The sequence below is a fragment of the Ambystoma mexicanum genome, chromosome 1q (genome assembly GCF_040938575.1).
Source record: "Ambystoma mexicanum isolate Mex_15411 chromosome 1q, UKY_AmexF1_1, whole genome shotgun sequence".
Classification (NCBI taxonomy): Eukaryota; Metazoa; Chordata; class Amphibia; order Caudata; family Ambystomatidae; genus Ambystoma; species Ambystoma mexicanum.
The window spans coordinates 525,610,709-525,682,797 of NC_090922.1; positions in this window are offsets into that span (position 1 = coordinate 525,610,709).

The window sequence follows — 72,089 nt, forward strand, 5'->3', positions numbered from 1 at the left end:
TTTGTCTTACAGTGGCATGGAATGTTTTACTGGTGTTAAGGGCAAAGCCACTATGATGATTGTTCTTACATGTGAGGGGTACATTTTTGAAGACAACAAGGACATGTTTTCTTACTGTAGAATGGAATTTTGTACTGTTGTTAAAGTTGAAAGCAAGAATGATGAGTGTTCTCACATATAGGCTGAGGGCATTTGTGCAGCTAGCAAGGACATGTTTTAATATTGTGGCCTGGCATTTTCTAGTGGCATTAAGGGCAAAGCCATCACAGTGAATGTTCTTACTAGGGAGTAGGGGTAGATTTGTGCAGCCACCAAGGACATGGTTTCTTACTGTGGCAAGGTATGTTAGTGGCATTAAGGGAAAAACCAACAGGTCTTTGTTCTAACATGGGGATTATGTCATGTATTGGTGAAGCCAGCATGAACCTACACTTGGAATACTGGCATAAAGTAGGCAAAGGAATCATGCAAATGTATTGGAAACTGCTTGTGTGTACTGTTGGTGATTTCCAGTCTAGTGGATTTATTAATATCTTACCTCCAAAATGGATTGCGAACTGTGTTGGCTTTTACCCAATTAAACAAGAGTGTAGGAGCCTCTCTACTGAGAACGAATATGGGTAAAATGCCCGGTTCTATAGACTATCTTCCAATCAGGAGGGTCTACAGCCACGTTGTAGCTCACTGCACCCTTCACAGAGAAGATATATCCATGTGCGTAGCAGTCTGGTCCCACCCTTGCTCACTGTGCCTTACAGAGGCTCAGCTTCACCTCGCCGAGGAGGCCCAACAAGGTTGCTGGCGGTACTCTTGTTCAGAGGAGAATTTCTAGCATTTCGGTGCTGGACTGCTCCTGTGGGTGAGCCTAGACTGATATGCAAATGGATATTTCTCCTCTATGTAGGGTGCAGTGAGCTAAAACATGGATGTACACCCTCCTGAGTGGAAGAGATTCCATAGAACAGGGTATGTGACCCATGTTTGTTCTCAGTAGACAGGCTCCCGCACCCCTCCCTGCCTTTTACCCAATGTTTCTCAGAAAATGTGATGTAAAATGCACCATTTTAAACCATTATTTAAAACATTTCCTTGAGGGAGAATACCCCAAACTATCCATGGTGGGTTCATGCTCTCTCACTATCCTCGGTCTCTTCCACATATTCATGGGGAATGTTTATGCCCTGGAAATGTTCATGCCCCTCCAATTAAAAAAGAAATCACCAGCCTCAATGAACAAGACCAGGAGGGCATTTGGATGGTGAAGCAGAGGGGTGGAGCAGATGACAAAGGAAGCGATGGAGGTCCAAGGAGCCATAGCTTATTGAGAGCTATAACTCAGTCCCTGACACAAGTAAGAGGAAAAAGAGGAAGCACAGCAGCGCAGCATAACCCCTGCTGGATACTAAAGCCCAGATGCTGCTAAGTTCACAATAGGGCTCTTCACTTATTTGTGAAAAATATAAGTTTTAAAGAAAATACACATACTTATATGCCAATCAAGCGCACATGTTGGTGTGCAGTAAAGGATGAAAAAGTGATACTGTGTGAACGATAATGAACAATTTTTATTCAGTGGGAGTTACACAAGAAAATAAACAACGCAATTGCACATTATTTTAAATCAAATTGAATTGTTTAGGGACCCGAACCACCAAGAAGAAAAGAGAGGGGATTACATGCATGCATCAACATTCATATCACTTACATAGAAAAAACAGTAAGCAAATTGTAGGGAATTTAGTAGTTTAAAAAAAATATAAAACATATTTACATTAGGATTTGAAGTAATAAGAACAATAAGAATTCATGTGAAACTTTGGGGAATTAAACCGCCAGATGATGTCATTAGAAACAATGTCAAAAATTAATTTTGAGAAATGTGAAGAATGTCTGACATGGCATGTTTCCACCACTAGGTGCGCTTAATTGCTTCTGGCACATGATCCTTTTCTTGGACAACATTTATGTCTGGTCGGCGGATATGTATGTTGACTGTTGATAGGGAGGACTGTGCTGAGAGAGACAACTGTGTGGATAGATTTTGGAGGAAATGTAATGTTATTTTGAGAAAGACAAACAAAGAACTGCATTCAATGTGTTTTGTGGGATGGTCTGTTTTCTCAATACTGTTTACGTGCATACGGTTATTACAACGTGAGCTTTGAGGGCCCTGTTTAGCTTTTTAAAAGCTAATGTTCATGTTTGGGGAAGGTGGGTTACCGAAACAAGGTACTCATTTTTAATAAGGTGGGTGACAAATGCAAACATTTTATTTTAATAAATTGTAAAAAATGTGCCGTTTTAAAAATAAGACTAATATATTCACCTGGTTAATGTTTTAGTAAAGCAGCCGAAATAAGCAAAGTTTCGACTTTATGCTTACTGCACAAAACCCAGAGGGGGTAATTCAAAGAATTCAGTGCAGAAATAGCGCACGCGGCTGGCGCAGAGAGGGAGCGCCAGCCGCGTGCGCCAAAACCCATTTACACGCACAGCGTATTCATGGATACTTACATCCATAACCAGCCGGCGCTGAGTGGTGCAGCGACCCTGCAGCAGCGCCAGTTACGCCCCCAACCCCGCCACACGCACTCCTCGGAATACACGTACCCCGCTCGCACCAGAGAAATCACTTGGAAAACTCCCTGTGCACCTCTCGGTATACACGTACCCCGCTTGCGCCAGTGAAATCACGTGAAAACTCCCCGCGCACCCCTCGGAATACGCGTAACCCGTTCGCACCAGCGAAATCGCATGGAAAACTCCCCGCGCACCCCTCGGTATATGCGTACCCCGGTCACGGCAGAGCAATCGCGTGGAAATCTTCCAGCGCACCCCTTGGTATATGTGTACCCTGCTCGCACCAGCAAAATCGCATGGGAAACTCCCCGCGCACCCCTAGGAAAACGCGTACCCCGCTCGTGCCAACAAAATCGCGTGGAAAAAGACCCCATGTGGTGTGGGCTGTCTGCGTGGCATGGACTGGGGTGATGGGCTACCTGCGGGGCATGCCCAGCGGTTATGGGCTGCCTGCGGGGCATGCCCAGGGGTGATGGGCTGCCTGTGGAGCATGGTCTGGGGTGATGGCCTGGCTGCGGAGCATGCCCAGAGCTGATGGGCTGCCTGTGGGGCATGGTCTGGAGTGATGGGCTGCCTGCTGGGCATGCCCAGGGGTGATGGGCTGCCTGCGGGGGGGTAGTCTGTGGTGATGGCCTGCCTGAGGGGCATGAGGAGGGTGGATGGGCTGCCTGTGGGGCATGCCCAGGGGTGATGGGCTGCCTACGGGGCATGGTCTGGGGTGATGGCCTGGCTGTGGGGCATGCCCAGGGGTGATGGGCTGCCTGTGGGGCATGGTCTGTGGTGATGGGCTGCCTGTGGGGCATGGGGAGAGTGGATGGGCTGCTTGCGTGTATTCTGGGAGTGCGCGGGGAGTTTTACACGCTATTGGCCTTGTATTCTGGGGGTGCGCAGGGAGTTTTACACGCGAGTGGCCTGGTGCGAGTGGGATACGCTTATTCTGGGGGTGCGCGCAAATAACGTGCATTGTCCGGACGAGAACCCTGCACGTCATCCCGAATACCACGTTGGCGCAACGCCATCCCAACTAGGACAGGCTCAATACGGTCACAGATTGCAATGTCCACAGGGTGAGGAAGGCCAGTTGTTGTATGCGCATCCCCTCCCTGAAAATGGGTCTGGACGGAGGCATCCCTGCTAGTGCCGGATGATGTGGTCACAGGTTCGGGGACAGGATTACACACAGGCACCTCCGCGGTGGCCTGTTCTGCCTCCTGTCCCTGCCCCTGGAATGCACCGTTAGCACGAGTGGAATCCCCCCTAGGCTCGTGCGTGGGCTTTCCACGGCCTCCTCCTCAACCAAACCCCCCATCAACCTGGATGACTCTGTGCCATCTTCCTCCATAGGCCCTTGGGGGGGGCTCAGCTGCCCCTACTGCTGCCGAGGAGTCCACCTCCAAATGCCGCCTCTTGGACCTTCCCTCAGCAGCTGCGGCCATGGACGCGGCACCAGACTCCTCACTCCCGGAAGAGATGACTAGCTGGGAGGGGAGCTGAGCCTTGCGTCTCCGGCTGGCAGTGGGATCTCTGTCGCTGTGCTCCACAGCACCGTGTCCGCCCTCTTCTTCAGTCGACACTGCAGACAGGAAGAGAGAGAACACAGGCATCAGGGCACTGTACAATGGTCTGATACACACATGACAGTTGCAAATGAGTGGCAGTGTCAAACTTCACAGATGGCATCACACTCCTCAACACACATATCATTAGAACCCACACACATGCACAAATTAACAGGAATGGTGCAGCAGGCAGCAGCATCCATACACACACAACAGCATTAACATCCGAAGGTTGGCCTGACGTCACAAGCAACATGGGGAGTGCCAAACACATGCACACACTCCACCAGACAGATATGCATCTGTACATCTCCACCACCTGTCACAGTGCAATAATCGTCAAGTATGTCACATCTGCCATTCGGGTTCCTACATGTCTGTGTGACATGGATCGATGGCGTATCACTTTCGCACAAATATCAAACACACACACGCACGCACATGTACAACGTGCACGTACATGAAGGTGGAACCAGCATCCATGTGTCACACCCCAACCATGGCATAGTACATACACAGAAATGCTAACATGTGCACGTCTCCACATGCAGTTGTGCATCATGCATTGGAACACATACACTTTTGATGTGCATCACACATGACTAGACTCACATGCAACAGGGTCATGTACCTGCACATACACATCCATACATGGGCCTTTCACGACATATGTCCAAGCTGCACACTCCTGGCACACCTTAACATGCACTGCATCCAATCAGTATGCATGGACAATTACCGCTCGTCTCTGGACGGGTCTGCCTCTCGAGGACCTGGAGGTGAAGCGCTGGGTGTATGCGTTCCAGGACCCTCATCTGGTCATTGGTAAGGCAGACCCGGCACCCCACTGCATCCGCTGCTTCCAAGAGGCACCGGGCTTTCCTGAGGGTCCTGGACCGAAAGTCCTCCCAGCGCTTAAGAAAGTGTGGTAGGTCGCGGGTTGCCACCCCCTCTGCCTTGATGGCAATCAGGATGTCCATCCAGATCCTTCTCCGTCCATCCTTGTCGGCGCGTGTTCTTCCAAAGAGGGCATCATAATGCACTAGGACTTACTCCACCAGGATGCCAACCTCTCCAGCTGTGAAGCTGGCATCCCTCTGCCTCTCTGGCTGGGGGTTGCCAGTGGTCTCAGATGTTGTTTCCCCCGACATGGGAACCCCCGAGGCAGGTGTGGGAGGGCAACTGGGTCCTGTTGCTGGGCTGTGGAGCGATGGAACTGCAGTCGGGAGTCTTCTGTTCCAGCAGGGGTTGTCACAGCAACTGGTCCCCTGCAGATGGATGATGTGCAGGCACCAAATAGCAGGGCACATGGCCAGCAGGCAGGCAGGCAGCAGCAGATGGCTCATGGGAGTTGGCTCGGGGTTCTGGGGGGCAGGAAAATGGCCTTCTGGGCAGGAGCATGGTCTTACGTGTGTTGTCGCGTGGGCAGCTTGATACAGAGTGATTTGGCACGTGAAAAAACAGCACGTCAGCATCTACTTCCAGGAAAGGCCCTTAGTGCGTAAGCGCGTAAGTGAGGTGACACGCGCTGGCGTTTCCCTCGGCACAGGTGCATAGAGAATACGCATGTGCAAAAACAGCATGACGGCATGTAAATGTAATTCGAGGAAAGGCCTAAGCGCATAAGTGACGTGACGCGCGCAGGCATTTCCCTCGGCACAGGTTAAAGGTGAGCAGGGCCAGCAGTTTGCTGTATGTGTTTTTCATGGAGACCAACGTGTGTGTTGCTACTTCTTGTTGTTTCAAGCGCCATCATTACTTCACAGCAGATCAAGGACATATCTCTTCTTTTGGCGGGGTATTGGCTACTCGTGTTTTTCATTACCACACTAGTCAGACGGTGAGTTGTGCACGCTACATTTCCCACTGCGGGTCGCCCTGTGTATTGCTTACCCCTTTTTGAGGTCATAGAAGCCTGCATGCCCCACGCGTACGTGTTTTCCATGTTCATAGGTGCTGCAGCGTACTGCGGGAGATTAATTCCACGCACGTGGGCTACCGGGGGTTGTGTACACGGTTTTATTGCAGTTTTGGGGTGCCTCAGTGTTGTGTGACCTGTCACTTACTCACCGGGGTCACAGACAGCCTTGCAGGCACATAGGGGTGCTGTTTACATCTAGTACCCCACCCCCTTCACCCCAATTGCCCAGGACAGTTGTCGTGTACACCTCCCATTGGCACTACTACATCTGTGCCATGGTTGGAGGGCCACAAAAGGTGAGGGGTGCCTCAGCTGGGCGTCCTCCATGTGGTGGGCGCGGTCAGGGTCATGGCCAGGGTGATCAGGGAGTAGGGGGACTCCAGGGTGTCCAAGGTGGCTGCAGAGGGGGAAGAGGCAGGGGTGCACCACTTCAGAAGGATGTTCTGCCACGTGTTGGTGCAGTCATGCCACCACCCCCTGTGATTCCAGGAGATGCAGCTCTTGAATCTGATACTGGCGCCCATGTGACCCGGCAGTCAGTTTCATCGACTGCCATAGGCCCAAAGGTAGTTGTAGCTGCAGGTGCAGCTTTGGCCATCACCACCCAGGCTCAGGGTCGACCAGCGCATGCTGCATTGGCACCTGAAGAGTCCCAGGATGATTTTCAGGTGGTCAAGAGGCACGTGGTAAGTGCACGCAGGGCTGCTCTGACCGAGGCACATGTCCCTGGGGCAGTGTTGTCATCTGCTGCCCCGAGCAGCTGGGTGTTGGCAACTGCATGGTCAGATGCAGCCGACACAAACCCGGCTGTGTGTCTGCCAGCCAGGACAGTCTCGGTCAATGACTTTGGCACAGCAGCTGTTGCTGCAATGGGTCCAGTCAAGAGCACCTAGCAGCCACTGACACAATTCAGGGCTTCCGTCCTAGTTCCACCTGCCACTCCCTTGGTTCAATCCACCAGCACCATTGCCCCTACTGATCAGGGTGGCATTTGCCAGTCAGGGTCCTGATCACTGCCCAAGAGGAGGAAGGTTGCTCCTGCACAAGAGGCTGGGACCCCAGACACGGCACCGGCCTCCGGCACATCGAGGAAGAAGCCTTTCTGCAAGCAGGAACTGGTCTTCCTTGTGGGCTACGTGTCGGGACACAAACGTGAGATGCTAGTGGTCCCAAATTGTTACACTACGACTGCCCAGCTTATGGACCACTGGAAGCATGTTGCGGAGAGTGTCAGTGCATTCGGACATGAGGTGCGCACAGTTCATGAGTGCAAAAAGCGTTGGGATGACCTCCGACGCTGTGCTAAGCTAAAGCGTGCCTCCAATTATGCCATGTCTCGGGTGACTAGCAGTGGGCCACCACCTGAGGATGAAGAACTCACTCCGCACAAGTTGATCGCTGCGGAGTTCATCCCGGCAGAATTGGTCGAAGGAGTGGGAGAGATGCTGGATTTTGATGCCCCATCCAGTGAGTGTTGTTGCGTGTTTGTCCATCCTATGTGTGGTTTGCTTGTGTGATGTGTTGTGCTTGACTGCCACTACATTCTATGAGTACATTGTTCTCATGTGCAAGTCATGCAATGCTTCACTGATGCGTGCCTGCTGTGCGGCATGCTGGACATGTAGAGGAGATGGGGACTGTCCTCATCACCACACTTGCACCCTATTCACATTCTAGTCACCCGGCTGCCCCTCTGGTACATGTTCCAGCTCACTGGCCCTTCTGCATGTAGCCTGGGGTGTCTTTCCACTCAGCACTCGGACTATGTCATTGCATGACTGACGTGCATGTGTGTTCTGCCAGCATGCAGGTACTCCACGTAGGCATGCTCCCCGCCCCTTCACCCCCCTGCGGTCCAATTTCACCATGGCACTGGTGGGTAACATGTTGGACTACTGCAATGGCCTGTTCAATGTTCCTGTGTACATGCACATTTCCCCAGCCAACCTGCCAGGCACATACTGTGGGGTACATCCTTTGTCCTTGATGCAGGGTGTCTTACTCGGATTGTGCAGATGGCAGATGCTCATTCCTGCTCCATGTGCATTCCATGCATGCCCCTATGTGTCCTTGGCAGGATGATCATAGTAGTACGTGTCCATGATGGCATACATTTAATGGCTTTTGATCATCCATTCCATGCCCACTCTGGCTCAGTCCTGCATCACGCTCATGTTTAGGGTGTCATGGGCTATGTGGGGCACAGGCCTCCCCTGGTATCAGGCCTCCTAACTCTGTTCTACTGGTGTAGTGACTTCTGCACAAATGGGTGTACTGCAGAGGGTTCACTGTCCCAATCTCATCTGTTGTGGTGTCAGTTGACTCAGATGATGCAATTGATGCTACTCAACAATGTCTGCCAATACACAGTTTTCTGGTCAACCTTTCACTTCCAAGCTATGCCTTCCTGCATATCTGCATTTTCACTAAGGGGTGTGGGGGGGGGTTGCCTGCAGCCATGCACCCCATTGCATGCACATAGCACGTGATGCCTGACCTTGCCCTTACACTGCCTTCATGTTTATTGATTGACATCATAATGTACTTGTTGATGTAGATAGTCGGTAACGAACACATGTTCTGCATTGCACCAACCCACTTCTGAGCCATGTTACACCGTTCTACATGCCTAGTCACTGCTGCAATGTCAAAGTGACCTGGCATGTATGGTCAGATTGTCATCCCTTCACTGCCATGAAAGGCACGGGCATAGGTGCATCCTGTGACACATGTACTCAGTATTGGAACACCCTAGCGGGTGTTTAGCAAAGTTGAATGGTCAATCTGCGGCCTATACTACCTGGTATAGGCCACAGATTGACTATAGCCTGCCAATCGCGTTGTAATGACTGTGGAGCTGCCTGCATATGTGTATGTATTCACTTTCACATACATCTAAGCAAGCAGCGTTGTAGCTGCTTGCTTTACTGTATAGGATGATGTTCATTATCACCATACGGTTGTATATGGACACAAGTGTTTTTCAACACTTTCACATGTACATATGCAAGCAGCTTCAACGTTGCGTAGTGCAACATTGCGGCTACTCACTTATGTGTGTGTGATAGTGTTCATTTACACGTGTCCTCTGCTGCTTTTTTTGTTGAATTACTAATATGTAGTTGATTAACGTTAATGCTGTTGAGATTTCAGCATTGCGCCCGTTATGTTCAACTGGCACAATCCTGAAGGTGAACTGTTGTGCAGTAGGTGTACGCCCAGGCCCACTAAGCTATTCTGGTGGGGCCTGGCCATGATGATTTGACACACTAAATAATGGTTTAGGGCACAATCAATGCACAATATGCTCAATCAGGCCCTGAGGGGTATTCTAGAGGCTTCGTGGCCGGCAGCTCGGACCATAACGGGCGTTATGGTCCCTCCTGCCTGGTTGCAGACCCTCGCTTTGCTCGGGACATTCACTATGTCTACATGGCCCATGACGCCGGTTACGGGCCGAGCTGCAGATGGATGTAGCTATATTGGTGATGATGATTTAGTGATGCATGTGTACATGCATATTACTTGTGTCAGGGTGTGTTTGGATTCACTTGCAGCTGTGGCCATTTGGCAGTTCAGACATACTTATGGTGTGTGCCATCCCTTTGTTGCCATCTGTCATCATTTCTGCCTGTGACATGTGCCTGACAGAGGTGGTGTGTGATGGAGGTGATTTACTACATTCAGTACATGTGTAGGTTTTGTTGTTTACACACATCCATTTCTGCTTTTGGGATATGTTTGCATATCAATGCCACAGGATGCATGCATGAATTTAATTTGTGTGTGACATGTCTGCTTCATGTGTTGGCTGTCGATGTGATGTCTATGTGTGTATGTGTTATGTGCTTCTGACATGTGTACTCATGTTTGTTGTTTCCACTTTACAGATGATGACACAATGGAGCCAGAGGATGGTGATGTCATTCCTGACACGGGGTTGCTATTACATCAGCAACCCAGCACAAGTGGGGGTTGTGGGGTGATAGGCGACGAGAACGCACTTGTGCTCCAGACCATCGTTTCCAGGGCTGGCAATCAGTCTAGCTCGGATTATCACTCTGACAACGATATTGAGTTGGATGCGCGTCATGTCCATTCGTCGACGGTGAGTGATTCTGATGTGGACGATCTTCTGTCCGCGACACGTGCACTGAGGGGCCAGATGGTGCTGGGACCTCCGCCTGTGGTGGATCAGGATGCACAGTCACACTCCACACCAGTTGCTGATGTGCCTGGGGCATCACGTCAACGGAGAGATGTAGTCCTGCAGCCGCGGGCACTGCCAATCCACCAAGGACCATGGGTCCTTGGGCTCTGTGGGGGTCGAGTCCAGCAATGCGATGGCCGTGCACCACCGGGGTATACTGAGTGGGAGCAATCCATGTATGCCAATTCAGAACAACAGGGGGCAGCTATTGATAAGATTGCTCAGAGCATGGAACGTGTGGCCCAATCTCTGCTCCTCCCTGCTAGGCAGGTGGATCTCCTGCAGCGGTCAGCACAGACCACGGCCCGCTCACTCAGGCTGGGCATGGTGGCCTCCGACAGGGCACGCCGGGCTGAAATGGTGTCTCTGCGTCAAGCACTTGCTGCTCACCCAGAGGCACACAAGAAGGCCCTGAGGGTTGACCATCAATCCCTCAGATCTACTCTGGGTGTGCTCAACATGTCCCAGAGGAAGCGGTCAGAGGAGAGGTTGGAGCGGCTTGAGAATACCATCTTGGTTGAGCTACGTGCATGCCGGGAGGTGCTCCAGATGTCATGCGAGGCCATGCAGGCAGAAGTCTGTGTTACACGTGCTACTTTGCAAGAGGAAGCACGCTTATCACGTGAGGTGCTACATGCTGACCTACGTGTCATCGCCGCACAGGACCAGGCTTGCCAGTCCCGCAGACTTTCAGCCGTCGAGGGGCAAGCTGTGCATAGGCGTGGTCAGGGTACTGTGCCACGTCCATCCAGAGGGTGATCAGGATGAGGACTTATCTCCCACACAGGTCGGGCCGTGCAGGCGTTGAGCCCATGGAGGTTTTTTTTTTAATCTCAACATCATCGCATGCGGGTGTTGAGGAGCACCCTTTACCTCCCCCCTCGTGGCTGCCCCCCCAGGGTCTTATGTGGCCATTTTTTATTTTATTAGTTTAATTAGTTGAATTAGTTTTAAATTGTTTGTCTCTTGTGCATTCATGTGACGGTGTGGTGGTTTTTGTGGCTTTTGAAAGAATCCACTGTCTGTTCCAGCAGGGACCATTCAAGCTTGTCTCGTGTATGTGTTTGTGGCTTGGGGTCCTGACACATATGCCACTCCTGCTTCCCCTTTCCATGGGCTTGCAAGGATGGTTCGGTGTGACAACAATTTACACAAGGGCATTGGACGTTCGTCATATCTGTGGCCTGTCTGCTGCTGTACTACTTGTGTTTACACCCCTGTTGGAGATAATGGATGTTTTCTCCACGGCATGTCTGCAATCAATTTTGGTGAGTACATTTTTGAACAGTCCATTTATTGATGTTTATTGTGATGTATTTTAATTTCTTGCCTGTATACGTGCTTCATGCACTTCATGCTGTAGACGGTAGCCTGCACCCTTTAGCTGTGAAAGTCAAACTGATGGTGGGAGGGGGCTGGGTGGTGACAATGTCAAGTTGTTATATGTTGAGTTCAGCCCATGGGGATTGTGGCAAAGGGGGGTGCATTAGGTATGTGACCCAAGAGGCACAACTCACGGTCCAGTCCTCACCTGAGATGTCTGCATATACTACTTCTCCACTCCGTTCCATTTGGACGGCACCTTGGATCTGTCTTCCCTCTTGGACTTTGCTGCTGCCTGACGGTGCAGTTTTCCTACTAGACTACAGCTCTTTTACTTTTTTTCACACTCTAGTGCCTTTAGCCTCTGTTTTTCTTCCTGCTACTGTCCTTCTTGCAGATCTGTCTGCCCGTCTCTCGGGCAGTTATTTCCACATACTCTTACACTGCCTCGGTACACTTCTGTTCCACAGCATCTCTCTGTCGCTCCTCCTGTCTTTCATCTATTTTATCCATGCCTTTATGGTGACTTTTGGCTTTTACCAATGCTATTCAACTGTTGTAGCTCTTTACTTGCTGTCAGCTGTTTCTGACTATCTCCCATTCACTGTGCCTTTCCAGACTTGTGCTGTCTCTGCCTTTCTTCGTTCACGCTATCAAGGATTGATTGTGATTCAGCTCAACCATCCATTTGTGCCAGCCTCCTTGGTTATTGTCTACTCAAGTTTCAGCTCTACCTGTCAGGGTACAGACCCTGGGGTTGTGTGGGAGGTGGTCAGATGTGGGTCTCAGACATGGCCCAGTAACAAGCAGCATGAAGAAACACACACAGAAAAGATTCCAGCCTTATTAAAGGCTTTTATGCCCTTACTGCAGGAAAAGGAGCCTCCAGACTACCTTTCCCAGCAGACACCAGGCCAAGAACTACTAAACTCTGCCCACGTTGAAGTTGCGCCTTGCCACAAGCGGTTAGCAGCACATCCAAGGCCCATACTATCATGTGTGATTCTTAACACATGGTCTTCCGTTTACCGCGGAGCCACGTGCGGCTACCTTACTGCATGAACAGTGTATAAACCATCACGGGGGCAAGCAGAACAATATGAACGAAGCAGCAGACAAGAGTGCTTGTTTGGGGAGGAGTCACTGAGTTCGAGGCATGAATGGTGTTATGTTTGTGTGAGGCAACACCCACGGAATAGTAACGCATGCTCTCTTTGCAGCATTAAACTGCTCCTGTTACCGGACCTGACAGTGCGCAGGCAGGAGGCCAGCACTCACCCCAGAGATAAGTCTCTCTTTGGCTCGCCTTTGAGCCAGTTTGTACATTGTGCATGAGGAACAAGGTTTATCTAATTTAGTATGTGTAATTGTCAATTGTTGTATTTTGGATTGTCCCTACTTTCCCTTGCCCATACACCCCCCCTCTCATGACCATCTTTCCGATTATCCTAAATACCGATACCTATCCAACCAACGAATCCCTAACCCTCTTTCCCCGCCGGGATCTCGGAGGCCTGTGTGAGTTTTACCTTGCAGGCGCCCAGACCGTGGAGGGGGTGGTTGGTTCATGCCACTCCTGCGCCTGGAGACCGGAACTGCGACACTACCCATCAGTTGTGGCAGCCTCATTGATTATTGTGTACTCAAATTGCTACCCATCTTGTTGAACCATTGGTCTACTGTGCTACCTTGGTAGTTATTCTATCATTCTGCTTGGACATGTGCTTGGCCATATTCTGCGACTTCAAGTCATCTACTCGAGACTCATCTTGGATTTTTTGGTGCCTAGAGGCTTTTGCCCTGGTTTGGGGGTTTGTCTCCCTGTGATTTGGTATTTTTATGAGTCAAGGTGGCCTTTGAGGGGGCTGGACCCTATTTACACAAACGGAAAAACAAGGAAACCAAGGGGAAGGATCCTGAAGCCAGGTAGACTAGAAGGGAGAAGCCGACGGACCCCAGATACGGTTCTTCTGAAGGTAATGGTGATGAGTAAATGAGGGAGGGCCTTTTGTTGTCGGACAGTACGCTTCGGCTACAGTGATTGGGCACTCTCGGACATTGTGGGGTACTATGTACATGATGGCTGGTCATGTGTTTGGTTTACTTTACAGGTGTCAGGGGATTGTTGTGGTTTGACATACTGGGGTGTCCACATGGGCAATGTTCACATGTGATGTGTACAGGACACTGAAAGTCACTTCATTTCACATGCATGTATTGAGTGCATGTCCCTAGTGACACACACACTTACACAATGCTCTGCCACACATACAACCACCCTTCCATGCCCACACGTGCACACAGATTGCCTTCTCTGGCATGCTGTGTCCATGCAGCACATGTTCACTTACCATTTGGGGATCATGTACATGCATCACTGGGTTATTTTTGTTGCTTGTCCTTTTTGTATAATGCTCAAGGTGTATCCCCAACATAATGTCTGCTCACTGTGCTCTGTGCTGAGCGGTGTGTAGTAGGAGACACACAAAGCACGCAGGCTTGGGATTAGCGTAATTGGATTGGCCAATGTGCATGCCAACAGGCATTCTGTCTTTTTTTGATGGTACCGCTGGTGGCATGCATTTGTGTATGACTTTGTTTGTGTGGGAGGTTGTTGGTCAGTCATTTCATCTGATTCCATGTCAGGTGTGATTGTGTCAGGCCTCTTTCCATTTATCATGTGTCACTTCGTATCTAATTTCTCATGTGTTGTGCTTTTGGTTTGCTCTTTTGCTGTTGCATTCCATGTCATGGTGTTGCCGACAAGGGTGATGTGGGTTGGGAGGGTTTGGGTGACATACCAGAGATTTTCATGCCCTGTTTTGCAGGGGGATGGTGTGATATGCACCTTGCATGTGTTCCTTTTGGTCACAAGATTGGTTATGTTTAAGTAGCTAGGGATGCACACAATGTAGCACTTCTGTGGCAACATTCTCATGGTGGTAAGGTTGTGACAGTTGACTGTCTCTTTGTCATCATTGATTGGCACCTGGTATATGCCAGGCCTTTGTGCACTCCGCAGTGGTGGGAGTTTAGGTGTAAAATGTGGCCACAAGCTGGGTCCGGGCTGCCTTGCGACGTGCCCTTTCCCCTCCATGAGCAGTGCCTGTGACTTTGGTTGGGGATGTGGGGGCACCAGCATGTCCACCGGTACGCACCACCGTGTTTAAACATTGTACAGGTCACATGCTGCCACAATGATCCGGCACACTACTGGGGGGTGCATAAAGTAGCTGCCCGCCAGAGTGGTCAAGGGAGCGTAAGCGTGACTTGAGCACTCCGAATGTGCGCTCCACTATGCCCCTGGTTGCAATATGGGCAGCGTTGTATCTTACCTGGGATGGTGTGGTGGGGTTCCGTATTGGCGTCATCATGTGGTTGCTTAGAGGGTAGGCACTGTCCCCTGGGGAGGTGAGGATGGTTGTCATTAATTGGGTTTGTGTATTTGTCTGTGTGTGACATGCATGCATGTGCACAGACATTTGTTCTCACCAATGAGTCAAGTGTCACCATGCTTCCCAGCCTCCAGATCCCCGCTCAGGGCGGACATTCTGTATATGAAACTGTCATGGGTAGACCCAAGATAAGTTTGCATAGAGGTGATGATTCCATGGGCATCGCATGCAACCTGTACGTTGATGGAATGCCAGTGCTTGCGATTGAGGTAGATGTTCTCAGTGGCCCTAGGTGGACGTAGGGCCAAATGGGTGCAATCTATGGCACCAAGCACTTTGGGGAAGTGTGCCACCCTGTAAAAGTCCTGGACCATGGCCTGCCTTTCTGCGGGTGTTCTGGGCATGTACATGTGCCTGCGGACTGAGGGGCGTGCAGTCATGATTGCCAACACCTGGTGTAGGCAGCGTGACTGCGTGGGCTGTGAGACACCCCCCAACTATGGCAGTTGTCCGCTGAAATGACCCAGTGGGCAAAAAATGCAGGACATTGAGCACCTTTTCCAAGGGGCTCAATGCTTGGGAGCACAAGGTGGGTGATGTGAGCTCATACTCCCACTCAGTGACCAGCTCTAGGAGGATACCAGGTGGAAACCTATACCTGCCATAGATCTGGTCATCAGACATCCCAAAAAGGCTGGTCCTGGGAAAAATAAATGCGGGGCCTGGCTATTCTCCTCCTCCGGCGGTGTCCCACGATCAGTGCTGCGAGAAATGGGACATTCATCATAGCTGTATATATGTGTTTGTTGTTTGTGGAAACTTTTATACTGCGTGGGTACGCTTCCGCCTGCCTTCGTGTGGCGGATGTGTTTACGCCTGTGCGTGTCTTTTTGCGTGCACGGTTTTACCCTATTTGATTCCATGACTACGTGTTGTTCGCATTTGGGCGTTCCGTGTATTTCTCAGCAGTTCCTCCCCAGTTATGCCCTCATTTTCACGCGTTGTTCCCCATTCTGCATGTTCTGCCCCCTTTTTGGTTTGTGCGCTACACGTTGTGCGCTTTCGCTGTGCGCATCGCGCACTGCATTCGGGATGTCGCAGTGACGTGTGTGCCCGTGTGCGCCACGTGCGGATTTGGCGGACATCCTGGGAAAAACACGCACAGGGCCTTCCATGAAACGCACGCGTGCGCTAGCTTTTTTGCGCTTGCGCCAGCATGCGCCACAAATTTCGGCGCACATTTATTCCATGAATTGGCTTTTAGACTCACTTATAGTGGGAAAGGTCACTTTAATGAGACAGGCCAAAGCTTAGAAATAAACGCTAACCTGGCCCCTGACCTTACAGACTGACAATTCTGTTTTTAACAACTTGCCAAATTAATTAATAATTAAACACTTTAAATTCCCCAAAATTAAATAATTGAATCGTTTCACTTCCTCCCTACCTATCCCTTGGTCCCTACGGTCTCCTTACCATTTTCTCAAGGCTTCCCGCTTTCTCCCCCGGGGCAATGCCCCTCCATCTTCAATACCTGTTCCCCCGGGGTCGCCCATTTGTGCAAATAGCACCACCCCCATCATTTCCCGCACAATTCCCCCATTGTGCCTCACTCCCCCCTCATCCAAAAAGGCCATATCCCCGGCCTCCAACACTTCATACCCACTCCACTCCCCTCTACACCAAACTTCTCCTTCCTATGACCTGGTGCCAGGCTGACCTGTCACATCAGCAACAAAACCTTACAACATAACTTCCCCAACTAATGCCCCAGCCTGTTACACGAAAGCTACCAGCCCCCAGGCCCTTATAACCTCCGGCCAAAAAACCTAGAAACCCCTCTGCGGGGTAAATCGAACAACCCCAAAAGAGTAACCCTCCTCTCCCAGCAATTCACACCCTACAAGGCCCTAATAAAGGGGTGGGATGGTGGGAACAAACCCTCGTCCTAACGTCCACCTGCTCTCAAACCTTCCCTGCCCCCCTTTTAATACCTCGACGGCGCTCTATGCGCAGGTGTGCAGCGCCCAAAACAATCCCGGGGGGAAACGCTTTGCGTTCCCCCCGGGTTACCCTTTTGGGCTTACTGCACAAAACACCCAGACTCGATTGTAGTGGAAAAGGTTGCTTTAATATGACAGGCAAATAAACGCTCACCATGCCCCCGGGAAACAGAAAACCCTCCACTGAGGTGTTCTTTCTTCCCCACCCCTCCTAACTTACCTCTCCTTCAAATTTGTATTATGTCCTGGACCGCCCACTTTGCCCCCTAATTCACTAACTATTCCCATAAACCGATAGATGCCCTCCCTCCTCTTAAAAAGCAATCCTCACACAGATGTGTCCCTCAGCATCAGCACTCGTGCCCCCCACTGCCACAACCACTACCCGTAAAAACTTCCTCCTAGACCTACCCGCTGCCCCTTCAAATACCATTCCACTGCAACCCTGCTCGGTGACAACTTTGAACAACCACCTTACCTTGAGCTCCACTCCAGAAAACCAGCTAGGTCCTCTGTTATTTCTATAGAAAAGCTACTCCTCATTAGTTTTCTAAGCTATAGCTCCTGCATGCACTATAAATTCCCCCGAAACCCCATGACACTCCCTTCCCGCCACCAACATGGGCAGCAAATATAGACCCCCCTAAACACCTTAACTCCCTAAAACACGGTTATGACTGCGTCTTCAGTTGCGTCCAAACAATCCAAACTCTCTCCCCACATACCCTGCCCCAATAACCCTTCGCTGGCCGCAATTCCACATCCATGGCAACTCACCGCTCCTTCAAGCCCCCATCTGCAAAAGAAAATAGATATGAGTCTCTCTTCTCCATTGCCAAACCACCCACTTGTTCCTGCCCTTGTTCCCAATCTGCCCCCAGTTCCCGGAAATCTCCACTTATATCCCCTGAACTTCCCTTATCCCCATGCCCCCCGTGCCCCCTTTCCTCTGCTAGTCCCCCTACAACTGCCTTCCTATGCCTTGGGCCACCCTCCTTCAGGCAACAATCCCCACCTCTGCTCACTGTCCATATTCCTCAAAACCCTCCTCATGACCCCCTAATACCTTTGCTGCCAGCGCTGCAGACCCAAACTTAACTCCAAAAAAAACACCCTTCATTTACCCCCTTCTGTCTCCCCCAAGACAACCCATCCTCACCTGACCACTGCCTTACTCCCACTATGGAAACACCCCCCGGTCCTTTCCTACCTGCCCACCTATATTTCGCACCCTTTAGACTCCCCTTCTAAACACTGCACCTACCCCCACTTAGACCTCTTTTCTCCTCTATCCTATTACCCTCCTGTTCACACTTTCCCCCCACCCTCCATCTCTTTACTACTATTGAACCGTGTTGTCCCCCCCACAACGGGGGCCCACATGCACCCCATCCATGCAGGCCCTTCTCCTCATTACTCCTCTCCGCCACTGTACCAGGGGCCAAATCTGCGCCCCCGTCCATGCAGTCCAATCCATATAAATTACTCTTCCATCACACCATGTTTCCCACTTGCACCAGGGGCCCTCATGCACCCCCACCCATGCAGTCACATCTCATCACTTCCCCCGCCTGCACCAGGGGCACTCCCGCACCCCCGTCCATGCAGTCACCTCTCCTCATTGCCCCCACTGTTCCAAGGGCCAAACGAGCCAAGTTCCTCTCGTGCTGTGCATACTCAATTCCTGTGCTAGCATGTGCCCTGTCTCCTGCTACTCACGCAAACCGGGGCTGCTACCGTACGCTCGAAGTTGCGATATCCTCTTAAACTCTGTGAGTCTCTCCGTTTTGACTCTGTGCCGCTGTAACCCTCTCACCTCTCCCAAAGCTTGCTCACCGTGTTGTACGGCAAGCGTGAGGGCTTCGCCGCTGTCTTCCACACCCTCCAATGGCGGCCACCACCCCTATCAGTTTTCCAGTGACACCTCCCCGCGACCCTCCCCCATCCCATCTAAACACCTTCCTCCTCACCCACCTCCTACTCCCTTGGGATCACCCCCAAAACCTTTCCCCAACCTTCGCGCCCCGCCACCCTTTCTGAGAAACTGCAGCCCCACCTACAGAAACGCCCACTTTAACGGGCATACGGTCCTTCCCCCCTACCTCCTTGCCCCGCTCCTCGCCATTTCCCCCTGTCCCCTTCCTGAAAACAATGTGTAATTGGGTGCCGACCCACGCATCTGCTGCACTCGTGTTTAAATTTGCACATCATCCTCGTGCAACCTTCTTTATTGAAAGCCAAACATGCTGCTGAGGGCTGACCTCTGCCTCCTCCCCACAACCCTTACTGGGCAGGTTGACCAAGAAAGGGCCGGTAAGGCACAGGTAAGCCACTTGCAGTGTGTACTGTTGGAGCAGGCCTCGTCGACATCATCCATTGCAACCATAGATCCATGTCTATCTCCCCACAGACCGCCTGACTGTACTCCGCAAACCTTGCTCTAAACTCCTCGTCATAACGCACCCACGCAAAATCTCCTTCCTTACTGGGCTCCTGCTGCGGGACAAAACATGTCAGCAGTCTCACCCAGCCAGTTATCCCCACAACCTCTTACCCCGCAGTCCGCTTGCTCCTGTCTTTCCTCTCCCCCTGTTAGGTTCCTTCTCGCCCCCTCCCTCCTCCTTACAGCACTGTACCCTTCACCCTTCCACTGCCCCACGTATTCTTCCACCCCTTCATCATCACCCATGTGATACCATTTCTGATGCAAGCACATACTCGGGCCAGGCAGAACCTCCTCTTGTGAGCCCGGAGCATCCACCCACCACCCCATCAGCATCTTTTGGCAGGGCCACATAAACCCCTTCCTGGTCCTCTTCTCTCTGGCGAGCGGTTCTCTCCTTCAACCTGTGGTCCTCCTCGCTAGGGGCCGTGCTGTGCCCTCTAGACTGTCTTGTGAATTTTGTGGAGGGGCCATTCTTAAACCCTCTCCATATTCCACCCCTGAAATAGCAGGGGTCGCTCTGTGCTCTCCTCCCGAAATCCTCCTAGCCGGGGCGTTCAGCGCCCCTCCCTTACCTCACTAATCGAAGGGGACTGCTCTCTCCTCCTCCCACCTGCACTGTTCTGCAGGTATTTTTCTCCCTTGCCTTGCCCCTCTGCCCTGTCGCTCCTCTCTGCACCCGGTCACTCCCACCCTCACCCCACACCCTCCCTGCAGCTTTTTGCAAACTCCTACCTTCCTCTTCATCCACCTAATCATTTTCCCCCAATCCCCTCTTGACCCCTCTCCTAACTGCACTCCCCACTGGATGCTCTCCTGTCAATCTCCCTCCTCATCTTCCTACCCCTTAACTCCCTGACCTCTCCTCTACCTGCCGTGGGGCTACTAGCCACTACTGCGGCGAGAGCCCCATTTGCTGCTGCTCTCCTCTGCGGCCTTCCGCCACCATCCTCCCCTCCGCCTGTAACCTCCTCTTCAGCCCCCTCAAGCTGGGCTTTGGATGCCCTGCTAATGATCTCTAAGGCTTCCCTCAGGGTCTTGGCATCCACCAGTTCCTTCTTTTTTGTACCCTGACCCACCATGGCGCCCAGCAATACTCTAACTGGGTGCAAATATATATAATCTTGCAGTTCCTGCCTCACAGAACAAACCGCAAAGCTGCTCACCTATGCTCCACCCTGCCTTTCACAAAAGGAATCCCCGCCAACAAACCGGCCGAAAAACCCAGTGAAACTCAGCTCCCGAGCCGCTCACTCCCTTTGCTCGCTCCCGGCAAGGGGAAAAGGAAACCCTCTTTTCAGAAACCCCTGAAATTCCCTGTGCCAAACTACACCCACTAAACCTACAAAAATACAGAGTCCCCAACACCTACAAAGAAAGGATTTAAAATCAGCCTTTTTCCCTGTGCGCAAATTGCCAGCAATTGGCTGCCCCCTAACTTACTGGACCTAATTGTCTCAATGTGCTTTATTATATATTTCTTTATATTTTTTAATTTATTTTTTAATTCATTGCCCCCCCCCCAGTCAACCAACTGACCTACAACAATACCCACTGCCCCTAGGTCCTGAATTGGTCCAAAACATACCCTCCCCATACATCAAGGCTGCCACTGCTCACAAGAGCCTAGAAGCAGCAGTTCACACCACCACCTGTAGGCGTGCGGGCGGTACCGCACCTATATCCCCAGAGGAAAAGCTGCCGCACCTCTCCCCACTCAATACACCAATAACAGTGCTGTCCCCTTTAAGGGATCAGCACTGCCACCTCTGGCCGCAACCTGCTACCGCGTAGAATGCTCTGCAGCTCCCTAACACGGGGCGATGAAAGCACCCACAACTCCCATCCCAACCCCCCCAACTGACCCGGGAACACCAGAGCAGGGGACAAATTTGCCCCGGAGCAGCTTGCCGTCCGCCCAGCAGCAGCTCCCCTCCAAACGGAGCCCCGGGGACCGGCAGCTACCACACTGCCCAACAAAATTCCAGCAACGTGCAGGACCGGATTAACCTAAACCCTGCCCCCCCACCTCTTAAGGATACCAACGAGGAAACCACACAACAAATGCAGTAAGAGAAGGTACCTTATCTACAGTTTCCCTGGCTATTTTATAATTCGTTTTTTTTAACGCACAAAAATATATCTTTAGTGCTTAGCCTAACCTCCCCCACTACCTAACAAAAACCCTACCTGACTTCCACTAACCGACAAAAACCTAGGCCCCGACACAGGGAAGGCTCGGAAGCAGGCGACCTGGACAAACGCTTGTCCTAACCGCCACCTGCTCTCGAACCTTCCCTGCCCCCCTTTAATACTCCGACGGAGCTCTATGCAAAAGGCCAGCTCACTGGCCTGTTCAGTGCCCAAAACAACCCCGGGGGAAACGCTTCGCATTCGCCCCCCAGTATCCCCCTTTTAATTTGAACTTACATCAAAATATACCAGTTTATTTATTTATTTTTAAAGTGGAATGTACCGATTTGATTTGCTGAAAACAACTCACAAGTATGAAAAGTTAACCGAAATAAAGTGTGCACAAAAATCTAACTAAATATTTGTTAAAAATGTCAGATACCTTTGTCTTTACCCTCATTGTTAGCCATGTAGCTGCATAACGGGGAAGGGGCACTCTGATTTCTAAAGTCAGTGCGGATGTTTTTTCTGCTAAGTAGCCCCCTCTCGTCAACGGGTCTTAATCTTTGGGAGAAAGCGCAGTCATTTAACATTCGAAGTTTCATTGTAGGGCTTTCTATCTGAAGGATTTGTGTTCTTGCTGTAACGAGGCAAGCCCTTTTTCATGCACAATAAAAAGCTGTGGGACCTGCTGTGAAAGGCAAGGGCCAGAACATGTCCTGTTGTTTTTGCCGGTGCTTTCCATATCACGCAAAGTAAATGGCGTGTTGTGAGCCCAGTGCTGCGTTCCGTCCTCCAACAGGGACACCATTTAGGCGTCGCACTTGCGACCCCTGAGGTCTCCCTTGCTACCTCTAAAAAAAATATATATTTTTTTTTTACAAATTGAAGCTCCTGGGCTGTGGCCAATGCCATGTGGCTCTTTGTTTCTAGAGTGGCTGGCTTTCTTGTTCAGGCTTCTTAAAAAAACAGGGGGTTCCCCAAGTGTAACAAACTTTGAGCACCGACCCTAAATAAGAAAGAATAGGAGTAACAAATAATTTGTTTTTCTGGAATTCTGTTCAATAATTGCTAGACTCATTAAAGGTTTATTTCAGGCACACTTCTCGGGGTGAGTCACTGATTTAGTCTGTTCTTAAACACCTCAAATTCACAATGCAGACAAAATCCTCCAAAAAGCCTTTAAAGTAGAACCAGCATCCATTTCGGACTATGTGTTTTGCTTTTCGCAAGTTTCAGTTATAGCATGTTTTTTTCTGCCTATACATATGTTGGTCCATTCTTGTATGAAATGTATATCACGTTACAGTGATATTGTAACCATATTTTTCATAGTGTACTTGGAAACAATGCTATGTGATGCTGCTTCCTGTTTTTGTCAAGGAGTAAACGTTCGTGTTCCATCGCTTCCCGTGATGTCACTTCATGTGATGTCATCAGAGGCCAAGGGTCATGTGATGTCACTTCGGCTACCCATGCCGTTTTGGTGAAATGACGTCCCTGTGCTCCAACTCTTTATTCTGATGTTTCCTGCTTTTTGCTGTCCTATAAATGCGGAGCTCTTAGCAACCTGTGCCATGTCAGCACTGGACAATGGGTCGTCTCTTGCCGGATCCGTGAATCGGCATCAGATATCTGGCTGGATCTTGGGACCCGCCCCGCTGGCCTGATGATCAAATCTGCTCTGTGCTGCAGAGCAGAATACATTACCGAGCCCCGAGCTTCGCGGGAACACACGCGAAGCTAGGATCTCGTGAAATATGCCAGGAAGTATTCTGGTATTTGTAGTCTCTCAGTCAAAATGGGGGCAACATAACAATTGTAAACGTTTTGCCTTTCTCTGTATGTTTATAAAGTATGTCTTGAAAAGTACACTAACCATGGTAAGGTACGTACATAAATATATAAATCCTTAAATATATTTGTGTGCGTACCTTACAATGGTTTGTGCACTTTTCAGACCATCTTTTCTGAAGCAGAGCACTGTTGAAAGTCGAAAGCCAAACCGGGGGATGAGGAGGGGAGATGAGAGCGCAAGTGAGTTGTGAATATTTACCCATTATGTCATGTGACAAGGGAGTTTACAATCCTAGAAACTGATGCAGTTATTTTTCCTGATTGTGGCCCTGTGCAGCTTTTTAGGGCACAAATGGATCTCTTCCCGGGGATGAGGTAATCCCTGATGGGCATTGCTTGCATTGATTTGGTGTTTTACGTGAATTCAGGCCGGCGAGCGCTCTTCATGTTGCACATTTACGGATTTGCTTTCATACATCGAGGCAACACCTCTTTGCTGCATTTTTGGGCTGGTGTTGTGCCCAAGCTTCATGTGTGCATGTAAACAAATGTTTCACCCTGCCCACTGCACTTCAACTGCCTCTGCAACCAGATAGGCTTTTTGTTGTAATCATGTATTTTCTATGTCCTCTGTAACCAGATAAGTCTGATAATGCAACCATGTAACCTACGCCGTGATACCTCTGGGTTTGGCCGTATAACAAATGCTATAAAAAATAAATAAATAACAGACCTTGCCAAAAAGTCCAACTTTCAGCTCCACCTTCTCAGGGCCATTTCTACCTTTCGTCGCCTTCCCCTTGAAGCTCAACGTCTCCAGAGCCCTGGTTCTCTCTACTGCAACACCCTCTTCCTCAATCTGCCTCAATTTGAGGCCAGCAATCTTGCACAAGTGTTTGGCTACCAGGATTTCACCCAGGTTGCACGTTCCCAGTGTTGACGTTTACCCACAAGACCACAAAAAATTGTCATCATAGCACATGTCTCATATTTGGATATTTCGTTTTCCAGGGAATATTGCACTATAGATTGCTGGATTTAAACTGTGATCACCTTTTATATTTTGCCCGGGAAGTCATTGGAAAGAAACGGCGGCATCAAAGAAATTGCACAATTTAAAAACTATTATTTTGAACATTTCCTTTGAGTGGAGCTGAACTGCCAGCTTTGCTCCACCTGAAATCTGCCCCCTCTTCCAAACTCTGCCCCCACCTGAGCCTTTGTGTGATCCCCCTTTACATTTTCTCCATTTCCACCACTTATCCCATCGATGGTTCCTTTATTCTTTGCAGTCTGGGACAAAGAGTCCCTTTATAAGTGCACAAATACAAGTAAAAATCAGGCACGACTGTACAAACACAGCAGCTTACCTGCATCTATTTTAAATCCATCATAAATGTGCCTCTCTGTCCTTTGGTTCATTGGTTATCCAGGAAAAAAAAACAGGCTGCTCCCATAAATGGGCTCAACATTTCTGAGCAGCTATTTTTGTTTTTAAGTAGGCCTCTGTAGAGCTTTGTTATTCCCCCACATCGCCCTCTTGATACCTGCGGGAGTGGGTGGAGTCTACAATGATTTCTTATTGGAATTCAGGGTACACATACACGAGCCCTTAGCATTAGTCAGGTGAGGGCTACAATCCAGATCCTAACAGGTGGCAGGGTTCTACCCTCTCTCCCGTGCACAAACACCGATCCTTCCTTCTCTCCTACACCCCCACATGCAATTAAAGTAAATCCTTATAAAGCTTACAGTGTTTTGTACATAACCTCTTATATAATCTTTATATAGGGGACACATTTGCTTTAAAAGTCACTGTCTGGAGCCATTTATTCCAAATTGTCTTGGTGGGAGAACCACCCCAAAAACTAGTTAGAGTGGTTGGTCCTGGTCGTTACTTTCGCTTGCACAGTGTGCCACTTTGTCAAACGTTCCAGCGCAACTTTTGGTTCCCAGTCCATCCCTGCAGTGAGCCAAAGACAACGAGACCAAGCCTGCTGTAGGCTCAACACCAGGAATGCAACCGTTGTCTGGTGGCTGAAATTAACTTCAGTCAGGGTAGGCCTCTGCACCCTGGGCCCATTTTGTGCATATAACCTTTTTTATTGCTACTTTGTCTCAAGGGAAAAGGGCTTGGCTTGCTAGAAAGGTGAATTTTGGGGCACCTTTGAAAATTATTTTCAGGGCCTCTTTTGGATCCCAGTTTATCCTTGACTTCAGTCTGACAAGCTCCCTGGCAGTGGGGAGAGGTCCTTGCTAAAACATTCTGGGTAATCCTTAAGGCACGGGGGGACAATACATAATTTGGTCGCTAGCAAGAACCGAGGACGGCAACTGCAGTGACAGAGAAACAACATTTGAGTCATGAAGAAGGGCCCACCAAGGACAGCAAAACGCTTCACTCCAGAAACCTTGCGACTTGGACATTAGTTCATGTTGGAGAATAGGAACTTTGGGACTTGGATAGAAGGCCCTGGTGCAGTATAGTAACTTTGGGACTTGGATAGACGGTCCTGTTGCAGTTGCAGCTTTAGGAATTCGACTGGCTCGAAAATGTCCTTTAAGGCGGACGTTGGCAGATGCTCATCGAGGCACTTCTCCCAGCTTCTTCAATGGTTTGTGCCATGCTTTAAGGTGGACGGCCCAAAGATGAGGAGTGTGTTGCAGGCAGCTGCCTTGTCCTTGGTTGTAGGTTCAGAGACCTTCTTGCACTTCCTAACTAGGAAGATTGCAGCAGGGCATGCTATGTGCTGGCTGGGTACCAGTTCTGGAGCGGCTGGAGGGTAATCTGACTTTTGGAATCTTCCTCTGTTTCCTGGGAGATGTTTAGTTGTTTAGGGGAGGGATCTTGCTTCCCTCTTTGGAAATCCTGGCCTTCCTTCACTGGTGGAAGCTGTAAGGTAGACTGTACCTTGAGCCAAGGTCCAAGGATGAGTTCTTTGTTCTGCCTCTTGTGAAGCCTTCAGATGATCTGCCAAAAGAGGGGCTCAGAACTCTTTTAAAGCCAAGTGAACCACAATGATTGGTGTAGGCTAAGCCTACCTAATAAGCCAATTCTGGGGTCCCTACCAACAATCTCCTGTATGCATGAGGTCATAACCATAGTGTTTTGCGATAGGAAAGGTAAAGGGGTGAAAACTTGTGATGCTAAATCCCACCCATCTACTTGTCTGTTGTTGATTAAAGAGTCTCTCTGGTTAATGGATCTCTCTGTGGTTCCTGATTAAAGCGGCAGGTCTTCCTTGAAGATGCGGTGAGACTGGACTCTCTGGCTCCTGCAAACCACATTCTAGTACCTTATGAATAGAATGCCCATGACAGCTCACAGTCATTGATACTGAGGGCGGGAGCTGGCTTCAGGCTGACACAGTTACATATGAAAGGTGGTTGGGTTTCCTGTCTGCTTTGTTAATCTCTGCAGCCAGGTCCCATGTGGGCCTGTTTGAAGTACCCACTAATTCGGTATGTTAATTGCTGCCACCAGCTGCAGGACCTAACAAAAGAACAGGGCGGATCCATGGAGCCTTTGTTAGTTAATCAGTCTGGCCATGGCAGTGGGAAGCTTGGTCCTCCGCCTTCCTGAAGATGACATAGTGTACTTGTGGCTGTCACATTCAAACTAAATATGCCAGGGCGGATTGTGCCTATAAACTGTGTCCACCCAGAGTACACGGGTCTATGTGTTTGGCGTGGTGTGAGGAAAGGAAAATGTGGATGTATTAGCCCCACACATGTTCCTCAGATTGGTCTACCATCATTTCATTTAATAAAAAATTTCAAAAAGGCCACGCAAGCACACGCCCATCATGCAGATGGTCAAATTCCTCACATGCTCCCCCACCAGCGTCAACATGTGAACCAGCACCCAACTGAGATCTGTTTTATCAGCTAGGTGAAAGTCTCGGCTTAGGCCATCTGCATTTCCATGCTGGGAGCCTGGCTTGTGCTGGATGTCCATATCTAATCCCTCTAAGGGATGTTGCCCAATGCAAAAGCTTAGGGTTCGCCCCTTGCACGGCGATTAACCACATAAGAGGCAGGTGGACTGTTTGGATAGTGAAGTGCGACCCAAAGATGTAGGGTTTCAGCTTCTTCACTGCCCGCACAACTGCATAGGATTCTTTTTCAATGATGGCCAATGTTACGCTCACCTTAGCTCTGCGGGAGTATCTGGATCCTCCGTGCTGTGGTTGTTCTTTTGGGTCGCCTCTTAGGGATGACTGCGTCTGGGTTGGGGATTAAGAACACAGAGTAATTGTGAGTATATGGGACTTGTGTGAATAACTAACCCCTCCAGCCCCCCTGTGAACCTCCCGTTTGTATGTATGCTCACCTTATGTGATTAAATGGTGGGCTCTTTGTCCTGCTCTCTTTCTCAGCAGGGGCACAATAGTCCATCACCAACAGTTACTTCACTGATGGCATCCACGTCCTGGCCTGCTGTGGCATGGATAGCTGCTTGCTGTGCTTAGGGTATGTGAATAGTCCCAATGCCATGCTTCCCCCCTTGTGTGTTATACTTCTTAGTAACTTCTACCTGACATGTGGGTGCACTGACCTGGGCGCAAAGGGAAAAGGCTAAACCGCTGGTACATCAATCAACCTGGAGAATACTTGATTTGTCTTTCTGGACAATCACAGATTTGTGCCTGGGGTGTCGCAGCGACCAAGGAAAACAGGGAGTCCGACTTTCACCAATCAACCTAGAATTTATTACCCACAAGGCCCAGCAAAGTCCAAAATGTAGAAAAAAAACCCACTATTTTGAGGCAGTTGTCACCAGGAAACCACTGATACATGCCAGCAACAACACATATCCTACCTTTACACATTCCCACAGGTGTCCTGACGAAAACAGTCCCTCACATGCCTGTGTTTGCTTAACTGGGTGAAAAAGAACAAGTGTTGACTGTCCCCGAGTCCAGTGACAGTCCCAATGAGCCCCGGCAGGGTCCCCAGCCCTACCCAGAGGGAAAAGCTCTAACACAGCACAGTCAGAGCTCTAGAATGGTCAGTCTGTCAACTGGAGAACAGTCTGACCATGGGTGCCTGTCTCCAATGTGGGCCGACAATCCCCAAGCCCAAGCAGCAGTCCTAGGGAGTCCCGGCAAGGTGCACATCCCTCCCCGGATGGAATAGCTATAAGGCAGCAGAGCCAGAGCTCCATGACGGCTGGGGGTGTTGCCCCCAACTTTGGGCATCTGTCTCCCATGTGGGTCGACTGTTCACAAGTCCAGCCATGGTCCGAGGGAGCCCCATTAGGGTCCCCATCCCTCCCCGGGGGGAAAAAGCTGTAATGCAGCCCAGCCAGAGCTCATGGACGACCAGGAGTGCTGCCCCCAACCTTGGGAGCCTGTCTCCAGTGTGGGTTGACTGTCCACAATTCCAGCAATGGTCCCAGGGAGCCCCACCAATGTCCACATCCCTCCCCTGAGGGAAAAGCTGTAACACAGAGCAGCCAAAGCTCCATGACAGCCAGAGTTGCTACCCCTGGCCTTCGGCGCCTGTCTCCCATGTAGGTCACGATTCCCCAAGACCAGCTCTGGTCCCAGGGAGGCCCGGCAGGATCCCCATCCCTCCCCGAAGGGAAAATCTATAATGCGGTATAGCCAGAGCTCCAGGACAGCTAAGGGTGGTTCCCCCTGCTTTGGGCGCCTGTCTCCCATGTGGGTTGCCTGTCTCCAAGCCCAGCGGCAGTCCCAGGGAGCCGCAGCAGGGTCCCCGTCCCTCCCCCAAGGGAAAAACTGTAAAGCGACACAGCCAGAGCTCCAGGACAGCAGATGGTGCTGCTCCCGGCTTTGGGCACCTATCTCCCATGTGTGTTGACCGTCTGTAAACGCAGTGGTGGCCCCAGGGAGCACTGTCAGGGTCCCTGTTCTTCCCCAGAGGAAAATGCTTTAACGCAGAACGGTCAGAGCTCCAGGATGACCAAGGGTGCTGCCAGCGGCCTTGGGCACCTGTCTTCCACGTGGGTCCACAGTACCTAAGCCCAGCGGTGGTCCCAAGGAGCCCTGGCAGGATCCCCATCCCTCCCCGAAGGGAAAATCTATAATGCGGTATAGCCAGAGCTCCAGGACAGCTAAGGGTGGTTCCCCCTGCTTTGGGCGCCTGTCTCCCATGTGGGTTGCCTGTCTCCAAGCCCAGCGGCAGTCCCAGGGAGCCGCAGCAGGGTCCCCGTCCCTCCCCCAAGGGAAAAACTGTAAAGCGACACAGCCAGAGCTCCAGGACAGCAGATGGTGCTGCTCCCGGCTTTGGGCACCTATCTCCCATGTGTGTTGACCGTCTGTAAACGCAGTGGTGGCCCCAGGGAGCACTGTCAGGGTCCCTGTTCTTCCCCAGAGGAAAATGCTTTAACGCAGAACGGTCAGAGCTCCAGGATGACCAAGGGTGCTGCCAGCGGCCTTGGGCACCTGTCTTCCACGTGGGTCCACAGTACCTAAGCCCAGCGGTGGTCCCAAGGAGCCCTGGCAGGGTCCCCATCCCTCCGCGGAGGGAGGAGCTGTAACATGGCCCGTCCAGAGCTCCAGGATAGCCAAGGGTGCTGCCCCCAGCCTAGGGCATCTGCTTCTGACATTTGTTCGACCGCCCCCAGCCCTGCAGCGGTCATGAGGCGACTCAGTGGGCTTTCCGTACCTCCAGGAGAGAAAAGTTGTAACATGACCCAGCCAGAGTTCTAGGACGGTCAGGATGCTGCCCCCTGACTTGGGCTTCTGCCTACCATGTATGTCAACCGTTCTCAAGCCCAGCGGCAGTCCCTTGGGAGCTCCAGCAGAGTCCCCGTCCTTCCCTGGAGGGAAACGCTTTAATGCGGCATAGCCAGATCTCCAGGAGAGCCAGGGGTGCTACCCCCGGCCTTGGGTGCCTGTTTCCCAAGTGGGTCAACCATCCCCAAGCACAGCAGCAGTCCCAGGAAGCCACAGCAGGGTCCCCATCCCTCTCCGGCGGGAAAAGCTGTAACGTAGCACAGCCAGAGATCCACGACGCCGGGGGATGCATCCAGCTACCTTGGGCGCCTGTCACCCATGTGGGTCGACCGTCCCCAAGCCCAGTGGCAGTCTGACAGTGCTCTGGTAGGGTCCCCATCCTTTCCAGGAGGGAAGAGCTGTAACTCAGCCCAGCCAGATGTCTAGGAAGGACAGGGATGTTGCCCCTGGCCTTGGGCATCTGCCTCACACGTTTGCCGACCGCCCCCCTGGCCCAGAGGTGATCATGGGGAAAACCGGCTGGGTCCCTGCCCCTCTCCGGAGGGTTAAAGCTCTAATGTGGCTTGATCAGAGATCCAGGACAGCCGGCGGTGCTGTGACGGGCAACGGGCCAAACATTCCCCTCCCCAAAAATCCTTTCCCTGATGGCCTAGTTCTCCTTTCTGCTTCCCAGGGGAAGAAAAATTGAGCCAGACCCTCAATTCTGCCCCCCGTCAGGGAAGCAGAAAGGATGTGCCCCTCTGTGGGGGAATTCCTGAGAGGGCTGACCCACAGTGACTGGGCCAGCCACCTAATGCCCCCAAGTGTGGCACTAACAATGTAGTGGAATGTTGTTTTGCCTTCCTTGGGGGCAAATGGGTTCAAGCAGTACCCATCTTCCCCCAAAGAAGGCAAAACAACATTGTGCCACCTTTGTGGCTGTTTTTGGGAGTGGGGGTGGGAGGGTAGTTTGACCTGAGGGGGCCACTCCACCCCCACAATCAATTCCCTGGTGGTATAGTGCTCCTTTCTGCTTCCCAGGAGTGAGCAAATGGGTCCGGACCCTCACTTTGCCCCCACCAGGGAAGTAGAAAGGATCTGCCTCTTCTGGGGTGGGGGGAGATTTCCAAGGGGGGCTGGCCTACAGGCATGGATCCAGCCCCCTAATCACCCCAAGTCTGCCCTAAATATATATTTGTTGCGTTCCTTGGGGGCAAATGGGCGCAAAACAGCACCCATCTTCCCGCAAAGAAGGCAAAACATTATTGTCCCTTTTCTTATGTTTGATGGGGTGGGGGCTTGTTTGGCTTGGGGGGTGGGGTGCCCTCAAAATCAATTCCCTGGTGGTCTAGTGCTCCTTGCTGCTTCCCATGGGTGGCAAAATGGGGCAAGACCCTTACTTTACCCCCAGGGAAGCACAAAGGATCTGCCCCTCCTTGGGGGGGAGGGGTGCTGCGGGGTGCTGGCCAACAGGCATGGGTCCAGCACCCTGATTCCCCTGAGTCTGGCCTAAATATATATATTTTGTTGCCTTCCTTGGGGGCAGATGGGTACAAAACAGCCCCCATCGCCCCCAAAGAAGGCAAAGCATTGTGCCCCTTTTTTTATTTATTATTTTGGTGGGGGTAGGGGCAAGTTTGGCTTGGTGGGCACCACCAAAATTAATTCCCTGGTGATCCAGTGGGGATTGATGGTCAAGGATCGAATGAAATCGATTCCAATTAATCGTTGGAAAAGGGAGAGTCTCCCCTTTCCAACAAGCCCTCATATAGCCAAATCGGGCAGAAAATACCATTGCAGGACTCAAATGCGCCTCTGCTAAATTTACATGCTGAAGCCTTTTGGCTTCAGCTTGTACATTTCATTTACTGATGCCGCGACGCACGTAGCATGCACTCACGTCATCACTGCAATCCACTAGGAAGCTTGCTGCAGAACCTATCAGGGCATGCTGTGTGTTGGCTGGGTACCAGTTCTGGAGCAGATGGAGGGTTCTCTGAATTCCGGATGTCCCTCTGTTTCCTGTAAGATGTTTAGTGGAGGGTTCATGCTTTCCTCTATGGAAATCCTGGCCTTCCTTCACTGGTGGAATCTATAAGGAAGACTGTACCTTCAGCCAGGGTCCAGGGATGAGTTATTTGTTCTCCTTCTAGTGAAGCCTTCAGATTATCTGCCAAAGGAGGGGATCAGCCCTCTTTGAAAGCCAAGTGGGCCACAGTGATTGGTGTTGGCTAAGTCTACCTTAATGAACCAATCCTGGGGTCCCTACCGACAATCTCCTGTATGCATGAGGTCATAACTAGAGTGCTTTGCAATAGGAAAGGAAAAGGGGTGAAAATGTGTGATAATAAGTCCCACCCATCTTCCTGCATATTGTTGATTAAAGAGTCTCTCTGGTTAATGAATCTCTATGTGGTTCCTGATTGAAGCGGCAGGTCTCCCATGAAGCTGTGGTGAGACCAGACTCTCTGGCTGCTGCAAACCACATTTGTGTACCTTATAAACGGGGTCTCCCTAATGGAGTGGCCTACTATAAGCACATAGTCCCAGACATGACAGCTCACTGTCATTGATACTGAAGGCAGGAGCTGGCTTCAGGGTGACACAGTTACATATGAATAATTGTGGGGTTTCCTGTCTCCTTGTTAACCTCTGCAGCCAGGCCCCATGTGGACCGTTGTGAAATACGCTGTATTTGGTATGTTAATATCTGTCACCAGCTGTAGGCCCTAAAAAAAAGAACCAGGGCAGATCGATGCAGCTTTTTCTAGCTAATCACGCTGGCCATTGCAGTGGGAAGTGTGGTCCTTCCCTTCCTGTGAGATGGCATTGTGTACTCCTGGCTGTCACATTCCAACTAAATATGACCGGGCAGACTATGCCTGTAGGCTGTGCCCACCCAGAGTACACAGGTCTATGTGTTTGGATTAGCCCCATACATTTAACTGAGGTTGGTCTACCATCATTCCATTTAATTAAAAATGTCAAAAAGGTCAGGTGAAGGCACGCCCACCATGCAGGTGGTCAAATTCCTTACACTGATGGCATGTTATCCTTCCACCTTGGACAATCTGGTGCAGTTCTACTGAACTATTTCTAAATACAACTCTGAGAAAGGTGGGGGGGTGGCATCACTGAGGGATCCAGCCTGCCTTGCATAAAACAAAAAAGCATTTTGTGGGCATGTAGCATGACCATCTCTTTATATTTGACAAATATGCCTGTGATAAAAGGGTTGTATCCTTGAAACACTAAGTACATAATACACACTGGGCCTTTTTCTCATTTAATTTTCACAACACTTATCCTAACATTATAATGTTTGTAACATTGGACCATATATACTGACATGGACAGCTTCAAAATGTGTATGTGAGGATAGAATGACTATGACATCAGTCACTCGATAGCGATCCCAAGGCCGACCTGAGAGGATGTTTACTTCATCCGTGCACGGTCTGAGTGGCTGTACGCTTGATCAGTTCCTAATGCACAGACATCCAAAAATAATTACATATATGTAGGATACTCAATTGTGAAGGATATGACAAACCGAAGGAGATCAAGATCAGTCCCTCTTATATGGATTTGCTTGAAATCTTTGATTTTAATGACGTATCCAATCGTTTAAACTTAGTTCAATGGCGGTGCAGATGACCCCAATCTACCAACCCCAGAGATGTCAATCCCACCCCACACTGTGGGAGAAGAAGCAGACTGTTTTAGTTAGACTCGTTGCTTTACTTTTAATAAAACCAATAACTCTAGGTACTAGTGGTCCCCTATCTGCAAATACATTCAGATTTCCATGAAAAACAAAATTATTCATCACACGCCAACATGCCTATTTGCAGTCTTGCTAATGAAAGTTTACCATCCAGTACTATATGTAAACCTCTAAGATTTCTTTGAAGGGACACTGTGTAATTTACTGTCCCTTTGTTTCCTTTGATAATTGACAATTGGACATTTCAAAACTCGATTTGGCCTTACCTGAAGCATATCATAAAAACTTTGGGAGTGGCATGTGAAATACATTCGACTTGTTTGAGCAAGTGAAGGGCACCCCCAAACAATGCTCGCATCTACATAAGAATGCTTTCTAGGAAGGACAAATGAAAAGGTAACTTCGAAAATGGTTTTGATTTTTAAGTTGAGAATACGTTAAAGGAAATTCAGAATCGCTCCTGCTTTATTTTTGGAATGTGGACCATTAAAAAAAGGGATCAATGTGAGTGACAGGTTCCTGAAACTGGATTTCTTTAGGAAGGCGTTCCTCCAATGTTCTAAACACTAAGGAAAGATACTCTACTTGAGGATATTAATTTACTAACGTTGCTGATGCGGTATGTGGTCTTTTAAACGCTTCGACAAATGTGTAAAGCAACTGCAGGTCGAAATCGCAAGGCTAGTCGGTCACTTTTGTGGTAGAACGCGACCCCCCCACATCACCCTTAATCACTTTTTAATAGGGTCGCCACAACCAGATTGTTCATCATGGCCCCCTCCCAGCACCCCAAAAATAGTGCAAGCTTGTTTTGACTTTGTCCAGAGCTCTTTCTCCAGAGCTGTCGTGCTAGAATTAGAAAGCAATGATTAACAGTCATCACTGCCCTGCAGGCGCCTACCTGGGCCATGTGATGAAGTAGGGCGTGCTATAGGGCCCTGTTGGGGCTGGCAGATGCATGCCCCCCGCTTCCAGGGCCCACATTTGTACCATGGGTGTCCTTGATATCCCCCAGATGCTCCATTGAATAAGTTTGAGGATTTGACGGAATACCAACTCACCATTTGTGTGATCCGGTGAATCCCCAAACTGCTTTGCCCCGACTTACAGTTGTTAATCCTAACATTCACTAAACATTTCTAAGTGTGCTGGGTGAGAGAGATATGACTGACCCCTTTAGATTTTGAAACCTCACTGTCATAGATTTTACTTTCAAATGAACTGCTAATGATGCCCACTTATACCTTGATTGTGTTTGCTCTTGCCAATCCCTTATTAGTTTTACTGAACACTCCATGAGAACATTTGATTTTGTCCATAATAGATGACTCAACAATAGATAGAGGTTCCATTATTTGCTATTAAAAGATTCTGGATTCATTGAGGCAATGAGGAAATTCAACCTGGACCTTTGAGAATAATGATCTTCTGTACTCATTTGTCATCAACACATGGGATGTCTTTGTGGCATAAAGTGGGTGACTGTGACAAAATGGCTACCTCTATGTAGGAGTAAAGTGAAGAGTAGTGGCTAAAGCACCCACTCAGTCCCACACTACTACTAAGCCAGCAGTGATCCCAAGCATAACGGTTAAATAGGCCTCTGTGAAGTACTGACACCTAGCAAAGGTGTAGAAGCCATGTCTTTTTAGGAAATATAAAATGATGCAAGTAATTATCGCTCAGTGAAGTTGGTGTGCTGATCAGACCACCTCCCCTCCACAAACCCCTTGCCGATAAAATAGTGTAACCTTCCATTGCTGAATCAGCATCCTGATCTGTAGTGCCTGCTCCCCTGTTGCAGACAGCACGTTCAGTGAGCACAGGTACCCTCTGACAGCTGCAATGACAACCAAGCCATTGCAGTTTACGGCTGCATTTAAGATATTCACCCCTTCCCAAATCCACATACCTACGAGAATTGCTCTGCTTGTGGCAGTGGTAGACCTTAAATATAACCCACACCTAAGCTGTGGCATTGTGGCTAGCGTCTGTCATACTTATAACAGCCACATCAATTTGACATCATACCTGTGTCAGCATTGTGGGACCAACTCAGCTGTGGAAGGATTATGTGTATTCTGGTCAGACAGCTTGGACCTGCCAAGGGACAGTGAAGGAGACTGGAAGGCTATGCATCTCCTTTTGATCTTTTGGGAGGTTGGGTAACACCTCTCTCCAGTGAGCCAGACTCCCAGCAGGAGCTGGCATGGGAAACAGGAATCAAAGGGCATAACTACCCCAAAATAACTGGACTCACACCAGTGTGATGCATACCAAAAGGGCTTTTTATGCTACTGGCAAAGGGAGGGGGCAGGGTTAGTGTTGACACTGGGAGCTCCGACCAATTGGAGGATGATTCTACCATCTTTTTTTCTGTCTTCATCACTCTTGCCTCCTGCCCCACCCCCCTTAAAAGTACTTTGGGTATGATGTTCGAAGGCAAAGTCCACTTGTTCCAAGGACAGTGATTGTACCCTGCAGACTTCCTTTAGTCCAATCACATGTAAATTGTTCTCTTTAAAAGAAGGGACCTCCAACTCCTTTACAAATTCACTTTGGAACAAATACCTTGCGCCTTTGAACCACCTTTTTACCCACCAGCATCTTTGCTGCAAATCTTCATTGCCAGTCAAACCAGCTCTGGTGGCCGATCGACCACGACCATTGGAGGCCGCATAGAATAGCCTGACTCAAACTGTGCATTCAGTCATCAACATCTTTGCCGTTGAAACCGACTGTCGAAACAGCCCCGTTGGACCTCACAATTCTCACTTCCTCCAGTGCCTCATTGAACCAAAAACGTAGAAGCGCAGTAATTTACAAGCACTTTCATTGTCAAATCGACCATCTAACCGACCCTGGTGGCCCCCGCAATCTTCCCTTCTTCAAGAATTGCTTCAAACTGCAACAAACTTTAGTTTGAACCCTGGTAGAAACAGCTCCCGGTATAGAACAAGGTGACAGCCACACTTGAGCTGCTTTGTACTGCACAAACAGCACCTAGAAGCCTGGTTCATCATTGTTGAACAGCCAAGACCAGCAGCATGTACTATTTACTGGTAACTGCAACCTTGGTCCACTTTTGGGCTCTAGAGACTGGCCAGGTCACCATTCATCCATTTTCACTCACGTACACATCCTTTTTACAATCATTGCATCCTTTTTACAATCATCGTGCTTAATTATTGCCCTTTTCCCTCTGCTTCATTACTCAGAGTGCTGCATCTTCTATATTTGCTTGTTCTCTGTTCTTTCAGCAAGGTTGTGTTTTGTACTGTGCTTTTCTATTTATTTTTCTTGCAGATGGTGTGTTTAATAAAAGTATACATATTTATTTGGAACCTTGATTGGAAATTCCCTTTATTTTTATCCATTGCTGTTTGAGTATACCCTTCCCTTCGTCCACCTTACAACAAAAGGCGAAGGAGGTATATCTCTTAAATGTATCTGTTTTACCATCATGATTGGCTTCACTCTTCGTTTGAAGAAGTGTGAGGGCTTAGTAGGTGCCCAGCCCCACTCGCCAGGATTACATCTGACACTGCTTTGGTAATTTGGGCCAAGTGCAGGTTATACTCTTCAGGAGGGGTATGAGCTGGTATAGAAGCAGAGCACAATAGTACAGTGATATCAACATAAAGGAATATCCAACCAAGGTTCTATAAAAAGGCATCTTTAATTAAACTAACAGAAATTCCCACAACAAAAATATTGCTGACATGCCCCTGTAAATAAAACACAGACAAAACAGACTGGGTCGGTAGACCGAGATGCTCCGGCAAAGATTCAGCAGCAACATGACAACGTTAATGAATATGTCTTTCAAAAAGAAGAGACAATGCCTTAAAAGCCAAGAAGGTCTTTTAAGGCAGACTAGTGGGACAGGGCCCCTTCAAATACCTTTCAGTTCTAGTTTTTCAGTTTCTTGTCATAGAACCAGGTTTCTGGGTGCTTTCGGCACCAAGGTGGGCGTGTGCCGAGGAGCAGCATAGACAGGATCCAATTATGTGGTGTGGTCCAGCAACAGTGATGTCTTGCAGATTGAAGATGGTGGGCAACAGCAGGTGATGTCGGGTCAGTGCTGTTGGAAGACTCAGCAGTCTCACAGGCGGAGAAGCAGAGACTTGCTTTGGCAGCGAGTTGGCTCGACTGGCTCAACATGGTCTTGTGCTACTGTGGTGGCCTGGCTTGGAGCTTTATGAAGCTGGTAAACAGGCAAGCAATGTTAGGTTGGAGAAGCTAGAAGAGTCTGCAGTTCTCAGATGAGGAGATGGTAGAGCTTTGGCATTGAACAAAACTCTGAGATGCCGAGGAGGTGTTGCATTGGGGTCGGAGATGACTCCAGTGGTTCCCTTGCAGCAGCTTGGATGGCTTGAAAGTGCCCAAAACGATGTCGACACAGTTTGGCAATGCAGATGTGGAAATGGCTGTCTGCACATGTGGACCCCTGACAGCCTTTATCTGTGTTTCACATAAAAGTCACTTGAGTTTACTGTGGGTTATCTGCATTTTTCATTTTACCAATGTATTGCATGACTTATTTTTCCCCAAATGTATTTTCCATTGTGCACTATATGTGACTGTACATTTATTTTCCCTGCCTATGAATCTACATGGGCTACAGTTTCTGTACTTATTTTCCCAGTCCTCTATTCTATTTCTGCTTATGACAGGCCCAAACTGCATTTCCTGTGTTTGTGGTTTATTTGTGCCAAGTGCTTGCGGGTTGTCCTGTGTTTGTATTTTGTCCTTCATTTGCTTATTGAATTTACACTTCGCTGTACTTGGTTCGAACATTGCCTGCTCACTGCGTTTTGTACTTTTGATCTCTGTAGTTGCTTGTCTCCTGGAACACTGTACATTGCCCGCCTTTCACCCTGTGTTCGTACACTGTATAGCAGACATTGGGCCTCATTCTAAGTGTGCTGGTCCGGAATCTATAGTGCTGGTAAGCTTACTGGCACTGTTGTTTCCAGACCGGCACACTACAACTCTGCAGGCAGGTGCTGTCCCGCCCATCAGGTCAGACCTGCCGGGTGGGATGGCACCCACCCACAGAGTTTTCAGGAAGCACCGGCACCATCATTACCTGTGTCGGTGCTTCCGTCATGCCCAATCCCATAGAGTTCTACAGGACTCTGTGGGAATGGGGACTTACAATTTACAGGCGGCTGACTTTCCGGGCCTCCGGGGTTGTAATCCCCCTGTGGCACCGGGAAGTCAGGCGCCGGTAAATCATTATGGGTCCAGTGGCAACCCGCCGGTATGACTGGCATGGTTACCGCTGGACCTGTAATGTGGCCCATTGTGTTTTTAGTGTGTATGAATGATCATACCTTGCTATGTGTACCGTTGCTGAGTTCTTCTGTACTTCCACTCTGTGTCCCCTGCACTGTGTGAATAGGTATGGGTATATGTGTGTGGGTGGAAGGTGTAGGGGGTGAAAATCCAGCCCTGCTCCTGCACAGATAAAGGGGCTCCTGTCCCTCCCAGGCCAGTCATCCTCCCCTGACAGCTAATCCAGGTCCCAGCTCAGGCAACAAGGTGCCTGTTTTTATGGCCAGTGTAATCATCTCTTCCTGAGAACCTCCTCCCCTCCCCAGTAACAGCATCTGTTTCCCCTGCATGTGTTTGCTTACACCCTGTGATTCCCTGCTCCCTTCCTGTTATTAAGCCTCCCCCGGAGTCCTGGGAGCAGTCAGAAACTCCTGCCACCTGTTGTGTCCATCATGTGAGTGGGTATGGGCAGGGTTTTGTAGTGGGGAAGGGACAGCTGTCAAGAGAGGACCTGCCCCAGCCTATGTTTGCAAACCTATGATGTCCCTCCGCCTTCCTGTCCCTATGACTTCTACCTGAGCCCTAGGAACAGCCAGAAACCGGTTTCCCCTGTTTTGTCCATCATGAGGGTAGGTGTGGGCAGCACTCTGGAGTAGGAGTGTCACAGCCTTATAAGGGTGTGGAGAGAGGACCTGGGGTTGTTTGTGGTTGCTGGTGGTGGTGTGCTGAACATGTGAGTGGAGGAAGAGAAGCTGAGGAAACCCTTCAGATGGTACCCTTTTCCTGGTCTGTCCTACTCCATTCTCCCCGTTTCCCCACTACTTGTTCCTCTTTCCTCCCCAACTTGCTCTATTTTTCCACCAGTTGGCCTCCCAGCTCCTCTGCCCCTGATTTGACTCTCTTTCTCTTTCTCTGTTTCTCTCTTCCTTACCTCTCTTTATTTCTTCCTCTCTTTCTCTCCCTCTCTCCTTTATTTTTCTCTTTCCTCTATCATTCACTCTCCTCTCTCTCCTCTCCCTTTCCCTCTTTCCCTCTTCCTCTTTCTCTTTCACTCTGTCTTTCTCTCTCCCTTTCTCTTTCTCACTCTTTCTGTCACTCTCTCCCTCTTTCTGTTTCTTCCTCTTTCTCTTTCTTCCCCCTTCTCTCAGTCCACACCCTCTCCCCTCTCTCACTATCTCCCCACCAGCTATTCTTCCTCCCTGTTCCCCTCTCCCTCTCTCTCATCTCTCCCCAGTGGCCCATTGTTTCTGTTCTCTCCCCTCTCCCCAGTCTCTCTTGTCCCCCTCTCTGCCTTCCCAACAGCCTCCCCACTTGACTTTTCCCTCTCCAAACCCTCCCATCTTCCCTTGGTGTCCCGTTCACTCCTGCCCTGCATCCAAGGGTATTCCAAAGGCCCCCGGGTCCCATGAAAGTAGGTGTGCCTAGCTTTAATGCCTGCAATAAATGCCATGCCTTGTGCCTGTGGCCCAGTGCAGACAATAATTGTGTCCAGTGTGCCTAACATACTCTGCTGTCAATACATCTACTTCTCTGCCTTTAATAAATCTGTTCTGTAAAGACATTGTTGCATTTTTTAGTGTTGCCACTTTTTGGTGTAGTCTGCCTGTTGTTGCAAGAGGGGGGGCCCAGTCCGTCTGCACGCACAATGCACATTCACCGGGTCTGTTAATCACTTGCCTAAAACTGTGGCTCTGCCTGTGATCTCTAACAGCCTTCCCCACACAGAGAGGGGCAGGTTTTGTGTCCTTGGTTCTGTGGTTTCTGAGAGACCCAGTCCAGTCCAGGGTCGCAGGCACAAGGTGAGTCCTTTCTTCTGCTCCTCCCAACCAGGAAAGATTGGAGAGAGCAATGTTGGGGTTCTGACACCTACCGTGAGCAGGGTACTGGCTACCAGTCTCTCAATTGCTGTAGGCATTGGCCAGTCAGCTGGTCATCCCAAAAAGACGTTTGTTGATGCTTAGAGATAACAATGTTCCTCTTCCTTGGAGCTATAAACTTCCCCCCTCTGTCAGAGGACATTCGAGTAGTTGGTACTCCGAATCAGGTTTCAGTTACTCCTTCGTAAAGTGTTCCAAAGATGACTCAACTAAGGGGATCCAACCTCCTTACATAGACAAAGCGCTACAGTGGATTGGTACAAAGCAAGGCAGTGTAGGGTCCAATCCAGGCTGCTGTAACAAGAGCATTTGCCTTTTTATGTCATACCCAGAGTGTCTTGTTTCCAGGAAGTTGGGCTTGGGAACACGAAGTTTGAGATTCCTAGCTAAATCAAAGAAGTTGTAACTGCTCTGTGGACTGAAACTCTCCTCCAGGCTACCCTACCCCTGCCCCTTCCTCTGTCTACTTACTTTAAAAGGATTGCAGTAATCAGCAACTGGTGTTAGATAGCCATTGTCTTTACATGACTGTCTTTGAAGCATATGTTTCCAGGGTACCTCTCGGGAAGAGATCCCCCTTCCCTGGAGGAAGCTGTTAGGCCTCCTCAGATATTGATATTTTATTTGTATCACACTTGTACAGAAGCATTTCAGAGCGCTGCCAGGCAAGGGAAGAGAACAAGGGAGAACAAAACAACGATCTTACTAGGCTAAGTGACATTGAAAATGTGCAAGTGCATGGGAGAGGGAAAGGGGAAAGTTCATGGGAGGGGGGAGTGGAAAGTGCTGAGCAAAGGAATAAAAATAAATAATAGATAAATAATAAAAAGCAACAGACAGTGGAAGTGCAGCTGTCAAGTGGCAACTGCTAGGTTTAAGGCAACAGACAGTGAGTCTGATAAATGCAGAAAAAAGGGGGCACAGTACGGTCACCGATACAGACCCCAGTGCAAGGGATTGCCAGGAGGCAGTGTGGGTGGGTGGCAGGGTGAGCAGGTACCTGGGCCGAAAGTCATAGGGTAACCAGGTGCACGATGCTGAGACAGAACAGATCAGCAGGGGAGAGGAGGAGCGAAGGCAGAAGCAAAGAGGAAGGTCTTGAGGTGCTTCCGGAACCAGAGATGGTTCTCCTCAAGTTTCAGAGGGAGGCCCCAGCCAAAGACAAAGATCTACCCCAACTTGTTTCTTTGAAAACTTACTGACCCTGAGGGAGTTAGAAGTGGAGGAGCAAAGAGCCTGGTGGGGGGAAGATATTTATGGAGGGACAGCTCAAGGTATTTTGGACCCAGTCCCCAAAAAGCTTTCTGGACAATGCAAAGGGTCTTGAATTTAATCTTTGCAGCCACTGGGAGCCAGTGGAGAGATTTCAGGGCTGGAGAGATACGATCCCAGGGCTTGAGGCCAAGGACAAGACTCACAGTCCTGTTCTGCAGAAGTTGCAAAGGGCCGAGAGTAGAAGCAGGTATATTTAGGAAGAGACTGTTGCAATAATCCAACATAGAGAGAACCAAAGCTCGAGAGACAGTGAGCTTCTGGAGGAAGGAGAGGAAAGGCAGAATACCTCTGAGGAGGTGCAGTAGGAGGTTGGACTTTTTAGAGACATCAGAGATGTGGGCAGAGAAGGAAAGTGTGGAGTCAAAGATGACCCAGAGGTTCTTAGCCTCACAGGTGGGGGTAGGAGGAGGGTCCAGGGAAGCCGGCCAGAGAGTGACAGGAAAGGAAGGTGAAGGTGTGTCGATGAGGAGGATCTGCGTCTTGCTGGTGTTCAGGCAGAGATTGTTAGCAGCACACCAATCCTGAATGGCAGATAGGCAATCAGAGATGAGCGAAGGAGAAGAGGTGGCCGCGGGAATCCTGAAAATGAGTTGAGTGTCATTAGCATAGCACTGAAAATTTGAGCAGGACATGGCAATGCGGTGGGCAAGAGTTGCCAGGTATTGGTTGAAAAGCGAGAGTGAGCGGTTAGACCCCAGGGGAACACCACAGGTAGAAGGGGAGATAGATGAAAGGAAGGACCCAAATTGGACCTGGGAGGGTTGAACAGAGAAGAAAGAAGTCAGACATGTCAGAGCCTGCTGGTGATACCCAGGTTGTCACAGAGATGGTTTAGAAGGATTGGTGTGGTTGACCGTGTCACAGCCAGAAGAGAGATTGAGTAGGATGAGGACAGAGGGTATGTTAGAGTCAAGATTGGAGAGCAGATCTTCATGGATGTTCAGGAGAGCAGTTTCTGTGCTCCTGGCAGCTCTAAAGCCAGACTGATGGTCGTGAAGACAACCTCAGAGAAATCAAAGAGAAACTTCCTGAGCTTGGCCCAACAGGGTTTGTTATAGGTGCATTCATGCCAGACAGAAAACGGAAACCAGACCAAACCACGAGTAATTCAATGCCCATGAAGCTCACAATAGTTTGACATCCAACGCTTCTGGCAGAAAAATTGTGTCATCCCATTAGCCACCATGTCATAGCTAGACATGGCTTATATTTAGATCTTCTTAACTGTCACCAGGATGCTAGGGTCCACAATTATGATGTGTTGAGACAGAGGTGTAGGCAATTAAAAGGCCACCTTGTGTAAAGGGACGGTTGAAGCAAGGTCCATGTGTGCATTTAGCTTTTTTGGCATGGAGCATTATTAAAGTGTTTTCTGATTAGCAGATCCTGCTTTCAGAAACAGACTTACCAGCATTGTTTTGGTATTAAAAATCAAAAAAGCTAAATCTATTTAACACTCACAGATGGCATTCCAAAACACAGTGGCCTTCAAGTAAAAAAGGCACTTCCCTGGCATCCTATGGTGATTTTCTTCTTGCACTTGTTCCACCTCTTTTACTCAGCACCCAAAGTCAACATTTCTGATAATGACAACGTCTCCCAATACTTCCTCTCTCCTGGAGACATAACACCAACTGGTCTTTGTTGTTTATATCTTCTTGAGACTGTCATGACATATCTTAACAATGCGGACATGCAAATCAATAAGCAAGTATGTAAGGAAGAGAGGCCTAGACTGAGAATGCTCTGTGGTATTTCAATTCCACAGAACCAAAAAGGTTTTCTCTGGAGGTAACATAAGAGTGCTTCTTTACCCCTACCTACACATATTACTAGCATAGAGCCAATCCTACGTACCAAATACTTCTCAATCCTTGACATGTCGACTCCTCTTGCCAAATTCATAGGGGTAAACTGTAGAGCTAAAATGCTTTCAAGTAAAACTAATTTGGACAAGGGGGTGGGTCAGCCTTCCTAATTCATGAACTAGCATCTAGAGTTGGCCCTGAAACAGTCACAGCAGAGATGTGGGTCCTTTGGGTCTCTTGCAGCACTTCCATTGGACGACACGCTGCTGCTTTGGCATGTGTGTGGGTTTATCGCTGGGTTAAGCACTAATCTTTGGTTTGGTTGTGTTTCTCTGCGGGCACATGCTTTGTTTGCTGCATTCATCTAGGCATAGAATGAGTTTCCCAATGAAAAAGCCTCTTTAATCATCTGCTGGTACTGGACATGCAATTAGTCAAGTTTTCTTAATCAAGCACTGTATATACCACAGACCATACATCCAACTGTCCACGCAACTGAGATGAAGCCTCAAACCCCCCCCAAGCTTGGAGACTAATCAAAGCCAGACACTTTTTTCTTTCCGCTGGATAAATCATGCATTTATAAAAACACATGGCCTTAAAAGAATATTGCCATAAGAATGTGTACAAGACTTGTGATTATTTGAAAAGTCAATTTAATCATAAAAATAAAACAAACTTTAAAAAACATTTACAATCAGACAATATTGGTTTGAGAGCTGTACTAAACTGTCATGGAATTCCAAAAGACGATAGGCCTTCATTACAGTTTTGCTGGTATCCTGCTGGTAATTCCTGTGTGATACCTATAAAACTGCTTTACCATATCTTCTGCCCAATATACTGGTATTACAGGAATATAACAGCAGCAGAGATTCTGATAAGTTCCCATTACATGGACTCCATGGATAGGATTGCCAGAATCACTGGTACCCTTCCCACCCCCAGAAAGGCTTTCAAAAATGGCAACCTGCTCCGCGTGGCTACTCTCCACACTCGCTCTGCTGTCAAAAACACCTCTGACATCTGCCACCTCCTTGAACTCCTGGACCTGGATGTTCTCGCTCTTACCTAGAGATGGTTCAAGGCTAGCTCCGTCACATGTTTTGACACACTCCTCCCGAGGGCTACAAGATCCTCACTGAGCCCAGGAGGAGAAGCTGGGAGGGAGAGGAAACGGGAGAGGAAGTTAGGTCAGCCCATCCAGAGAGGAAGAGGATGACCTAGCAAGGTGGCCTGTAGATGGTGGCCAAGATCAGAGAGAGGCCAGGAGAGAGATAGAGAGCCTGCAGATGAGGCATTCAATAGGCCCAGAGGTGGAGTGGCCCTGATCCTTCCTGAGTGGATCCCTGCTTCCATCATCCCCACTCAGACCTGTTCCTCCTTTGAATACCTGTTCTGCAAGCTCTCTACCTCTCCTGGCCTTGCTCTGATCTTGGCCAGCATCTAGAGGCCACCTTGCTAGGTCATCCTCTTCCTCTCTGAATGGGCTGACCTCACTTCCATTCTCCTTTCCTCTACCTCCCAGCTTCTCCTCCTTGGGGATCTCAGCATCCACTTGGACACACCAGACTCCTCTGGGCTTTTTCGCAACCTCTGCGACTCTCTTTCCCTCTCCATTCTACCCTCTGGTCAGACTCACTTTGCCGGCCACACCTTGGATGTTCTCATCTCTTCAGACATCCCACTCTCTAATCCTCTCACTTCTCCTCTCTCATGGACTGACCACGTTCTTCTTTCTTCTCACTTGAAGCTTCCTGTCCCCGTGACAAAGGCCCAACCACCACTGCCACCTTCCTTTGTGGTCATTCGACCTATGAAAAGAGTGTCAGTGGCCGTTTTGCTGCCACTTTCTCCCCCCCCACCTACTCCTGTGGCTGACTCACATCCTGACACAGCCCTTTCCAATCTTCACATTTCTATCTTTAACACTATGAATATCCTTGCCTCGGTTATGAGGATCCACCTGAAGCCTGCCATAAAGTGCAATTCTTGGTATGACTCTGATCTGGCCACTCTGAAACGCAGGTGCAGAGTAGCTGAATGGAAGTGGGGAGCTTCAGGTGCACCCTCTGACAAACTGGCCAGCTGCTTGGTACAAAGGCAATACAGACTCTCCATCTTATCTAAGAAGAGGATCCTTAATCAAGCTTGCATCTCTGCAGCCTCTAACACGGCCAAACTGTTCAAAATCTGCAAGGAGTTGGCCAATCCTACCACAGTATCGACCTCTTGTACACCTACCCAAGCCCTCTCAACAGATCTGGCTTCTCATTTCACCACTAAAACCCAGGATATCCTGTATGCACTCTGCTCCTCTTCGCTTTTCTCTTCCTCCACCTCTCGCAGACCATCCTTGACCGCCCACCCTCCTTCTTTCCTGCCTCTCTCCTGTAAAACCTGAAGATGTTTCCAGACAACTCCCGTCTTTGAAAGTCTCAACCAAACAGTGGACCCCCTGCTCCTCCAGAACCATTACGGACAACATTGGTTCTCTCACTCCAGCCTTGGAAGACTCTTGTAATCACTGCTTCGCCACTGGATCTTTCTCCTCTCTTCTCAAGCACTTGATTGTACATCCCCTACTAAAAAAGCCTTCTGCCGACACATCCATTCCAGCAAACTATCGCCCCATTTCTATCACTCCTTTCCTGGGCAAACCCTTGGAGAAGTTGGCTATCTCCCAGGTAACCCTCCACACTGAATCTGGATTCAGAGCAGCCAGAGGCATGGAAACTGCACTCCTGAACACTTGTGTATATCTGGTCTCTAATCCTGACTCTAGCTCTCCCTCTGTCCTCATTCTTCTCGACCTTTCGTCTGCATTTGACATGGTCAACCACAACATCCTGATTACTCATCTCTCAGACCCTTGGCATCACAGATCTGGCTCTGGTGTGGCTGACTTCCTTTCTTCTGACTGACCTTCCCAGGTTCAGCTTGGGTCGTTTCTCTCCGCAACCTCTCTCTCCACATGTGGTGTTCCCCAACGCTCTATCTTCTCCCCCTGGCTCTTCAATGTCTATCTGGCCCCTTTGGACCTCCTGATCTCTACCCTTTCCTCTAACTTTCAGTGTTATGCGTATGACACCCAGCTCTCTTTCAGGCTACCTCAGTCTCCCCCTCCTCGCTCACCCCTGACTGTCTATCTACTATTCAGGAATGGTGAGCCTCTAACAATCTCTGCCTTAACACCAGTAAGACTGAGATCCTTCTCATTGGGGCACCTGCTCCCGCTTTTCCTCTCTCACTCTGGCCGCCCTTATTGGGCCCTCCGCCCTCACCCTCTTGTGAGGCAAAAATCCTTGGGGTCATCTTTGGCTCCGTTGTCTCCTTCTCTCCACACATCACAGACCTTGCAAGAAGGCCTATTTCCAGCTGTTTCTCCCCAGAGGTATTCTCCCTTTTCTCACCTTCCCCCAGAAGCTCACTGTCCCCAGAGCCCTTTTTCTTTCTAGGCTGGACTACGGCTACAGCCTCTTTCTCACTCTGCCTATCTCTACTCCTCGCCCTCTTAAACTCATCCAGAACAGGACGGCAAGACTTATCCTTGGCCTCAAGCCCAGGGACATCATCTCCCGGCCCATGAAATCCCTCCATTGGCTCCCTACGGCTGCAAGAATCAAGTTTAAGACTCTCTGCATCATCCACAAGGCTTTCCGGGGCCATGGCCCACACTACCTTGAACTCTCTCTCCCTAGGTACCTTCCTCCTAGAGCCCTTTGCTCGTCTGCTTCTAACTCTCTGCGGATGAGTCGCTTCTCCAAGCAAAGAATGGGGGGGGTAGATCCCTCTCCTCTGCAGGTGTCGCTCTCTGAAATGGCCTCCTGCCACTCTCCGCCTTAAGCGGGATCTCTAATTCCAGAAGCACCTCAAGACTCCCTTTTCTCTTCTTCTCTCTCCCTCTCCCCTGCTAACCTTCCCTTGCTCCTGCTCCATCTGCTGACTGGCTGCCCAGGGTTGTCTGAATCTTACAGAACACCAGGCTCCCCCCTGACCAGTCCCCCTGCACTTGCCGCCTGGCCCAACTTGCACTGCTGCCCGGCTAACCTTGCACTACCGGACTGGGATCGCCCCTCTTGTCCCTTCCTTCCTTGCACTTAACTCAGGGACCTGCTGCTCTGGTTGCACTTCTCCCGGTACCCAGTCTGCATTTCTTGTTGCGCATTTGCACAACCTCAATGACAGAAGGCTTAGTAAGAGTGTTGTCTTGTCCTCTCTTTGTTCCCCCTCCCTTGACTTGTTGCACCGTGACTCACTTGTGTATAGGCGCATACAAAATAAGGAATCAATCATTACCGGTGCCAGTGATTCCAGCATTTATTAGACGGCAGGGGCCTGAACTCCCAGCAGGTCAGGTCTGCCGGTTGTTCACTGCCCCAACCAGCAAACAGGTGTTTCCACGGTCTGGAAAAAAAGCTGGTGCCGGAATTAACTGCATTTCTTTCCAGCATTTGAATGCATTGATATGATAGGTTATTTATAACACGCCTACTACCCAGACAGAGGTTTCTAAGCACAGACCCATGGATCAAACCTGTGTTGCCCGTCGTCTTTCTTCCAAAGCAAGCACGTTGCCCCCGAGCTATCCTCCCGAGACAATTCACCATGTATTACTGAAAATCAGTGGGAAATATATATGTTTTGTGAAGCATGACAACATTTCAAAGGTTCAAGAAGAGAGACAGGGGAAAACCATTTCACATTCCTAGCCTTCCATTGACATGTAGTGGAGAGATGAGATTATGCACAACAACTCGTGCAAATCATACAATCCGCTAGAGTTGAGACATTCGTAAAAGGTATACACCCAGGTTTTGATGCAGAGCTCGACAGCCAATGGCAATTGGGCAGATGAGGAAACTGAGGCAGAGGGAGGTGGAGCAGTATGCAGAGGATTGCACCTTGTGGTCAAGTGGGAAAACGGAACAATGACCCAGGTGTTATTTTAGCATAGGTTAACAGCAGCATCCTTGGTTCGACACACTGTTCAACAGTGAAAGTGTGTACACGCCAGAGCAATCCACAAATCTTTAACAATTAGGGCTTTCGGAATATTAGAAGCAGAACCCTGGCATAATGAAGACCCTAGCATAGAAAAGGCTGCGGGACAGTCTCAACCCCTGCACCACCAGAGGCCAGGCACAATCAGAGCCTCCGAAATATCAGGGCGCCTGCACATGCATGTCCCCTGCATGACAAGGGCTTCTGCATGAACGGACTTCATGCATAATGAAAAGCCAGGCTTTATAGGAAATCTTCCTGTATCAGAGATTTGCCTGTCACAAAGGGAACACAAGTACAGTTAGAGTTCTGGCATAATGAGATCCCTGCATAATCCAATTCCTGCAATAGTGAAAATCCTTGAACGACTGTGATTGTGCCATTATCTGAGACCTACAATAACAAGAGCACTTCCATAATTAGAAAATGACTAGTACTAAAGCACAGGTATAATGAGATCCAGGGTATAATCAGAACCATGGCATAAATAATCTGATCCATACTATAATCTCAAATGTGTCAGGATCATAGTGCTGGCATAATCAAGTCATTATATTGCAACATCCCACTTCCCAGAGTATCCTGTGCATCCTCTGAGAGGCCTGCCTACGAAACACAGCTCCCTTTCCCTACAACACCCATGGCTATGCCTGCATCCTGGCTGGAAGTCTGGATGCTATCTGGGCCACTGTGATTGGACCATGTGACACACAGCCTCCCTTATTGTGTATCCTCTGGGCTTCCAGCCCAAGTGTCTGCAACCAAGGGCTAAAAGCGCCAAAGGTAACCAACCGTCTGTTTGACCCAGTTATGGCTGGACAAGACCTAGGCCAAGAGCGACTGCTCGAGCCAGGACTTCACCAAGCTCACCCTTTCCTGACCTCTGCTATCACACATAGGGATCCTTCCACCCACTGACTTCCCATTAACCACAGGGCATCTGTTAACTCGCAGGACCCAGGAACACTTGTGTTTTAGGCCAAACTGTCATTTGGTTATGTATAGCCCCATTCTAGCCCAACTCGAAACTTACACCGGTTTCTTTTGAGCCAACAATTGCCCCATTCTCTTTCCCATCACCCACCTACCCTCTGTCTATCATGGGCTGCACCCTTTCTTCACTACTTCCACTTTCCATCATGCGTTGTCACTGTTCCCATTCTTCCTTGTACTCCATGTTCCCCTCCCCTTCTCTCAAAATATTTAGCCTCAACTCGGTCTAACATCTGCCTCACTCTCCCCCTCACTATGATCCTCCTTCCCCTTAAACTGCACCCCTCAAACACAATGCTGCCATTCACTCAGGGTTTCCAACCTCACAACATCTGCTCTTCTCCTCCTCCGTCTATCACTCTTTCACTTGGCCTCTGGAATGCACAATCGCTCTGCAACTAGTGTTCCAACATCATTCTCACTTAAAGAGATTCAGACCCTTATAACAAACATGCAATGTGACCTATGATGCTGGCACAAATCAAAAAGCCCTAACCTACTCCTAGTCTACAAAATGTCCCTTGCTGCCCTCATCTCTGCACTGAACTCTGCTAAATCCTCTTACTTCACAAACGTAATCTCATCCCTTCGCAATCACCTACGCAAACTGTAATTTGCCCTCCAAGCCTTGCTTACACATACAAAAGCCAATATCCATGTCACCCTCCCTCTCTGCTAATGACCATTCTGATTACTTTTCCTCTAAAATCTCTTAAAAATTCCTGATGATCTCACAGCCCTGCTCTATCTCCCTCCCCCACTCTCCTTCTGTCCACCACCTATCCTCACTGTCCCATTCCCTGTACCTTCTCTCACTTCCTCTGTTTCTCCCTCCTCAACCTCCCCACTGAAACCCACCGCTCTCCCCAATCAAAGCCAGCACAACTGTGGATTTCTTCAAAGCTAGGCTTAAACCTCCTTTACTTACCGAAGATTGAGCTCCCCATGTCCTCTCCCCCATCCTCCCAACAGGCCCAATCACTAACACCAATGATGCTAAGTAATGTATTTTATTTATATGTATATAGTAATCCTCTTTAGTTTGAAGTACTTGCCCTCTCAGGTTAATGTTACCTTTGTAAGTAATCTGCTTCTTACATACATTTGTATGTGTTTGTTTTGTTTTGTCCCTGGTATATGTCCCACATCTTTTTTAACACACCCATAAACTGGCTCATCACTTGTTCTCATCTTTGTGCTATTGTACAGACTCCCCTCAAAGGAATGACTCTGACATCTGGTAAACGTGTTATTATAGGTAATTTCTGAATCGAAATTGACATCCACATTCGTCAAATAAGTACAAACGATCTGAATCCTGCCTTAATCAGCGCCCTTCTATAGTCAGAGCCTTTTAGTTTGCTTCCCCTTGCCAGAAACATGGAGCATTGGGGGTGCTGGCATACACAGTGCTGTGGCATGTAGGGAATGGACCCTCACATGCTAGGGAAGTAGAGAAACATCAAAACATGGAATTATCTCTTGATATGCTTTGAAAAATAACACCGAGGCCACCCCTGAAAACATGCATAGCCATTACCTGTATTTTCATGTGGCAAAAGGCAGAACATGTGCCGGAATAGCCCAGTGGGTTAAGGACTGCTGTAGACATGGGTGTAACCTGCAGGTCACAGACAACTATTAAAAGGTGCCCTTATTGAAACGTGTTACTAGTACTCGACCCGAATGAACTAAATAAACACCTTTAGATGGCAGAAAATATTAATTAATCCTACCGAGGTTCTAATACCTGACCTGCAGATTACACCATGGTCTCTGCAGGAAGCACCTTTACATATTAAACGGGAGGCTATTTAATCAAAGCAAAGTCATAAGTAAAAGGGGTGACTGTGATGCAGTGACTATCTATACAGCGCAGACTATAGACATTATAATTAATTAACCAAAGGTAATACATTCATGAATGTCTTTATAAACCAGTGATATGGCTCAGCAGGTTAAGCACTCGCTTCGGAGTTCTGCACACAGCCTGCCAACCACACATGCAGGTGCGATTCTAGCACAGTCAAGTCAGCTCTCCATCCTTAAGGGATCAACACACTTGGCACCCTTAAATCGAGTTATAATAACACCTATAATTACATCACTTAGAAGAATAGGTAAGTGGCGCTACGTGCACTAAACATGTTATATTATTATTAACCCCTTCAGTCATGATAGGCCTTTTTATGGAAAGCATTTTAGTAAAAAATACACGTTTTAAGTTAATTGGAAGAAATTAATCAGATACACCAGAATGTCTCTCTTTTAGTTCTTTTAATAAATGCTGTTGATATAACCCAACTAGATCAGTCTTAAAACGTTGAATGACACTGTCAAGCACACTCACAATGTGATTGATTCTTCCTTAGCCATCCTGGCCTTTCAAAGGGGCCAGACTGTCATTAAATTGTTCCATTTAATATGATCTGCCTCAATCATATAGCCTTATAGACCGAGGGAGATGTTATTAATGCAGGATAATGACCCAGCACTAAGTTATGGCCCGAGATGAAGTCGAGGGTAATACGTTGGGGAAGGGTCATTAATTGCTAATAGTACTCCAGCCCATTGGATCAGGGTATTCAAAGATTGTTTTCTTCCTTTCTGAAACGCTCTAGCACCTGCTTACTAATAGTGATTAAAATACATATATACATTCAGTTAGTAAATCAAATTTGGTTTTGTGCTGTAGTGTTTAAATAACATGGTTGTCTTCATAAATTAAGCATTTTAATTGCAAACTTTGTTAAACTGGAGTGGGTTTAACATGAGCATTTATTCGGCGTTATGTAAAAGCAAACGATTTAGCGATAATTAAGTGAAGGCATATTCTGCTGTTTTAGCTTTCTCTCGGGTATGTTAAATAGAATATTGCTGCAAAAAAGGTCCTCCGAGTCCCAGAAAGGAAGTGTCTTGTCGAAAAGAAAACGTGCCTGGAAACTGCATTGTAGTTTCCCTGTCTGATTTTAAAGTGAAAATGTTCCGAATGTAATCAATTCCAGTAGTTATTGACTGCTCTCTGAACATTCCGATTGGTTTACAGGAGGTCAATAAAGATCACCATATGCTCATATTCATTAAATCACCCTGAGGCGGTTAAAATCTGAGTAATGCACATCTAAATGTGACGGACTCTGTCCCAGCTCAACAGCTCAACAGGCCTTTCAGAGGCTTTCATGTAAAATCCCAATTTGAATATTGTATTTTCCAAGTATACTCATGTTTATACTCATGTTACGTCCTCAGAAGGAAGAAGGATTCAGTCAGGCACGTCTGACATATGAAGGACTCTGCTCCCGGATTATTGGCCTTTTACTAGTATTCCATGAAATGTCAGCCTTTAATATTATCTAACACACCTGCACTTCGTTTCCCACCATCAGAAGCATTGAAGAATGAGGCAAGCACACCTGGTATTGCATGTGACTGATTCTGCCCCTGCCCAAAAAGTGATTGAGAGGTAGCAGCTTCTAACAATTTGGCCCTCCTTTCCCCCACGATTTAACATTACCAATCCCAAAAGCAGACAAAGTATTACTCTCAGACGAGTGGCAGGCTGAAGCTGGCACACCTGTCACATGGCCGAGATTTCCGGAAATACTGCCACTCAGGAAGTCTCCACAGCAATATCTCTTTGAAATGTACTCAATGTATTTCTCTGAGAACATTACAAGGCCGTGGCATTCATACTTGTCTCGTTACGGGCATTTCCCCCAGCACAACGTGACTGTCACAAACGTCTGCATTTCAACCCAACATTCTTTGGTCGTCCTTACCGTGGATGACATGCTAAATCAGGCATTCCTAACATACACACGAATCTATTTAGATGAAAAACAATAACGGCTAAGCCAGCCACACCTGGCCTGTATATCTATCAGACTAGCACCCTATTTAACATTAGCTACATTCGGGATACGTTGCATCAACCTGGGAATAGTGAAGAGGCTAGTCAGGGACACCTGATATGCCACCGACTTTGCATCCCCCCTATTGTGTTTTAGCATCTACCTGCCTGTCATGAACTTTCCTCGTATTGCTGTAACCCCCTTCAGTTTAGCTATTCGGTGGAAGATGACAGAGTGGGTCACTCGCATCTGACTGTAACCCAGTTCTGCTGGCCTTGCAGACAGCTTTTCAAGTCATGTCTCCACTCAATATTATCCAACTCAATGGTACTCATTTAATCACCTTGAATGTTGAAATGGGACACCCAAAATGTCAGTGATTCCTATGGCTTCAGAATTACTAGCTTGTATTATTATTGCCAATATGACCTGCCTTCCACCCCCCCCCCAACAGCCTCAAGTGTTCTTATTGTGGCACCCACAGAAAGATATATTGCTATGTCTGGGTTCAATTTGGGGTCAATTTTCAACATTACTGTCATGTTACGTACTGGGGTTGACTGGCCAACCAAAACTGGCCCTGGATATGTTTTTCAAAGTGACTCAATTAGAAGTGCGAATGTTGTGAGCAAGCCCAACCAGTCTAAGTAGCATTTGGGGCGGGGGGAGGGAGTGTTGGAAAATGGAAGCAAACAGTGAATTTCAAAGCACATTTGTCTTTATCTAAGGTTAACAAAGTAGTTAAACATAACAGAACAATCTGGCATAAAACATTAAATAGTGAATAATAGCATACTAGAAGCTTTATAACATAATATTAGCTTCAAAGCGATGTGAGGGATGAGGTGAGATGGATGAAAGGTGGTTTCAGTGACTGGGAGATAAGGTAAGAAGAGCAAAAAAACAGGGTACCTACCCAAAATGGGCCCAGGGTGTAGAGGTGTGAGGAATTCGAACATCCACATGTGGAGTGTGCACTCGCCTGGGGTGTTTAGATTTTTTTGGAAGAAATTGAATGTTGGTAGATAAACCTCTGGGAAATGTGTGGGGCTAACCCTCACACATTTCTCAATTCTCAGTGCACACCAAACACATAGTCAAGTGTCCTCTGGGGGACAAGGCCTAGAGGCGCGTTCCTCCTGTCATGTTAAGCTGGAATGTGACAGCCACAGGTACATCAAAGCCTCTCAAGAAGGGGGAACGCAACACCTTTCTACGGCCATGGCCAGTCTAATTAAAATATCTAAGGCTTCATGGACCCGCCGTGCCTATAGTTAAGTTATGTGTGGTGGCAGCGCATAATGATGAGAGATAATTGAAGCAGGCCTGCGAAGAGGCATTTTTACAGAACTAACAGAGGGCAGGAAACCCCAACACCTTTTTGATATGCAATGTGTCAGCTTGATGCTAGCTCCCACCCCTCTGTATGAATGGCAATGAATGTCATGTCTGAGACTATAGTTTACAGTAGGCAACCCCTGTAGGGAATCCACTTTCAGAGAGAAGAAGCATGTGATTTAATGGAGACAGAAAGTCTGTTCTCGCCACACACTTCAAGGAAGACGTATGCTATGATCAGGCGTCACAGATAGCTCAATTAACCAGAGAGACACTTTGATCCACAACAGACAGGAAGATGGTGGGACTTAGTTATACAGTACATGTTGTCACCCCTTACCTTTCGTGTTGCAAAGTACTCTGGTTATGACCTCACACATAACAGAAGCTTGTTGGTGGGGACCTAGGATTGGTTCATAAAAGTAGGCTTAGCCTGCACCAATTACTGGTGACCATTTGGCTTTAAAAGAGGGCTGAGCACCTCTTTTGGCAAATCATCCGACGACTTTGAAAGAAGTAAGATGATGGACTAATTTCAACCCTGGCTGAAGATACAATCTGTCTTACAGTTTCCACCAGTGAAGGAAGGCCAGGATATCCGAGAAGGAAGCAAGATCTCCCCCCCTAAACATCTCCAAAGGAGTAGAGGGAGATACCAGACTAGAGGACCCCTGTCCAGCACCTCCAGAACTGGTACCCAGCCAGCACACAGTGTTCCCTGCTAAGGTCTGCCATCAAACTTCCTAGGTGGGAAGTGCCAGAGAGTCTCTGAACAAAGTACAAGGCCATTGCCTGCAAACACTCTCCTTAGCGTTAGTCCATCCACCTTAAATGATGGCACAAGCCCTGCAAAGAAGCTATGAGGAGTGGCACAACAAGCATCAACCAGCATCCATCTTTTAAGGACATTTTTGAGGCAGTTGAACCCTCGAACCGTGACTGGCTAAACCACTGACTGTTTTTGCGCTGCAGTTACTAAAGCCATCCGAGACACCTCGACCAGCGATCCAGATCCACCAACCAGCACAGAGACAACGTGCCAGTCCGGAACCAATGGTGCAGGTAGTTCTCTACCGGCACCCTTTTCCAGACTGGCACAGTCTGAGTTGGGATGCTGGTAACACCAGCACCGCAAGTGACCCACCACATCCAGGTTCACCCCTGTTCCTCCGAAACTATCAAGGACCACATTGACTCCCTGGCTCCGGCCCTGGCCGACTTCTGCAATCACCCCTTCGCCTGTGGAGTCTTCCCCTCCCCCTTAAGCACTCCCTTGTGCACCCTCTTCTTATGAAACCCTCTTCTGACCCCTTCGGCTAACTATCGCCCAATCTCTATCACTCCCTTCCTGGGCAAGCTCCTGGATAAACTGGCCATCTCCCAGCTTAATCTCCATGCTGAATCTTTTGGTAGTCTTCATGACCATCAGTCTGGCTTCAGAGCTGCCAGAAGCACGGAAACTGCTCTCCTGAACATCCGTGAAGACTTGCTCTCCAACCTTGACTCCAACACTCCCTGTGTTCTCATTTTTCTCGATCTCTCTTCTACCTTTGATACTATCAACCATGCCATCCTGCCCAACCGTCTCTGTGATAACCTGGGTATCACTGGTCAGGCCCTGGCGTGGCTGACCTCTTTCCTCTCCAATCGACCCTCCCAGGTCCAACTGGGGTCCTTCCTCTCTGACATCTTTTTCTCTAGCTGTGGTGTCCCCCAGGGATCTAACATCTCTCCCTGGCTGTTCAACCAGTATCTGGCACTCCTTGCCCACCGCATCGCCGCTCTCTGCCCCAACTTTCAGTGCTATGCGGATGATGCCCAGCTCATTTTCAGGCTACCCTCAGCCTCCTCCTCTCCTTCCCTCATCTCTGACTGTCTGTCTGCTATCCAGGAATGGTGTGCCGCCAACGACCTCTGCCTTAATGCCAGCAAGACTGAGATTCTACTCATCGGCACACCCACTCCCTCCTTCCCTGCAGCTCTCTGGCCGGCCTCTCTTGGCCCGCTTCCTGCTCCTACCTGCAAGGCAAAAAACCTCGGGGTCATTTTCGACTCCACACTCTCCTTCTCTCCTCACGTTTCTGATGTCTCTAAGAAGTCACACTACCAGCTGCACCTCCTCAGAGGTATTCTTCCTTTCCTCTCCTTCCCCCAGAAGCTCACTGTCTCCAGAGCCCTGGTTCTCTCTAAGCTGGACTACTGTAACAGCCTCTATCTAAATTTTCCTGCCTCTACTCTCCGCCCTCAGCAACTCATCCAGAACAGGACTGCAAGACTTTTCCTTGGCCTCAAGCCAAGGGACCGTATCTCTCCAGGACTGAAATCTCTACACCCGCTCCCAGTGGCTGCGAGGATCAAGTTCAAAACCCTCTGCATTGTACACAAGGCCTTCTGGGGCCTGGGGCCAAAATACCTTCAACTCTCTCTTCCTAGATATCTTCCTTCTCGAGATCTTCGCTCATCCGCCTCCAACTCCCTCAGGGTCAGCCGCTTCTCCAAGCAATGATTTGAGGGTAGATCTCTCTCCGTGGCAGGGGCCTCCCTCTGGAACAGCCTTCCTGCCTCCCTGAAACTTGAGGAGAGCCATCTCCGGTTCCGGAAGCACCTCAAAACCTTCCTCTTTGCTTCTGCTTTCTCGCCCCCTCTCCCCTGCTAAATTTCTGACTGAAATTGCGCTGAATCTGCAACTGGGCCACTCTCACCGATCTCGGTCCCTGGTCCTGCCACTCTCACTCTCCCCCTGCACTGCCTCCCTGGCAACCCTTGCACTGCGGGACTGTCTCTGTATCCCTACAGCCCCCTTCCCAGCACTTATTCTGCACTTACCTTGCACTTGCCACCAGCTGGCCCTTCTTTATCTTGTTATTCACCACCCCTGTACTGCACTTTCCCCTCTTCCCTTTGCCCTTGCACTTTTCCCTTCCCCTCCACCCATGCACTTGCGCGATCTGAATGACACCAGGCCTAGTAGGATCGTTGTCTGTCTTCCCTTTTCCCCCCCCCTCCCTGCCTCGTCGCGCCTTGAAACACTTGTGTATAGGCGTGTTACAAATACCATATCATATCATATCCAGCAACACTGTTGCCGGTATCAGCGGAGTGCCGCTGCAGCAGTGCCTGCCATACCGCCATTGCATTACTAAGTGCGCATTATGAGCAGCATGGACACTCAATTAGCAGCATTGAGAAGCTGGTATCAAGGTAAAATCAGTGCCCGAAACACCGGCATCGCGGACCAAGCGTTAAGTAGAATCATGTGTGTAGAAACATGCCACAGGTGCAAATAATCAGCACATGTGCCACCAATCAACAGTGCTACAGCACAAAAGGACCACTCCCACACCTCACGCACCTTACAACACCACAATGCTAGCAGTAGCAGTACTGGAGATGGAGGCCATGCCTGCAGGACTATTACTTGAAGAGGCAGGGAGTAAGAGGATGCAGCGGAGGCCCATGAGGAGAAGGAGGGCCATCATGGCCCAGCAAAACCCCATTGCCCAACCTGTTACACCATGCCGACATCCACAAATCACTCATTTAAGGGCCACTCCATTAAACCTGAGCGAAATACAGATCCGGCTAGACAGGGGCACCATCATCAATAAAGTGGACCTGATTCATGACGACCTGGTCAGCCTCATAAATATATGCACAGCCATTCCCCCCTTACTCAAGGTAGTGTCTGTGCTACACTTTCTTGCCACAGGCACATACCAGCACACAGTCGGAGAGCTGTATGGGATATCGCACAGGTTTTTCACAGGTCCTGTTCCAGGTCAATGATGCACTCCTGCGACATGTTCGAGACCACATCAGTCTACCCAGAACAGCAGACCAGGTCAATCTCATGAAAATAGCTTCCCATGCCATTGCAGGCATGCAGAATGTCATTGGTGCCTTGGACTGCACACATGTGGAGCTGGTGGTGAGGCATACTGTGGAGGCTGTGTACCACAACAGAAAACTATATCATTTACTGAACGTGCAGTTGGTGTGTGATGCCCGCCTCATCATCAACCATTGCTGTGCCCAATTTACCGGTTACACCCATAACTCCATGATGCTGCACAACTCCACGCTGCCTCAATGCATGGCATGTCATGGTGGACAGCATACCTGGCTGCTGGGTGAGTCCAACTACAAGACCATGAGCACATTTGAAAGGGGGCAATGGGCACATGAAACAGCATAGTGTAACTGGCTGCTGGATGAGTCGAACTACAAGGCCATGAGCACATTTGAAAGGAGGGGGCATGAAACAGCATAGTTTACATGGCTGCAGGATGAGTCCTACAACAAGGCCATGAGCACATTTTAATTGAGACCATTTCTAATACACATCACCAGAGGCTGTGCACATTGAATGATTCATTCCATCTTACATCCCACTTACCTGTGCTCCTTAAATAACAAAAACACCATAAAATGGAACATGTGCAGGATAAGGAGTGTAAAGGGGAATGGTTGCCATGAATAAGACTAATTCTCATGATTCAAGCCAATAGTACTACGCATACAGTCACTAAATGAAAGGGGACAAGCATGTACTTTGTGTTGTGTGTGCATTGAACATGAAAGTGTACAGGTGTGACTGAAGCTGTTACACAGTTATAGCATGCCTGAGTGCAAGGCCTTGACAGATGTGTCACAATTTTTTAAATCGATCCAGTGCATGCATGCAAACAGCTATTCTGTAACCATAAACAAGCAAACAACTTGTATCACAATGCACCACAACAGAATGAAAACATGAAACAATAACACAGTCAAGCGAACACACAACACCTAATGGACAAAGAGAGAACAATACTGCACCCACATACATAACAGTGTTGTCAACACACCAATTGTCCATGTTTCCTGCCTGTTAGAATCACACACACAAACACGCATGCTTCTCATTTCTAATGTAAAAGTGCACTAGCACATGGACTTCTTTTTAATCTTTCCTACATAACACAAGAATGATAGATACAGCTTTTCAATGTCTGTCTTTGGTATTACGAAGGTCTGAGGTCATGTTGTCTGTGAATGGCCCAAGTGAATTTCACTGCAGACCACAACCCCCACACGCATGTTTACATATTGCATTTCAGGCATCTGTAAAAGGACATATGTAGGCTGAACTAAATATCACATGTGCATGTCAGTCCACTCAAATGAACACTATAGAGCCTGTGCCAACATGACATAGACAGAGGAATTACATTGCACACTTTCTGTTGCCCCCTGCAGGTGATGCTGGTTACCCCCTTGTAGAAATAGAAAGTATACCGTGCCTCCTATTGTAATAAATATATTTAATATTGGCCTCCGCCAAGCTGCTCGAAAGTCGCTTGCGAAAGAAATCTGTGTTGCAAGATCCTGACCTTAAATCCATGTAAGCTGCTATTTTAGGTCAAACCGCCATTTTAGGATTCGTTGTGTAAAAGTCACCCTGTGAGCTAAAATGGTGGACAATGTCATTCCAGATTACAACATGGCCGCCTTGACCTCTGTACATAGCTAATATGTAATTTGCCTGCAGGCCACTTGTTGAGGTCATGGACTGAGACCTTGTCCTTCATTGACCTATGTGTAGAAGGATTACTCGTACAATGAAAACTAATCCACGAGCATATGTTGAGACAATGTATTCAAATACTGAATGAAGAACATCTGTTTAACTACATTGTATTAATGTTTAAGAAGGCCTGCATGGAAAACTTTAGAATGCACAGTTATTGCATACGCTTGTTGATACGTGTATTAAAGGCTAACCAGTAATATGTAGTTATTTGAGACTTGCCACAAACCCTAGATCAGTGATGTATTAAAAGGAATATTAACCCGAAGTGGGGCTGGACATCGCACCCACTAAATGTATAAAAAGAGAATGCATTCTAATGTACAGCGTCTCTCACTGAACACACTGAACCACGCTGGAGTTCATTGTGTTGTACTGAGGGCCGATAGCTATCTGATTTTGCTCTGTTTTTGTAACTGGATTCAGTATAAAATAAAGTACTTTGCATGTTCCTTTGTAACCCGTGTCCGGTGTATTTCCTTTTGGGGTACTCAGACTCGATATTCTTTTCGAATAGGGACCCTCAAGATTGATGCCGGATTGTTGAAGGTTGACGCACGCTATCGGACCGCGATCGGACGGTGTGACATAAGGGCCCCCTGAATGAGATGCAACACCTCAACAGCGCTGCACGACCCGATCCTTGGACGATAAGCGTGTGGTCCGAGACGGCATCTTGACGAGGGTCAACTTATCGAGGCGGGCAGATTTTCCGAAATCACCATACACGAGGTAATATTAGTTAGGTAAGATTCTTAGAAGTACCGATCGGTCCTCCTTTGGTTTGGCCCGGTGAGTCGTGACCCGATTCTTAATTTAACCCTGACAATTTGAATTTTGGCGCATTGTATCTGCAAACACAATTATTGACCAGGTAACAACAAGAATTTGAGATATGCCTGGGAAATTGTCTACCTGCTTTAGAGCATTATTCCGCAGTGATAGACAATCTTTGGAATTTAGCCGTCCCGCACCAGTGTGAAAGGAGAAAAATAATATGAGGCCGGGAAACCCAAAGGAAACACACCAAACACCGGTTACAAAGGAACATACAAAGTGCTTTATTTTAAGGTCAAGCAATGACAAAGTCAATGATAGATCGGATAGCTATCGGCCCTCAGTACAACACAGAACTTCAACGGGGTTCGATGTATTCAGTGAGAGACTGCACATTGGGACATTCAGGCTTTTATACATTTCTCCAGCTTGTTGTCCATCTCTGCCAGGTCAATTCTAATTTATTCATCAGTATGTGCATAGATCAGTTCCGTTGATACAGGTAATCCATTTACATGCAGGTAAACAGAAGGACAAGGTCTCAGTTCACGACCCTAACAAGTGGCCTGTAGGCAAGTTGTACATTAGCTTTACTAAAATAGCGGCTGATGCCCCAATGTTAAATGGCAATTTGTCAGACTCGAATAATTGTATCCAAGTATGGCAAATTCTCACTCAAAGCAGCTCTTCTGTTTTGGAATCAAAATGTTGTTCCAACTATTCTTTATGGTCTGGAAACACAAATCTTACGAACTGGATTTCTTAATCAATTAGAAGCCAAATTTTGGCGAGCCATTCTGCATTTACCACAATGTATTCCTGGGGTGATGATGCGTTATGAATTGGGCTTAATTTCATGAATTGCCCAACATAATTGGCGCTTATGCGCATTATTTCGTAAATGTTTGCTTTCAACACAAGACAACTCTGCCTTGTCATCTATCTCCAGTTACATACTAAACTCAGCAGAAATGTTCCCGAAACAGTGGTCCTCAAATGTTCTCTCTATCATGGTAAAGGCCGATATTTCACTGAGCCTTTTATTAGATCAGCCAGAGAGAGCAAAGAAGAAAGTCCACATGACGGACTGGATTGAGACCCGAGTAAAGTGTTTAACCTATAAAGATTTTGATCCTGCAATATTTGGACCTAAAGCTTATAAAGTCACTGCCTCGTACTTGTGCTTGGCTCCTTCCTCTGCTATTAGATCTGATATCCTGAGGCTGCGGTTTAATATCTGGCCTACTAGGGAAGTTAAACTAAGAAGGAGACAAATCACATCAGACCTCAATTGGTGCAGGTTTTGTCAAAACATATCAATTGTTGAAACCTTGCAACATTTATTATTGGAGTGCACAGCCCCGGAACTTTCGAGTTTAAGAAACATTCACTTTGCCAAATATGTTGTGTATTTTGCACAAATAGACCCAAGTAACAGATGGGTCGCTCTGGCTGCAACTGAATGTATGGGCATAAGGATTGCTTCCATCAATTTTTTAAAATCTCTAAACATGGAGTGACTGATATACATCATGTTAAATTGCCAACACTCTTAAATTGTGAAATTTTGACTTGGAAGATGGTTGTAATTGTAATTGTAAATGGTTGCTTTATTGATTTATTGCTCTTATTTATGAAAGAATGGATTTTTGTAATATGTATAAAACTGAAAAAGTTGCTGTAATGCAACTATATTCAATAAAAAAAAAACATTAGCTGTACAGAGGTCAAAACGACCTAGATTCTATTCGGAATGGCATCGTCCACCATTCTGATTTACAGGGTGACTTTTACACACCAAGAGAAGCTAAAATGGCGGTTTGATTCAACATGGCGGCTTACATCAATTCTAAGGTCAAGACCTTGCCATAGAGTGTTATTCGCGTACAGTTTTAAGCAACTTGGCGTAGGCCAATATACATACAATCGTTTACAATAGGAGGCATAATTTAATATCCAGTTTGACAAACCCTCCTTTTGGCCTATGCCAAGTGCTAATACTACTTCTGATCTCCTTGCAAGTAACTCCATACGTCATCGTCCATACAACCTGAATCGCTGTCAGAGATATCTATGGCCATCAGGTCGTTCACTAAGATCTCTTTTAACACATACTCCTTGGAAGTTTTATCCACGGCATATACTTTTTGTCCTATCGTACCTATCGCCTGAGCACAACATCCCCCTAACATCAAACATATACTAGGCAGACATTGGATACAACAACAAAGGAATAGCAGAACTCCCAAAATGATCAACAAAACTGAAAGTACCTTCCATCCCCAAGATCGCAAGAAATCCCAAAACCAAGCACTAAGATTCCAGTTCCCCTCGGGAACATGCACTTCTGAGCTAAGGACGTGCAGATTCTGAATTGCTTTGAAAATGGTTGGGGAGGAGTCTGGTACGAAAACACAGCAAGCCGACCCCACTAATTTACATACTCCTCCACGTTCAGCCAGAATGACATCTAATGCCATCCGGTTCTGGAGTGCTACTAATCTTATCGCTTTCTGCTCTAATGTCATGTTATAGAGATTATCTGTGGTCCGGGTGATGGTTCTCTCCAGTACTCTCGCTAGTCTCCTGATGTCTTCGAAATTTGCTATCTGCCCCCAAAATGGCACAACTGATTTTGCTATATCTCCCATCACTTGTGCGGGGGTATCACCATTCTCATCCCGCCGTGGACGAGCCTTTGAAACTTCCAAAGTGCTTGCTATTAATACCCCAGGTAACAGGATCCCTAAATAACAGGTTCCCTGCCAATCCCTGGGCAACCATGGAAATGCTACATTACCGCAAATGAAATAGACAGGTTCGCCCACATACAAAGGTCTGTCTTCCCCAGTCAAATTTGCAACGTTGGCACAGCCTTTAAAATCTCCCATTGACCGGGTACCATTCCTCTGTATGCAGAAAGAAACTGAATTGGGGCTATGGTTAACAGAGTAAGAAGGAGGCACGGCATCCTTATTGCCTATCGGAGCAATTTTAAAGGAAACCAAAGATTGGAAAGGACGAGATAGTCTATCAGAAGGCCCAATTGAAGCAACGTTGAGTTTGCTCATATTTGCAAAAAGCGAGCATCCCAGGGGAGTCAGAACACGTTTTTCAAAATTGTTCAAATTAGTTCCATCAAAATTCCCCGTGATGCTATCATTCCATCGGCCAAAGAACAGTGCTCTAAGAGAGGCATAACAAGCAGTCGTCAAAGGTAAGGGATGAATATACCAACCTAGCCGTTTATCCCCATGTTGCGGTAAATGCGAGCAGACCCAGCAATTGGTTTTGTTAAAAATGGCATGTGTTGAGTTCATAATCAGCATCATAGTATTATTGTGATACTTCTGTCTATGCTGAGAGTCCCTAGGTGACAGAGTATGCAAATGTACAAAAGGAGTAAAAACAGTAGGTACAATTTTAGTTGGCAAAAGAGGCTCCATAGGATAAATCTCCACGACGTACCAGAATCCTAAAGCAGTTACTATAAAAACCCCAATTATTATCATCAAAACACAGCAATACGTTTTTGGGGGCCCAGGCACATTGTTCATTGTTCAAGTTGGTGACCCCCTTATTTACAAGTCCAATACGGGCACTAGCGGTGGCAGGCATCGTAGTCTTCGGATGCAAACCCCAATGTTCGTTGCTGTTGACCCCCCGGTCGCGCGGCTTCTTAGCCCTTCCCCAACCCTATCCAACGGAACCCCCTTTCTCAAATTTGGGCAACAGCAAGCCCTTGATGATCCTTTCCTTTTTTTGTTTGAATGCACAGTCGAACAGTGCTGTAGGTCTATTTTCTCTGCCAAAGATTATATCTGGTGGTTCCCGGTACTGTTTGATCTGGAAATAAGGTAACGTCACTTCCTGAGGGAAGCAACGTATCAGAGGCAACGGAAGTTGCAGAATTCAGAGCAATGGTTTCCGGAAATTACTTAGTCAAAGAGTGTGGAGACAAAATGGACAGTTCCCCAAGCCCCACGGGGTCAGAGAGATTCTCCGACTCACTCACAGTGCTATTTGCTGCTTCAGGATCATCGATTGTAGTGTTAGCGAGGGGTTCTGTTTCTTCTGTAACGTGCAGCGTTGGGTGAGGAAGTTTCTTGACATGCGTCGCATGTATCCAGTTCTTCTTTCCAGCCACCTGCGCTGCCGTTTGGGTGACCAACAAGACCTGGAATGGTCCCCGCCAGCGAGGCAAGAGGACCGCTCGTATGCTCTCATCAGGACCTAACTTCCAGGCCGGATGTTGTGTCCTGGGCCCTCGTAGCGTACAGGTAAAGCTGATCGTACCTGATGATAAATGAAATACAGATTTTTAGTCAACTGGTTACAGTAGTCTGAAAGCAATACATTCTCAACATTTCTCAATGCTTTAGGTTTCGGAAGACCCAAATATTGGCAGGCCTCCCCATCACCACCTCAAATGGAGAGAGCACAGTCTTAGTTTGAGGGGTAGTGCGCATGGCTAGTAACACGATCAGTAAGGCGTCCGGCCATTTTAGTTTGGTACCGGCACACGTCTTAGTGAGTTTGTTCTTTAGGATACCATTATGTCTCTCTACCAACCCGGCACTTTGAGGATGTCTAGCCGGATGAAATCGCTTATCAATATGTAGTGCCGTAGTGCCGTACATATCTGTAAAACTACAGCAGCAACAAAATGTGGACCATTGTCCGACCAAATGACTCTTGGCAACCCAAACTGCGGGAAGTACTCCTTTATCATAATTTTCGCAGTGGTCATGGCTGTAGCATCTTTGACAGGGAAAGCCTCAACCCATTTACTAAAGGCACAAATGACCACAAGGACATATTTTAAACTATTGCACCACTCCATCTCAATAAAACGGGACAGAAGGAGCTACCCCTTGGAGTTACCGTCCCCTTCCCCACATTGTGCTGTAGGCAAATCATGCAATTTTGGACATAATGCTGAGCAATTTTCGAAATCTTATCATTTACCCAGACTTTCTCTAACATTTTCGGAATCTGTTGAGCACACACAAGTGTGGGACCGTGTGCCATAGTAACCATCATGACTATGTAGGCATTAGGAAGTAACCACTTCCCTTCAACTGTGTCCACCCAACACCCATCATCATCTAATTTCCCCAAGCCTTTAGCCCATTTCTTAGATTCTTCCATTGTGGCATCAGCTTGGATATCCCGCACAGACCCAATATCTTCCTCCATTACAAAGACATCCGTAGTTCTTGCAATGCGCTGCGCATTTCATGATCACTAACTGACTAGGGAGCACGAGTGCCGAGAGCAATTGTACTATCAGGGAGCCATGCTGAATCTTGGTCCCATGTGAAGTTAGAAACCCTCTCTCTGACCAAAGTCTCCCAAAGTTGTGAGCCACCCCAAAAGCATACTGACTATCAGTATATATATTCACTGTTAGCCCTTCTGAAAGCTCACAAGCTCGGGTTAATGCTATAATCTCTGTGGCCTGCGCAGAGTTATGTGTAATTTGCTTGGTCTCTACAACTGTACTTAATGTAGTGACTGCATAAGCAGCTGTGGATGTACCATCCGGAAGTTTGAAACAGGAGCCATCACAAAATAGCTCCCCTTGCACATTATCCAAAGGAGTGTCCTTAAGATCAATTCTGCCCTTTGTTTCTTGTTCAGTAGTATACAGGCAGTCATGTGACTCATCATCACCGCAGACAGTATTTTGCGGGAAAGGTAGGAGTTCAGCCGGATTAAGAACACAACACCTCCTAATTTGTATGTGGGGAGGAAACAAAATCAATTCATATCTCGTCAATCGTGCGGAAGTGAGGTGTTGCGTTTGAGTTTTGTTCAATAGAACATCTACAGAGGCACCACTTGTAGGCACTATCTGGGTTAAATCATGGCCTAGAACCATTCCCTCACTCTGTTTTACAGACGCAGCAGCAGCAGCGACAGCTCGCAAACATCTTGGCAAAGCGCATGCGACAGGATCAAGGGCGGAAGAGTAGTAACCGCACGGCCTATTCTTCCCTTCGTGTTCCTGCGTTAATACAGACAAAGCACATCCATCACATTCATGCACAAACAACACAAAGGCCTTGTTGTAATTTGGTGTACCCAAAACCGGTGCAGAGCATAATGCAGTCTTGAGAAGCTCAAATGATTGTTGATGTTCCGATTTCCATGGCAATGGTGAAGAAATGCCCTTCTTTGTCAAAGCCAACACCGGTTTTATCACTAGTGAAAAGTTTGGGATCCATAACCTACAGTAAGAAGCCATACCTATTAAGGCTCTGACTTCCTTCTGTGTACTTGGGACAGACATGCCAGAAATGTGTTTTATTCTTTCTGGTGTCAATCTTCTTCCCTCCTTTGACAGGAGGTAGCCTAAATAGGCAACCTCCTGGCAACAATATTGAAAATTTTTAAGCGAAGCTTTGTGACCATGCTTAGCTAGAGGGATGAGCAATAATACAGTGCCCTCTTTACAAGAGCTCTCAGAAATGCTGCTAAAAGCAAGTTGTCAACGTACTGAAGCAGCGTACAAGTAGGGGGTAATTCAAGAGTATCAAGCTGTTCCATCAAGGCCCTACTATAAATGCTAGGACTCTTGGTGTAACCTTGAGCTGCACGAGTAAATGTGAACGAGCGTCTCCCTAAGGTGAATGCAAACAAATATCTACCGTCCTTGTGTATAGGGATACTGAAGAAAGCATTCTTCAGGTCCACAACACTGAAGTAAGTAGCCGTAGCTGGAATCATAGTTAATATCGTGGTCACATCAGGCACAATTGGAAATTGTGGAGCGACAACTCTATTGATGGCACGCAAATCAATTATAAAACGAAACGGAATAGCATTATCGCCTTTTTTGTACACGGGTAGGATCGGACTATTGCACAAACTTCCTGTAATCTCCTCAATCACTCCACAATGCACATAATCAGAAACAATGCTCTTCAAAGCTTGCTCACCTTCAACCGAGATCTTATACTGCGGGATATATGGCAGCTAAATACCATGTTTCAAGACTATTCTAACAGGCTCAATCTGTAGAACACCGACATCATTGTCGTCAGCCGCCCACAAACACTCCGGGACATTACTGAATTCTGGTGGCAAAGGTCTAGTCAAAAATTGTGAAACAGAAAACTGCTGTGGGGAAATCGTCAAACGCACTCCATCAGATGAACAATGAATTACCGCATTTAATTCCTTCAACAGATTCAACCCCAACAAATTCTCTCCACAATTCGAAGTCAAAAGAAATGGACAGTGGTCCGTAAAGGGATCCAAAGAAATAGGTACCGCGAAGAAACCGTACAAATGACTGGTGTGCCAGAAAACCCTACAGAGACATTGGTTTGCCCTGACAGTGGAATGTTTGGAACCCGTGAATGATCAATGAAGCACTTCTGTGCTCCAGTGTCTATCAAGAACTGATGTTTCCTATTTCCCACTACCATTTCAATGTAGGGACCTTTCTGACTAACGGGAATAGGTGTAGGTTCCAAACCCTGCTTCGGGTAATCCTAACGAAACAGAATATCACCAGAAGGAAGCTCCTCAGAAAGGTAAGCAGCAGAAGGGTGACTGAATATGTTTCTAGTATCCACACTCGAAGACTGTTTGTCCTGTGAAAAAGGTTGCTGAGGATCCTGTGAAAACTGACCTCTAACAGGGCCCCCCACCCCGGGGCGACCTCTGGGTCGTCTACCCATACTCCTAAATGTGTTATTCGACCTCTGTCGAAGGACGGGGCATTGTGCACACCAATGACCCTCCTGGCCATAATAGGCACACTGGTTAATGTTCACAGGACCCAAGGGCACGTTCCCTTGTGGAACAAACTGACCTCTAATCTGTGAACTACCCCCTCTGGGGCCTCTAACAATTTGTTGTAACAATACTTTAGTCTTTAAGTCTCCTTTTCTTTTTTCCACTCTATCTTTTCCATTATTGACATGGTTCTCGTAGTACTGAACCATGTGCAGTACTTCTGATTGGGATTTCGCCTGCCAAGCGCTCTCGGAAGACATAATCTGTGACTGGTTGTCAGGCAGCAATCCACGCACGAATTTGTCTACAAATAACCTTTTCCCAGATTCTGTGCCTAAATCCTGTCCACTGAAGTCCGAGAATACTTGTTCGAACCGATTAAAGAACTCGGTGGCACCCTCAGATTTTCCTTGGACACAGGCCGTAAGCGTGTCCCAAATAATTCTTTTTTTGGGAATTATAGTTCTTAATTTGGCAATGATTCTGTCAGGAAAAGTGAGTATCACCTGAGGCGGTCTCTCACCAGCTGGCCTTTCCCCGTCAAGCCTAGTTATATTAGCCCATGCATCTCCCAACCCAGGTGCATCATCTATTGTTCTAACCTGCTTCCACAAATCTACGGGCAGGAGTAGAGGGAATAACAAGTCAATATCGCCTAGGGTGAACACTGAGGACTGCAAAACGGACTCTATCTCTTTATAGAATCCTGTCGGATTTTTCCTAATGTCGGGAATAGATTGCCTAATAGTGTTCACTTCCTGTCGTGAAAACGGGACGTGAACAAACTGTGATACATAATGTGCAGGAATGTCCACAGCAGCTATACCTGCTGCAGCATTAGCGGCAATCTCAACTTTTGGGACAAATGTCGGAGGTACCTCTCTCATAGGCAACTGAGATATAGGCAACTCCGAACGCTTACTAAGCAACAGAGCTAAGTCGAGCGCTAAAGCAGTCGAAGAAGTGTCAAGTGAAAAAGCTCTCTTATAAGTACCCAGTAACTCTGTGGAACAACTAACCTTCTTACTCACACATTCATCCTGCAGGTACTCTACCATTACCTGAATCACCTTCCTCTGCATTTCTAGCGTATATTGACTGTATGTGTCATATACCTCAACCGGAGTTATCGATAAATCCGAAATCCATCTAATCGCATCTCTTGTACAAATTTGTGCTTCCTCAGATGCCCATTTTCGACACGGAAGAAATCGTTTCTGTACATACTTACTCTCTTCTTCGTCATCCTCATTCCGTAACTTCTCCAAGTCTCTCCTATACTCAAACAACCTTTCGACATGCTCATGTACTTTCTCCACAGTATCTCTTGATAGTGCTAAAGTATTCAGATCCCTCAGCCCTTGTGGGAGATCCACATTATTTAATTTACCCCACATTACGCATAAATGAATCCCTAAACCTTCAATAAAAACATTTTTCTCAGGAAAATTATCCATATTAGACAGTGTGGCAAAAACATTAGCTCGATCATCTCTCTCCATACAATGCTTAGCCCATGCAAACAAATCCCGCTTTTTATCTGTAGGGACAATATTATGAGTAACAACCTTCGACCCCGCACCCTGATCAACTATAGTCGGTACAGAACCACTCAGGAGTGGAGGTGCAGGTAGATTCAATCGAGGTGTTATTACTGGTGCAATGGGAAGAAGTAATAGAGCAGGCGGAGGAACAACAGCCGGAAGAATAGGAACAACAGGTTGAGCAGGGAGAGCAGGAATAACAGCAGGAAGAGGCAAAGCAACAGGAAGAGGATCATACGGAGGTGGTGCAGAGGCACCACGCCTTCGCTCGTTTAACAATTTGTCGAGAAATTCGTCAGAAACATGAAGGTCTTTAGAAGGATAGATTTTCTGAATACCGAGTGACAAAGCCCTATCCATATTCCTAACTGACTCAGACTGTTTGTCCTGATCATATAACAACGCCTTTTCAGCGTTCGTTTTATGACGGCGCGCATATTTTTCCCTAGTCTTAAGCTGCTGCAACGCTTCTTTTTATCAATTCTGTAGAACATCAAATGCTGCAGGTCTGGCCTTTTTCTTTAACAAGACCGACTCTGAGTATTCAATACGAGGGATCTCAAAACTACCATTGATTGGCCACTGAAGTTCGGAGGCATGTCTGGTTTGTCTGTGCCAAATATCATTAAATACTACACTTCCAATGCCATGTTTACAATACATAGTAAACGCCGGCGACCCCTCCTGTGGTGCCAGGCGGGTAAATTCCAAAGATTGTCGATCGCTGCAGAATAATGCCCTAAAGCAGCTAGACAATTTCCCAGGCATTTCTCAAAAACTTGGTGTTACCTGGTCAATTATTGTGTATGTGGGCTGTCGATGACAATGGTGTCAGTGTTTTACAGATTGAGCCTGTTAAGATAGGTTTGAAACATGGAATTGAGCTGCCATGCATTCCCCAGTATAAGATTTCGGTTGAGGGCGAGCAAGCTTTGAAATGTATTGTTTCTGATTTTGTGCATCGTGGTGTGATTGAAGAAATTTCAGGAAGTTTGTGTAATAGTCCGATTTTACTCGTGTACAAGAAAGGCGATAATGTAATTCCATTCCGTTTTATAATTGATTTACGTGCCATTAATAAAGTTGTGGCACCACAATTTCCAATTGTGGCTGATGTAATGACAATCCTAACCATGATTCCAGCTACAGCTACTTACTTTAGTGTTGTGGACTTAAAGAATGCATTCTTTAGTATTCTTTAGTATTCCTATACACAAGGATAGTAGATATTTGTTCGCGTTCACCTTAGG